The following is a 72,089-nucleotide window of genomic DNA, read 5'->3' as shown; positions in this document are numbered from 1 at the left end:
TTGAGAGACGCAAGACCCAACACTCTGGATGAGCTTAAGGCCACTATGGAAGCATCCTGGGCCTCCATAACATCTCAGCAGTGCCACAGGCTGATTGCCTCCATGCCACGCTGCATTGAAGCCTCCTGGGCCTCCATAACAGCTCAGCAGTGCCACAGGCTGATTGCCTCCATGCCACGCCGCATTGAAGCAGTCATTTCTGCAAAAGGATTCCCGACCAAGTATTGAGTGCATAACTGAACATAATTATTTGAAGGTTGACTTTTTTTGTATTAAAAACACTTTTCTTTTATTGGTCGGATGAAATATGCTATTTTTTTTAGATAGGAAATTTGGGTTTTCATGAGCTGTATGCCAAAATCATCAATATTAAAACAATAAAAGGCTTGAACTACTTCAGTTGTGTGTAATGAATCTAAAATATATGAAAGTCTAATGTTTATCAGTACATTACAGAAAATAATGAACTTTATCACAATATGCTAATTTTTTTAGAAGGACCTGTAAATGGTGATATGTGACCCCCACCAAAGAATATAGAGATCCGTGACCCGCTGTACACTGTATACAGTGATCCGTGCGAACGGTAGCCCACGAGTGCTGCCGGAAGTCCGCTCCGGCCCCATTCTCCGGATAGGTTGGAGATGTGGCTGCAGCACGGCAAACATGCCAAAAAATGCTGCGTGCTGGGCATTAGTGAATGTGAATGGGGCCGGAGTGGACTTCCGATGGCACTTGTGGGCTAGCGTTAGCATGGATCTGGCAGGGGAACAGCCTGCCAGACCCTGCTAATGCTAGTGTGAAAGTAGCCTTAGTCCTGTGATGATAGACAGGAGGCTCCTCTCTATGTGAGCAGATCGATTTGTACAAATGTATTCATCAGAGTTCTTGTGCAACAAAGGTCTGTCCCCCTCTTATGGCAGTCCATGCACCTAAACGGAAATCTATGACCGCACAGAGCTGCCGTGGATTTCTAGCTTCTCTTGAGTCAGAAAACTGGCGAAAAATTAGCATCAATTTGTTGGGGTGACTGGCCACGCCCCCTCCTTGCCATTGTCACGCCCCCGTTTCTTTTTTATGGCACAGTTAAAAAGTTGCAAACACATAGTTTGCAACTTTTTTAAGGGAACCTGTCATCTCCTAAATGCATGTAAACCTGCCAGCAGTACCTCAGGGTAGCCCGCAGTGCGATACTAATCATACTTTTCATCCTGCAGTCCGATGCTGCATAAGGTCAGAAAACGATCTTTTATCCTCAGTCAGCGCCAATTTGCATGTCAGCTTGAAGTCAAGGGGGCAGTGGCCTCCGTGCTTCAAATCAAGGTAACCACGTCCCCTCTTGCCTTTGAGTGACAGCCAGCAATTCGGCTTCGCTTTCCGAAGTCTCGAGCATGCCCGGTGCCCTCTATTTTACTGCGAGATCCCATGACCTTATGCAGCATCGGACTGCAGGATAAAAAGTATGATTAGTATCACACTGCGGGCTACCCTGAGGTACTGCTGGCGGGTTTGCATGCATTTAGGAGGTGACAGGTTCCCTTTAACGCCACTTTTCAGAAACAAGGGAAATGATAAATCTCCCCCTCTATTCATTGTGTTCATGGCTTAGATCCAATGGTGCAACTTGAAATGACTAGGCCCTACAGCAAGTTTATGAACAGGGCACCTTCCCCCCCCCCCCAGTGACATATGTATGATACATTAGCATCACATTCCTTGTGCTGCTGGGACTGGGGCGCACTTCCTATTGCTATGTCTGTACAGCAGTTATTCACTGATGACTGAGTTACATTATCTGAGGGGCTCCTGTCTCTATGGAAACACAGGTGGGCGGGGATGTCATGTGACTGCTCCTCTGAAGATGCTTGCTGCAGTGCATGCTGGGACTTTTACTTTCACTTTACAGCTGCTCCTCCCACACAGCCGGTCTGATGAGCTCCTCCAGGGAGGCATGTCATGGTGAACAGGTTAGAAAAATGATATACAGCCAGTACATGTCACATGATAGAAATACTTCATGGTTTTGGCTATTGTCTAGGCTAGGGCACTTTGGATTTTTGATACTTAGGGTGGCCAACCCCTCTAACTCTTCCTCCCTTACCCTGGGTTCACACCTGAGCGTTCCTCAAACGCGCGTTTTACGCGCGTTTTTATGCACGTTTTTTGTAATAGTAAACGCGCGTTTGACGCGCGTTTGTGTCATTGACTGCAGTGTCCTATGGCCACAAACGCGCGTCAAAACGCCCCAAAGAAGCTCAAGTACTTGTTTGAGCGTCGGGCGTTTTACAGTGCGTTCGTACGCGCTGTAAAACGCCCAGGTGTGAACCCTTCCCATAGGGAAGCATTGGTTTTCATGTCTTAAGCGTTTTACAGCGCGTTTGAACGCGCTGTAAAACGCTCAGGTGTGAACCCAGGGTTATGAGGAGAGGGTAAACCGCCCGATCTAGTGGGCTGGAGGTCACGGCCTGTTAAGTCCACACTGGTCTTTTATATGTAAATGCATTAATACACAGCAATATACATAAAATTATGGTTTTGACCTTACAGCAGCATAGAGACATAATAAAAGTTTAGATCGATAGGGGTCTGAGCGCTAAGACCCCCACCGATCTCTACATTGAGTGGGAGTGAAGTGAGTGCATATTGCACTCTTTCCTCGCTGCATAGGATGATATCTGGATGGGCCCATAGACTTCTATGGAGACCGTCATGCAGCAAAGTGAGATAGTGTGAGCACTTCTATCCCCTTGTGATAGAGATCGCTGGGGGGTTTCAGCACTCAGACCCCCACCAATTTTATTTTTTTAATGTGTATCTATGACATAACAAACGTTTTTTGAAAAGTTAGTGACTCATTAAAGGGGTTATCCCATCATAATGATCACTGTTAAATCTGTTAATGATTTGACAGTGATCATTTTTGTAAATATACTTTATTAAGAAATCCCCACCGATTAGGATAAAATTCATACCCACTTACCTGATTGTTGTGACTCGGTCTCCCCTGGTTACGACCACTGCTCTTCTCCAAAAGCCGGAAGGTCGCGCTTGCCCAGAAGACGACTCCTTTTCTCCCGGCCGGTCCGCTCACTGTTCTGAACGCGTACGCTGCCGCGCATGCGCGACAGTGACTTCTTCCCGGCCAGAATAGTACAGAGCTGCGAACGCGCACGCCGGCTCTGTAGGAATAAGTCACCATTGCGCATGCGCGGCGGCGTGCGCATTCAGTCCAGCGCGCGGCACGGCCGGGAGAAGACTTCAATCAAGATGAAGCCCGCCCCCAGCCAGAATCCAGGAAGTGAACGCGCGGTGGCAGCAGGTAAGTATAAAAACGCTAAGTGGGATAACCCCTTTAAGGCTCCATACTTTCTGGAACATAGAGTTCCCTACAGCTCCATTACAGAGTTTCTGCCACAATAATTGTTTTCTTTGCTACAATGGAGCAAGCCACATTTCTTCTGGTCAGTTTGTTTAATAAACTCTGTAAAGACATATCAAGGTATAGCAGAGCCCCAGAGAACTCAGATTGTACAGATCAATACAATGTCCATGTGCAAAAGACCATATTGTGATCAGCTGTACACAAGAGTCCATACCTCAATGCCAACACAAAGTGCATGTAAACTCATTGTGCTCATGGTGTACAGAATGTAATATTTCCCATGTGAGTTATCATGTGAATGTAGCCTAATTGTAATACACCCTAAGGCTGTAATTACAAAGGTTTTTTAACTGAATTAATTCAAGAAACACTACATTCACACGACTGGTGTAAAGGAAAACTGACATAGTTGCCCATAGCAACCAATCAAATTGATCCTTTTATTTTCCAAAGGGGGTCAGAAAAATGAAAGGTAGAATCTGGTTGCTATGGATAACTTAGTCAGTTATCCTTTGCACCAGTTCTGATAAATCTCCCCACTGTCAGTTTTCCATGGCCGTTTTTCAACCATTTATGCATCCATTTTTTGTCTGCCCTTTTTTAACGTCCGTTTTTGCATCCATTTTAATGGAAAACTGAGATGATTTTCATTGTTTTTTTAATGTTAAAAACCCCAACCCTGCAGTGCCCTCAATAAATACTTATGCCCCCCATGGTGGCAGCACTGTGAAGTCACATGTGCAAACTGCTGCATTCAATGGATGAGGTATTTTTCTATTTGAACTCCTGAAAGACCCTTACAGCCATTTTTAATGGCCATTAGACATGTGCACTCCAGTCTATATGCCGTTAAAAATGGGCCCATTGATTTCAATGGTGTCTGGCCATGACGATGGTCAAAAATAGGACACGTCCTATTTTTAGACAGTCGTTATAAAAACGCCCATGTGAATAGCCCTGTAGACTTTCATTGGCTCTAAAAAAAAAGCTGTGCAATGTTTAAATGTAGCTTTACACAGAAGTCCACGCTATCTGTTCAGATTAATGTAAGGCTATTTTCACACTTGCGTTCAGAGTGGATCCGTCTGGGGTCTGCCCAGACGGATCCGCTCATATAATGCAGACGATGGGATCCGTTCAAAATGGATCAGTCTGCATTATATTGTAGAAAAAATTCTAAGTGTGAAAGTAGCTTCAGACGGATCCGTCCAGACTTTACATTGAAAGTCAATAGGGGACGGATCCGTTTGAAAATTGAGCCATATTGTGTCAAATTCAAACGAATCCGTCCCCATTGACTTACATTGTAAGTCTGGACGGATCCGTTTGCCTCCGCAGCGTTCTGGTGTCCGCCTGCTAAGCGGAGCTGAGGCCAAACGCTGCCAGACTGTTGCATTCTGAGCGGATCCGCATCCACTCAGAATGCATTAGGGCTGGACAGATGCGTTCAGGGCCGTTTGTGAGAGCCTTCAAACAGAGCTCACAAGTGGAGCCCCGAACACTAGTGTGAAAGTAGCCTAAGCTAACAATGCACTGAACATATAGAAATATTTCATGAAAACCAGTGTTGTGGTCCAGAAGCAGACAGCAGAAGGCACTGGTTGCCTTGCTTCACAATAGACCATCAATTTCTCTCTAATAATCCACCAGTCGTGTTGAGCTATAACATTCAGTTGTCTGGCTGTCTTTTGGTCACCTTAGTCATTTGTTGCTCCCTAGACAAGTTTCTAGTAATAGACTAGTAGTGTTCCCATATTCTGCCCTGCACATCTGTCTGCAGAACACAGATTGTACCCCAGCATATAGTGAACCATATTCTGCAGTTCATGATCATAAAGCAGCCAGAGTGATTTTGCAGGGATAAGATGTTCCGATCCGCTGCAGTGTTCCTGCCCGTCTTGGGAGTCCTCTGACTTCCTTCAAGTCTTCATATTTGTTTCCTGCTGCATGTTTGAATTGCCAATTAGTTTTTTTATACAACTACCTTATATATTAGTATGCATTTGAATGCCCATGGTTACACAAAGCTGCAATACAAATAAAGTCCAAGAGATGGCAATAACGTTCTGTCTTTCGGCAACTACCAGTGATTTGTTAAACCTGAAAAGTTAACCTCCCTTCATAGTCTCATGGAATTCACTGGTGAACAAAAGATGACACCTGCGGCATGAAAATATTTAGCATACAGCTGGTATTTACTTATGTCATGAACATGTAGCCAGCTATAGGTGGCCCTAGAGACTCAGTTTTCTTTCCTTCTGGTAGACAGCTAGTTTGCATATTTTTCAGATGGTACACTGTGGACACATCCTGAGCTTTCTAAACCATTCCAATAAAATGTATACCCAATAACAAACTCAAGAGCATTATTCATATTTGGCACCTACAGTTGTGTTCAAAATAATAGCAGTGTGTTAAAAAAAAGTGAATAAAGCTCGAAATCCTTCTAATAGCTTTTATTTTCATACACACAAATGCATTGGGAACACTACACATTCTATTCCAAATCAAAACATGAAGAAAAATATATCAAATTTGTGTTGTTCCTCTAAAAAAAAATTAAATATTAGACTTAAAAAAAAAATAGCAGTGTTTGTATTCTTCTTTACAAACTCAAACATTCACTATACAAACTGAAAAATGTTTGAAGATTTTGGTTTCCTTTGAATCACTTAACTAATATTTAGTTGTATAACCACTGTTTCTGAGAACTGCTGTACATCTGTGTTGCATGGAGACAACCAACTTCTGGCACCTGTGTACAGGTATTCCAGCCCAGGATGATTGGACTACATTCCACAGTTCTTCTCTATTTCTTGGTTTTGCCTCAGAAACTGCATTTTTGATGTAACCCCCAAGTTTTCTATTGATTAAGATCCGGGGATTGGGCTGGCCACTCCATAACGTCAATCTTGTAGGTCTGGAACCAAGATGTTGCACGTTTGCTGGTGTGTTTGGGGTCGTTGTCTTGTTGGAACACCCATTTTAAGGGCATTTCCTCTTCAGCATAAGGCAGCGTGACCTCTTCAAGTATTCTGATGTATTTAAACTGAAAGGAACAATGAGATCGAATATACAAATTTACTGACGGAGGAGAAAAAAGAGGTACAACAAAAAAAAGATACGGGATATTAATGGAAGGAAAGAAAGAACACATTACAATACTAGCTAAAAAAAAAAAAAAAATGGGAAAAAGAACTCCAGCCTCTCTTTTCCGATGAGAAATGGAAAGATACAATTGTAATATGGAAAGGGTGGGCACTCTTATAGCTGGACCACAAAGTTGGCAAACGACACTAGTTTATTGATGGCAGTATATATACACACAATAGTCACCATATAAATATATAATATATCTTAAATAGATTTTAATCCTAAAATTATATGTTATATATAAAAATAGTGTGTTAAAAAATGGTATATAATAGATAATGGCAATCACTGGTCTAGCTAGTATAAGACTGTGGAGGCTAGATAGTGATATCAAAGGCTGACCAGGTTACATACAGACTAGCAGACTGGCTGTACTCAATTAGTTACAGCAGTGGCCAGTGCCAAGTAGGTCTCCGCAAATAGAGTACAATTGCATAAATAAATACATACAGTGAAACAGTGTATAGGTATATGTGACAAGTGATGTCAAAACGGTGAACCAATAATCACAATAAATTAATAGCAAAAAGTGAATAAGATAGCTTAGGTAACTATCAAAAATAGCGGTGCTCAAACCGTGATATTAGTTAGAACCATGCAAGATCATACGGTGTCTCCGGAGACTTGGCAATGGTAGTAAACGATCTTTCTCCCTAAATGTTCTGTTTCTAGGGCTTAGTCTTTCTTTAAAGTAAGAGAGTGACTCCTGGAGATTGCCTTGATATTTCAGTATTAAATCCAGAGAGTAAAAAGTTACGTGGTGTAAATTCAGGGTAAAGTTTATCTTTGGGCAGCGTTACATCGATGATATTATTTTCATTTGGCAGGGGGGTGTACCTAGCCTCCACACTTTCCTGGAAGAAATTAATATGAATGAATATAATCTCAATTTCTCCTCTAACATAAATCAAGAATATACAGAATTTTTAGATTTACGGATTACCACTCCGAATGACCATTATGTTTGTACTACCTTTCAGAAAAAGGTGGCTAAGAATAGCCTCATCCTCTTTTCTAGCTGTCATCTGCCCTCCTGGCTATTGAATATACCTACCGGTCAGTTCCGCAGAATTAAAAAGGAACTGCACAAGCCAGGTGGAATTTGAGGATGAGGCTATTATTATGAAGTGCAACAATGTAGCAGAAGTGAAAGAAATATGCGGCACTCACCGAAGCACATGAATATGTATCTCTTTATTCAGTCCTCAGCATTCGGACGAACAAGTGGGGTTGCGAGGCGGACACGCTCCTGCAGATGAGTGGCGGCTACGGCCGTTTCGCGCAGTGTGTAGCGCTTCTTCTGGCCGCTGATCGTCAGGGCGCAGTACTGCGCCATATATAAGCAACGCCCGTCAGTCGGCATCATGTGCAGCAGCTGTGCGCCGTCAAGAAAGTGACGTAAAAACAAATCAATGTGATCGAGGGGGAGGAGGAATATGTCCAAATACAAACATAGATACAACAGCACAATTAACATGTTCGGCAGCAATTACTGATTGTACAAGCAGAAATCATTCCTAAGGACATAAATGTTAGATTAAAAACAGCATGAGTGTAGAAGGGACAGAATCCAAAGGAATGGTTGTCTTAAAGGGCCATGGGATCCATAGGGAATAACCCAAACAACCCACTGTGGCTATGTTTTAACATGCCCCCATTATTGAAGGAATACGGACATGTCGTTCCTATCGTTAAGTCCGGCAGCGCCAGTAGCTTTGGTGCGGAGAATCCATCTTGCTTCCCTCTGCAGGAGTAGTCGGTGTCGATCCCCTCCCCAGGGAATAACCCAAACAACCCACTGTGGCTATGTTTTAACATGCCCCCATTATTGAAGGAATACGGACATGTCGTTCCTATCGTTAAGTCCGGCAGCGCCAGTAGCTTTGGTGCGGAGAATCCATCTTGCTTCCCTCTGCAGGAGTAGTCGGTGTCGATCCCCTCCGACTACTCCTGCAGAGGGAAGCAAGATGGATTCTCCGCACCAAAGCTACTGGCGCTGCCGGACTTAACGATAGGAACGACATGTCCGTATTCCTTCAATAATGGGGGCATGTTAAAACATAGCCACAGTGGGTTGTTTGGGTTATTCCCTATGGATCCCATGGCCCTTTAAGACAACCATTCCTTTGGATTCTGTCCCTTCTACACTCATGCTGTTTTTAATCTAACATTTATGTCCTTAGGAATGATTTCTGCTTGTACAATCAGTAATTGCTGCCGAACATGTTAATTGTGCTGTTGTATCTATGTTTGTATTTGGACATATTCCTCCTCCCCCTCGATCACATTGATTTGTTTTTACGTCACTTTCTTGACGGCGCACAGCTGCTGCACATGATGCCGACTGACGGGCGTCGCTTATATATGGCGCAGTACTGCGCCCTGACGATCAGCGGCCAGAAGAAGCGCTACACACTGCGCGAAACGGCCGTAGCCGCCACTCATCTGCAGGAGCGTGTCCGCCTCGCAACCCCACTTGTTCGTCCGAATGCTGAGGACTGAATAAAGAGATACATATTCATGTGCTTCGGTGAGTGCCGCATATTTCTTTCACTTCTGCTACATTGTTGCACTTGATACCGCCTCCTATCTTTTTGCTGAGCACCACGTATGAAGCACCTAGCTACACTGCTGTCATTCTAGCCTGCATCAAGGACCGAAGTTTATACCTGTTGTCAGCAGTGCCGCCTTGTTCTACTTCTATCTATGTCTATTATTATGAAGAACAAATTTTTGGCGAAAGACTGTCCAGAGAAGGTAGTCGATAATGCTCTGCAAAAAGTCAGAATGATGGATAGGAAAAAAAAAATTGAAACAAATTAAAAGAAGGCTGACAAGTCTATCAATGATAATAAATTCCGCATAATACTGCCTTATAATGCACAACACAAGAAAATTGAGCAAAGCATTAAAAACCATTGGCATCTAATCCAGAAGGATAAAATTATAGGCCCCTTGATTCCTCCAATACCGGAGATAATCTATACGAAGGCCCCTAATCTGGGTCTAGCATCAACTACAGTATTCAAATAGCGAGTTAGTGATTGCCAGGTAGAGATGCCAGGGTATGGATGCAATATCTGTGGGATCCAAATGGTATATAATTAGATGGAGGGTAGTATGTATAGTCATTCCATAGGTATAGTAGAACAACAGTAGCCATGCTCTAAGGGAGGGGGGGGGGGCACATGGTTAGGGACAGCAGTGGCACCAGTAAAGTAAACATATGAGACGTTTAAGCAGTTCAGTAGGCATTAATGTTAGTGGGTAAAATACCCAGATTACTTTGTATGGGCACTGTCTTAGCATAGCTGACCTAACAATCATACCAAGAATAACATAGCTCATATTATCGCGACTCGCTAGATCGCAGTGGCTATACATACCTTAGTTCTGTGGAGTAAGGAGAAAAGTGGATGGCGTGGGGATGAGGAGTGCCTGTTTGATTTAAAAGGACGGCGGGGATGACGAGGTACGGTGCGACTCGCGTCGGAATGATGATGTCGTATGTCATATGGCTACTGTTGTTAAACTATACCTATGGAATGACTATACATACTACCCTCCTTCTAATTATATACCATTTGGATCCCACAGATATTGCATCCATACCCTGGCATCTCTACCTGGCAATCACTAACTCGCTATTTGAATACTGTAGTTGATGCTACAGTCATCTTGCTACTGTCATTTTGCTATTTGTGTTTTGCTACTGTCATTCTACTATTGCAATTTTACTACTGTCATGTTTTAGACTAGGCTGCCTATTATATACTAGGCTGCCTATCCGTCTACGTACTACAAGCCCAAGATCCGTAATTGGATAACATGGATGTGTCTGGTTCGTTTGATATTCCCATTTGGTACTCTCGTTCATGTCTGATGTCTCTCTCTCTCTCTCCCCATAACAATGACATAACTCATAATACATAGTCTTTTTGAGAACATGCTATGTATGTAACTCTTTGCTTTATCACTATATATATTAATGTAAATAAATATGTACTTGTTTATGTAATAGGCCGTGAACAAGGTCTAAGACTAGACCGAAACGTTGGCCAGTGGCTATTACCTTTGGATGGATATACAAAAGAAAATATTATATATATATATATATATATATATATATATATATATATATATATATATATATATATATATAATGAAATAAAATAAGCAACTAAAACATTTACAGAGTGCCGTGGTCTTCTTTTCCCCCCAACTCCTGAAACATTTGATCTGGAATGGATAAGGGCTCCTTGATATCTTCTAATTTCAAAGTTGCACGAATGGTTTTTAACAAATTTCTGTGTCTTTAGAACAGAACGGGCGACCTGAACAGTCCTCCGAGGACTCAGAGTCAACTGAAAAAAAGTTCGCCCTCATCCAGATCAAACACATCATGGGAAGGATCAACAGACTTTGAGGTAGAAGGATGGGGAGAGGACGGAGTCATGCGTTGATCTATTGCGGAATTTACTTCATCCCTGATTAAGGTCCTAAGGTTCTCCATGAAGGATGGGGATTCCTCCGCTACCACTTTCTCTGTACAACGTGGGCATAGCGTTTTTTGGGGAAGAGTGAGGTAGACTCTTTTTGCATAAAGCACACTTCCTCTTAGTGGATTCACGACCCGTGGGTTTTGGGCCAGCCACTTTTAGCTAGAGGGTATACAGACTATATTAGTTTATGTTCAGGGGGGCTCCCTTCCCAGACTCCAAAAGTACTAGAGACAGGAACAATCAAACCCCACAGCAATCGGAGGAGGTCACTTACCAGGCTGAGGGCCTTGCAGGGATCTGAAGACTTGCAAGAGGGATCGTTCTTGGACATCCTGGCAGTTTCCTAGCTCCCAAGGAACAAGAACCATCTTCCCCTGGGGGAGCCGCATTTTGAACTCTACTGCCATGGTTCCTCCCCCACGCCAAGTGCATGCTGCCCAAGCCACGCCCCCCACCGGCTGAGGGTGTCTTACATCATCTCGTAGGCCACGCCCCTGCCGGCCGAGGGCATCCGACGTCTTCACTTAGGCAACGCCCCCTACCAGAAGTGTGCCATGACGGCCGGAAAGCGCAGGGCTGCGGCTCTTAGGCTGGTTTCACACGGCCGTGACGGATTTGATCCGGATGCGTTCAGTGAAAATGCTGCGATTTTGGCACTAAAACAAGTCAGTTTTGTCTGCGATTGCGTTTAGTTGTTCAGTTTTTTCCGCGCGGGTGCAATGCGTTTTGATGCGTTTTTCACGCGCGTGATAAAAAACTGAAGGTTTACAAACAACGTCTCTTAGCAACCATCAGTGAAAAACGCATCGCACCAGCACTTGCTTGCAGATGCAATGCGTTTTTCACGCAGCCCCATTCACTTCTATGGGGCCTGTCCTGCGTTACAAACGCAGAATATAGAACATGCTGAGATTTCAAAGCATTGCAGAAGTGATGCGTGAAAAAAAACGCTCATGTACACAGCCCCATTGAAATGAATGGTGCCGGATTCAGTGCGGGTGCTATGCGTTCACGTCACGCATGGCGCTTGTGTGAAAGGGACCTTAGGAATCCTCCTGCTCACAGAGGATTCCTGCCTGCCAGACGCCAAAAGCGTTGATCCCCTCCACTTCCCAAGGTGGGTATCGCTCGGGGATGCCCTGAGCGGGACTTACTCCAAGGGTCAGAGAAGGGGAGCCCTGCTCCACCTGGAGCCTCTGTCCCCTACTCAGCCCTCTCTAATACCGGCGGTAAAGAGGAAAGTCCAAGGCTGAGCGCAATTTCAAGGGGCCAGCGTACTGGTCGGAGCTTCCATGCGTCCAGTGGGACAGGAAACAACTGAAGTAGGTTGGAGGAGGTGTCTTTATTTGGGGCTTTCGCTGTTTCCGATCCTTGAGAGGTGGGATCAAGCTCCTACCAGTGCCGGTGTGGAGGCGTTAGTGAAAGTATATTCCACTTTTTTATGTATGGTGTAGTAAATGAAAGGACACACGGATGGATTAACCTCATTCGTTTTCAACTCAATATAACTATATTGAATTAACACAACATAAAATAAAAGTGACACGCTGATAAAACAAATCTATACGTTTATATTTAGATGCATATACATGTGTATCAATTTGTTAAATACATTTTTCTAGGCATTGGTGTCAACATATTGTAAAGTTCATATTTTTTCATATGTACAACATGGAGAGCACAACACCAATAGAATTTGGTAATATTTATCCTCATTATCACTTGCAGTCTAGTATGGGTTAATTGGTGAGATGTAGAACATTTATAACCTCACCTATTCGGTAAGTCGTATACTATATAACAAAGCACTTCATACCAGCCAGTTCATTATTTTGTTTTTACATAGCAAGGTACATTTCTAAGATTTTCTAAAACATTTAGCCGTTTTGGTTAAAGATCTGCACATATAATGTATTCCAAAAATCTGCATAATGCCTTCCATTCAATTTCTTCCACCATAAAAGTTTTGTCCACTTTGCACTGATTGCTATTTTTTATTGTTGATTCTTAAATGCAAACTTTCTAGTCTTCCTTAAAAACTCCTGCCATTTTGTTGTTGTAGAGTCCATGTAATTCCTTTACATAGCTGGCTTTGGTGCTGCTTCTTACATGGATTCAACAGCACATGAGTTGATGAGGATAGGTCATCAACATAGAAATTTTGGACAACCCCTTTAAAGTGCCCACACATCCTTAACAGCTGGCAGGCGAACACTTGTTTGGCTGACAGCTATTCCTCCTAACTCCCCATATACATGCATAAACTATTCTGCCGAGCATGCAGGTGTTTTCACATGCTTATCTCCTGCCAGATCAAAAGGACTAGATTCTGATATTGTACTTGCCTGATCCTTCTTTCCCTCTAACATCCCGCTACAAAGCAAAATGAGATGGACAATCTGAACATAGTTTTGTGGGAAAAGATTCAATATAACTTGTTTTCATTTAAAATTCCTGCTCCTTCTGGGCTAAGGACTCAAAAAGGCGGTCCTATCAATGACCGACAGCTATCTCTGTATGCAGACATAAAGGTAAGGCAGGCAGTTTTGACCCCAAAGCCCATCATAAGCAAGAATTTAAATGAATGAAATACAGGTTATACTAAATCTTTCCTACTAAATTCTAAATCAAATTCTGCTCAGCTCCTCCTGCACTGTAACATGCCACAGTTTGCAGCTCAGATTCCATGTTCAACATGATAGGTTCCCTTTGAGGCAGTCTGCAGAGCAAGGAGATCAAAAAGGGTGTATCAGTCTAAAGAGGGAGGAGAGTACTCATGGCAGAATCGGCAGAGGAAGTAACATCAGCGTAGACACAGGACAGCATCCACTGCAGACTCTAAGAGATGGTAACCACACAAGAGCAACAGCCTGGATATACAGAACTCACATCCAGTGTGTATTACTGGGACAGACCATGCCCAGCTGGAAGCAGGTTGCACACTGCATATATCAAGGGTTCGAAAAGTGCATGAAAGAATTACATTTTTTACATGTCAAAGCTGTAGCAGGTCAGAGAATATTTTTTGCGGGAGTTCTTCTTTAAGTAAAGAGTGGCACCAACAGATAACTAACTTTTAATAGATTACAATGGCTTTTGTCACAAGATAACACTGTGCCGTGTATTATCAGAGTCAAGTTTACATCTGTAGGTGAAATATACATTACAAAGTGCAGCCCACTGAGATATCAAATTTGACAAGTGAAGCATGCGTACTGTTCCTTTTTTACTGGCGGTATGCCTTAAAGCAAATGTGTCATCAAATAATGACTTATTGTTTGAAGCACATTTTTATGTTAAAGTTTTTAAAGAATTTTTGGTGATGTTATTTTGAATTTTCGTTGTCAATATCTATACTTCAGTTTTTGCACTGGCCACTAAGCCTAATAATAGGCGCCACTTCTTGGTCTATACAGATCACTTTACTGCTATCTCCTTATCATTGCAGCCTCATTATGTCACCTCTCTGTACAGACAACACAGGATCCACCATTCACAATGGTCGATGCACAGGTCACAGAGCATGCCTAGAAAACTCTCCCATAGAAGTCAATAACGTCTCCTCCTGACCATTGAGTCTATGGACTATGGGGCTGCCATAAAGAAAATGTTCTCAATGCTGTGTAAATGCTGTTAAGAACAGCTCAAGCAAAATGGCCACCTCCATAATCATGTTCATGCAATAGGATAAAGAAATCTGTAATCAGAAAATTAAATCGGATTAGTAAACAAGGATGTGTGTCGCTATCTGGTTTTAACTAGCAGAAAAAAAATTCCAGTAACACATTTCCTTTAAGTATATTAAAAGGAACAGATAGCGAAAAAACAAGAAATAATGGCTTCCAACTCCATTTGAAGATTACGCTTGCACACTGTAGTTTTGGTGCAGAACTTGTAAAACAGCATCTCTTAAAGGGGTTGTCCGGGTTCAGAGCTAAACCTGGACATACCCATACTTTCACCCAGGCAGCTCCTCCGACATGAGCATCACAGCATTTCATGCTCCGATGCTCTCCTTTGCCCTGCGCTGAATCGCGCAGGACAAAGGCAGTGATGTACCAGGCTCTCCATAGGGCTGCCAGACGGAGGCTTCTGTACAGCAGTGAACCCAGTAAAATGGCTAGGGCAGCGCTAAAGTCGGCCCATCAGAGCCAGTGACATCACCGAACACACTGCTGGGCTGAAACCTCTGCCCAGCAGTGTTTTGTTGTAAATAAAAAAAGCAGGAAATGCTCTGATTCTAACATCAGGGGGGCTGCCTGGGTGAAATTGGGTATGTCCGTGTTCAGCTCTGAACCCGGACAACCCCTTTAATAAAGCCATTATTCAGCCTTCAGATGAGTCCAGGAACTTATAAATGTGGCATGTACATACAGTATGTTGTGTGCATGTACAAATGTTTAGGGATATTAAATTCAAATAACCAAAAAGCATGCAAAACATGAAAAACTATAAAATACCCATCTATAAAAACCTTTCATTCTTCTATTAACTGTGGCTAAGGAAATGTGTGAAAAAAGCAGATGTTAAAAGCAACATACATGAAGAATGAAAATACTGGCTTTACATGTGCCTGATATCCCATCAGATACAGCAGCTTGGTATAATTTCAAACTATTGTTAAAAATAAGTTCATTTATGACAAACGCTGTGCCAACAGCAGGTCTTTAGCATCAAAAATCCTCTTGTCAAGTGAATTCCAGTTACTCCTATCCGTTCTTCTTTGGAAAAGTATTGTAAAATTCAATAATAAGAATTATTAATAATAATCACAGTAGTGGTCCGACACGTAGATTTATGAAGGGCACAAAGAGTCTGTGCACCATTGACCAGGCTGGTTTTTAGCATCTTCAAAGCAAGACCCCTGTGGGCTTAACTGTGGCAACTGATGCATTACAATATGACCTATCCAGAAAGTGAACTGTCAGACAAAATGTACTTCGGTATCAGCGGCACTGGTAGATCAAGATATATACAATAATGCAACTATAAATAGTTAACTTCTCATAGTTGCCAATCCCATTAAACTGAGAATGAACTGCCAAGCACTGCTGAAATTGAAATCGCTAGAGATACACCATCATAGTATTTGGTATTCATTGCCATCATAGCTAATACTTAGTCACTTTCTTCACTCTCTCTGACGCCCTGATTATCATCCTCTTTCCTTTCTTGATATAGGTTACCAGCAACTGCTCGCTGTGTCTGAGGACTCTTTCCAAGACTGCCATAGTGATGTTCATGCTGAGACTTCCATTTCTGAAATGCAGCAGAGGTAAGGTCTGGATTCTCCAGGACTTGGTTCAATGACTGCAGCTCTAAAAGCTTTGCCTATGGGAAACAGAATACTAATTCAATTGTTAAATTATTTATTTTTAATTAATTTAAACAGTTTAAAGTGTACCTGTCATTTAGACATCTCTTCAGAGTTGGTCGCGCAACACCAGTAGCGGCCAGGATCGCTGAGTAGCAGTGATCCCATAGAAATGCATTGGATTGCCACGGCAGTCGCAAAAAAATCCAACACTGCTGGCACGGCAATTCCATTCATTTCTATGGGATCACGGCTACCCAGCAATCCTGGCCACCACCAGTGTCACCGTGTAGCCCTAGCCTTATCAACAGTTGTCAGTTTTCCCTAAGGCTACATGCACACGACCGTATGTGTTTTGCAGTCCGCAAACTGCGGAACCACAAAAAAAAGGATGACGTTCCGTATGGCATCCGTTTTTTTCTGCGGATTAGTTTTTTTGGCAGATCCATTGTAATAATACCTATCCTTGTCCGCAAACTAGAAAAAAATAGGACATGCACTATTTTTTTTTGCGGGGCAACGGAACGGACATACTGATGCGGACAGCACACGGTGTGCTGTCCGCATTTTTTGCGGACCCATTGAAATGAATGGGTCCGCATCCTATCCGCAAAAAAAACGGAACAGACACTGAAACAAAACACGGTCGTGTGCATGAGGCCTAAGAGAGTGGATGGATACTGGCTGCTATGGTATCTCTCATACAGAGTACAGAGTGAGAAAGACTCTGCTCCCCTACTGATGTGCCCACTTGGCTCTGTAGTTGGTAAGAGATTCAATTTTTGGGGGAAACCAATTCAATATTTGAACATGCTAGTAAAACTCTTGACTGGTGGCAATCCACAACACAACCACTGAGTACCCACACATAGATAAGTACAGGAAAGACACCTCATGGCACAATATCAAGAAATCATGTTTTCAAAAGCTGCCCGTCTCACGCCACACATCAGGACAACCAAGAGAAATCGTAAGAAAGTATATATCTGTATCACTGCAGAATGGGGGAAATTATACTGCATTACTGAGCAGTGTAGTTGCAAGACCAGCACTGAGGTGAGAAAGAAAATTACTAGTGCCAATGTCTCTGTCCCCTCCAGGAGATCACTACTCCATCTACCCTCTTTTCTCTCTATAGATTTCTATGGGCAGCATATAACCTGAATGCTGTGAATAGCCAGTTCAAGATGCAGGGGGAAGAGAAGTGGCGACTTAATTGGAGATAGAAAAAAAATGTAGATTTGCTTAGACTATTGAATTATGCATAGTTTCCGGAATGTCTGTTTAAAGAGGACCTGTCACTTTATTTCACATAAAATGGAAATTCTGGAGCATATTTTTCACTTAAATCTATGTTGTTCTGTTCCACAGTTACAGCCACTAGAAGTTTAGGAAGAAATATACAACTTGGTGTTACCAGTTGAGGTCTGTCCCTGACACTGTCCAATCAGTGCTGCCATTGTCCAACTGCTAACAAAATAGTTGGACATTTATTTAGCAGGAATAATAGAGGAACAGAACAATATAGAGTCATATGAACAGATGCTCCAGAATGGCTGAAAGTAGTTTCCAAAGCAGACATGTTCTCGTTAAAGGGCTTGTCTCTCCAAACTCCCTTCTAATATGTGTCTGCTGGGTCCTGCTCCTAGGCAATGCCTGGCAAAGAACTGATTTTGCTGAAAAAACTTCAAGTGGCCAAGGCATTTCCAGTGCAGCAATTCTAGATTTTGACCTAAGTCACCAACCAAGCATTGAAGGCTACTTTCACACTCTCGTTTGGTGCAGATCCGTCATGGATCTGCACTGACGGATCCGCACTGATAACACAACCGCATGCATCCGTTCAGAACGGATCTGTTTGTATTATCGTTAACATTGTCAAAACTGATCCATTTTCTATTGTGTCAGTGAAAACGGATCCATCCCCATTGACTTACATTGTGCCTCCGCATCCGCTGCAAGCAGCGTTTTGATGTCCGCCTCCAGAGCGGAATAGAGACTGATCGGAGGCAAACTGATGCATTCTGAACGGATCCTTAACCATTCAGAATGCATTAGGGCAAAACTGATCCATTTTGTACCGCTTGTGAGAGCCCTGAAACGGAAACCAAAACGCCAGTGTGAAAGTAGCCAAAGGACCACTATACCCTAAAAAAAACATGCAAGATTTGTCTATACCTTTCTCCATGGGCATCTGCAAGCTGTTACAGAAAGCAGTTTTAGCAGATTTCCTGCTAAAACTTCCAGATAAATCCCCCCAGCCGCACCAACTTCGGCTTTAGATCGGATGTTATCTCGCCCTGTGAGCGAGCATGACCTCACAGTCTAAACCAGAAGTCCAGGGAAAGGGGGATTCGTTTCAATGGACACCTAGAGCACAGTGAAAGAGGTGGAAACTGCAAAACTAGGAAGATTCTCACAAAACCTCCCCCTATATATGTGTGCAGATCTACTATACAGTACAAGGACACTGGCACTACAGAATGTGCTACCCAGCTTTTCTAGGTACCTGAATACCAAATTTGCAAATACAGGCAGGAGGAACGTCTGGATACATCTGACATTCATCGGGGTTGGAAAGCTGGATTAAAAGTTTTGTGGAGCTGTTCACTGTCCATATAATGCTACCTTTGCTATGTGCAGGTTTCCCAGCTTTCCCAGGACCCTGAAAGCCACATCTGCCTAGCTATGGCACTATTTTGGAGTAAGGACAAGTATTTTCTCTAGGTAGATTTTGTATTTAGCGGTCCCCAGTTCCACATAACTTGTTAACCAGCTTGCCTGGTAACCTGAATGCAAAATCTGTCCGTCACAGGGATTCCCACTGGCAGGTGCGTGGTTTTTGCCTCCTATTCATCTCAATCGAAGGGTGCGATGAGGATCGCGAAACAGTTGCTTAAAGCTGTGGCCGTGCCAAGAAGGGACAAGTCCGTTCTCTGCATGGTTTTAAAAGGCAGAAACCACACAGCTGCCGTGTGAATGGCCTCTTACTTAGCTTTTCCAGGCTCCTGGCTAGCACATACTTCTAGGTATTCTACAATACTGGGGATTTACCAATTCAGAAATGGGCTGATCTGGTATTCTGTGGTCTGGGAAAGCTGAGTAACAATCTCTGCAGGGCGGCGATAGGGGACACATTGGTTTTATAAAATTCACACAATATATCAGGGCAGCATTGTGTGTATCTATTATATAGTACCAGGGAAACATTATCTGTTGTCCCTGGTTTTCCAGGAGCCTGAACAGCAAGGTGGTATAGCTAAGCATGAGGGAATGTATCACTACATAAACTAGGCAAATTGGGAAAGCTGGTTAACAATCTCTGTAGAGATGTAATTGTGACTACACATGGTACATACATTCTGCATACACTATATACATATATATATTGTGGTATATACTACACATAGTTTGGTCTCCAGAACACCTTTGCATGCTACCCAGTTTACCAAAGCTGCTGAAAGGCAAATCTGACAAATTTTGCAGTGAAGGAAGGAATTATCAGTGAGATACTATGAGTGTACTACTGTTGGTATTACTATTGGAACTATGGCTGGCACCACGTATGTACTACAGCTAGAAGTACTGGCACTACGGCTGCCATTGTTACCACATTTACTTTGTACTACTAGTAACAAGGAAATTTCTTCCAAAAAATGGCCACGCTCACTCACCTTCAATGTGCTTTGGAGAACACGTAAAGCATGTGCTTTATGATTTATGTCCGGATTCTTGTTGCGACGTATAAAAGATTTCCTATATTCATCCCGTGTCATTGTAGTCTTCTTACCAATGAGCGAAACACCTCCTTGTTTCAGGCAAGTCATCATTATTTCTAGATCATCACCGATTCCTATAAGAACAGTGCAAAGTGTCCGAAACCATGTAAAAATGTTTACCGAACTATTACAGATCTAGCAAGATCATAGAAATATTCTTATGTTCATAAATGTTCTAGAACCAGTACAAATCTGTATGAAAGCCATGATATGGAATACAAAGTTAAGGTGAATAGAATACAGCCAATATACAAAACACATATCTTTAGTGCTTTCTAACTTATGTGTTCCACTTGTAAACACCATTTTGTTTTCTTTTTAATCTTAATGGGTCCAATATTCTTTGCTGAATAAATTTAAAATTATATTGTTATACCTGTATAGTCAGAGTGAAATAATACGATTCTGCCTGCCTGCAGACACAAGATGAGGCTAAGATTAAAGGGCATCCGTTAGCAGATTTGGACCTATGAAAGTGGCTGACCTGTTGCATGCGCACTTGGCAGCAGAAGGCATCTGTGTTGGCTCCATGTTCATATGTGCCCGCATTGCTGAGAAAAATTATGTTTTAATATATGCAAATAAGCCTCTAGGAGAAACATGGGCATTGCGGTTACACCTGAGGCTCCGCTTTCTCTGCACTTTGATTAAGAGGACTAGTGCAGCAATTGCAGAGCCGCTAAGGTGTAATGGCAACGCCCCTGTTGCTCCTAGAGGCTCATTTGCATATATTAAAACACAGCCGTTCAGCTGTTTGAGAAGGCACTGGCGCTCCTGTGACCGCCGTGGCCTTCTCTCAGCTGAGCTATGCTTAGGCGATGTGACCGATGAACGTGTCCTCACTGGCCTAGGAACATCAGACAGAAGGCAGCGGCGCTACTGCGAGCCACAGTGCCTTCTCAAACGGCTGTTTGGCAGACCCCCACTGATCAGGTACTGATGACTAAAAATCTCAGAAAACCCCTTTAAAAGGCTTTTTCTGTTATCACGTGAACTGGAGCAATGCTGCAGTATCCAGACATTGCCACAAAACAGAATATGGAGCCGAGATGTTCCAATGCCAAAGCCTGTGAGAATAACCAATCAAGGGGTGTGCCAGGACTCATACCCCACTGATCTGAAAATGATGACTTATCCTAAGGAGAGGTTATAAAAGAAATCATGGAAACCCATTTCAATCTATTTTTCATTACGTGATCAATCTTTTGTTCTATTCCCCAGTGGAGACAAGGATATCTGCAAGCAGGTAAATCTTCCATCAATAGCTATATTAGTAAAATGTTCACCCATGTATGATCAACATAGGGCTTCTTCATATTAGAGCCATCAAACCCATGAACATGTAACATTTAGAGCAGAATTTAATCTTAGGACTGGCTTTAATATGTATGTACCCATCAACCTAAATAATTCTGTAATAACCAAAACATAAAAATGAGACAAATCACAAAAACAACAACAATTAAAGTAAACAATGACCTTTACTCGATTTTGGCAACTGTCCGCCTTCTGCCCCTTCTTCACAAGTAGCTGCTGATATTTCTTCAGATGTATTTTTCACAGGTGACTCTATCAACTGTTGGACAGTATTGGATTTTGGAAAGTGTCCTCCTTCAGCTCCTTCTTCACGACCAGGTGCAGACGTTGAACCAGGCAAATAATTCAAAGGTGAAAGCATCAAGGGCTTCTTAACCTAAAAGTGATTGGCAAAAGGAGAATTCACAGTCAACATGAAAAAAAAAAAAAAAATATATATATATATATATATATATATATATAAAAAATACAAAAACATAAGGTAAATGTTACAAAAAATACTGTTGGTATACGACGAGGGGTGAAGCCTTACCATATCATGAGATTTGAATTGATCATCATCTTCAGCTTCTGTCTCACTGTAACAGTCTGAGAGATTAATATTGGTCAGGTCACTACTATTACAGAAATCCTTAATGTTAAAAAAATATATAATTACATATGAATGCACCATGTGAATACAACCTGATACCAGTTTTTGCCATTTTTACAACTATATATAAGATGCGCTGCATTTGGACCATTGCATAGTAATCTGAATCAGGCCTCTTGTTTTCTTGAGTCAACAGGGAAAAATGTCACTTATACAGACACCAGAACTTCCTGTACGATGTAGTTTTGGTGTTCCCTCAAATTATTACAATGGACTCAGATTACACATTTTTAATCATATACGTACTGGTCTTTCCTGGGGCATTCTACAGAAGCTTGAAACCACATTCAACATACAATTCCACACACAGTCCAGATCTGTGACATATGTGATTGGCTGCGAAGATCCAGCCAATCAGCATTAGCATTTACGGGTATACTAACTGTACTGCTGCAATGCATTCACTGATTGGCTGTCTAGTAAAGCCTTACTACAGTATGGTGCAGTACTATGTTCTGTTTCCCCAAAGGTCGGACTCCCCACCAATCAGTTAGTTAGTTATCCCCTACCCTGTGGAACAGGGATAACTTGAAAGCTTGGCAAACAGGCTCATACAGGAAATTTATCATGCCCTGCATCCCAAAATTCAGACTTCAAAAAGTAGCAAAATAGGGCCTTTGCAAATTGTGGGGTTACTTGTACAAACATTTTGCGACTTTTTACATTTTCACTCAAGCTTTAAAAAGTGGGTGTGTTACCCATGTTTCACTTCAAATTTATAACCAAGACTTTTTTTTAAATGTTACAAAAAAACAAACAAAAAAAAAAGTTGCTCCAGTAGGAGGGTGGCGTAAAAAACTGGAGTACCATTTCTAAACAAAAGTGTAAGGTCATGGCAAAACAGCATGTAACGTTTGTTAAATTTTGTGCAAAGTATGAGGATTCAAGGGAAACCGACTTGAAATAGTACCCCCATGATAAATGGTTTGTCCCTATAGTCTCAAGTTTAAATAGGTATTGGTTCCAGGGTGACAATGTTAGGTTGAGGAACCACTTGTACTATATTCAGCACTTTTCTCTCACATGGCCTGTACCGATATATACAGATTAATGTCACAAAATAATGAAGAATTTGAACATCCAGCCTTTCTGGCTCCATATTTAATCCTTTCTAAATTTATTCAAGAGAATATGGTAGAAAGGGTAATCACACTGTCACAGAGCCTGCAAACCTGGTGCTAGCTAGTTCCACCTGCTCATGTGATGTGGAGAAGAAAAATCAAGACTGCATCTGATATGAATCAAAACGGGCTGCACATCTGGTCAAGTGTAGCTGAAAATTAGTTGGGGGAGAAATTAATAAATCTGGTTTTCCACCTGAGACTGTTAAATTACCTTCCTCTCGTGAATGACTGGAATTCTGTGGAGTTGTATATCTCTGCAGCGATTTTAAGAGAAAGGTTACCCACCTGCGGGATAAGAAAAAGTCAGAGATAAATCAATGCAAAAGCTTTAGTGTGATGACAGGATTCATCTATCAACTGTAAAGCAGTTTACAAACTGAATTCATCCGCATATTAAATTGGGTGCCTAAAGGGGTTGTGCAGCCTGTTTATATTGATGATCTATCCTCAGGAAAATGTGACGCTAGAGAGGCTCGTCCCCGTCTGCCATTGGCTGCTCCATACTTTACTTCTAGGACAGCTGCCTTACATCTGGTGGCGGCAGAGCTTGTTAAGAGGACATTTGCATCCCTTTCTTCCCAGAATTCCACATGAGCATGTATGGCCTACAAGTCTCCTCATGGCGATTAAGTGATCTCTTCCCAAGGAAAGATAGTAATCCCAAATCCTTACATTAGAGGGAGGAGTGGAGGAGACTATATGTTAAAAAAAAAAAAAAAATAGATGCCATCATTTTTTTAAAGTGAACATTGTGGGTTAAATGAAAGCAAATTAGGGCGCAGCCCTAGAAAGTACTGATAAAAGTTGAAATTTAGGAGATGAAGGTTGATGCACTCACATTTGCATGTCAGTCAGGTTGTCTGCAGCAAACACAAATGGCTTGTATGTTGGGTGGGAGAGTTGAAATTCACTAAAGGAAAGAAGAATATAACATTTTCTAAAACATCCACTTGTGATTATTCAATCATACATTTCTAACATTTTTGACTACTTACTACTTCTTTTTGGATTTTGCCTCCCGAGTGCTTTCCAGACTATATGAAGAAATATTTAGCAGTCCTATAGCCTTCTCATCCTGCAACACAATGAAATCTTAGAACAGAAGAGTCACTGTGGAGATTGATCACAATTAGTGCATAGAGAAACGGTCTACTTTTAACTGGGCTGTCCCATTACAAAAACTTAAGTGTATGGTTTTTTGTGGGGATCTGACCACTGGGATCCCTAATGATCATGAGAACAAGAGTCCTGTGTTGCATGCTCAGTCAGCTTCAGTGGTCCACAGAGTTGAATGGAGCCATCACAGAATGCAAGGCTGTCACTCCATTCAAATGGGTAAAGGGGGAGAGAAAGAGACAGATACAAATTATATAATATATATATATACACATACACACACACACACACACACACACACACTACAGACCAAAAGGCATCAAAACTATGAATTAGCACATGTGGAATTATATACATAACAAAAAAGTGTGAAACAACTGAAAATGTCAGATTCTAGGTTCTTCAAAGTAGCCACCTTTTGCTTCTAACAGTCTATTCAGTAGGACTATCAGCTGTGTATCCATCTGACTTCTCCAGAACGCAACTGATGGTCCCAACCCCATTTATAAGGCAAGAAATCCCACTTATTAAACCTGACAGGGTGACTACCTCTTGAAGCTCATCAAGAGAATGCCAAGAGTGTGCAAAGCAGTAATCAAAGCAAAAGGTGGCTACTTTGAAGAACCAAGAATATGTCATAATGTGTTAATTCATAGTTTTGATGCCTTCAGTGTGAATCTACAATTTTCATAGTCATGAAAATAAAGAAAACTCTTTGAATGAGAAGGTGTGTCCAAACTTTTGGTCTGTACTGTATATACACACATTATGTAAGATAGATAGAGACAAGCAGGGAGTCATGTTTCTCCGTCCTTTGCACTTTACATAAATCCGTGCACTAGTAATTTGATGCCAGTTAGCCAGCTGCTATTGTAGCTGATCAGTGGACCAAACAAGGGGATAGAGACATTTATAGCTTGTAAACAGGAAGCCCAGTAGATCGTCATACCATCACAGGATTTCTAAAGCTTCTACAGCCAGAAATACAGTTCTCAGAACGAGCCATGTGTTTTACTGAACGGTGACAGTACTCCACATTTACAATGTATACCTGTGGTGAGTTGTACCAGTACAATCGATCTTTCTTAAGAACACACCAGCAACGTTTCCACTTTTGTGACATGAAGCTAACATTTTCCTTTCTCTGCCACAGCCATCCATCACAATCAGGGCTACCCAAGTCCTTGCAGGACACCCGTCTACGACTTAACTTGGTTGCAGCACCTAGGTTTCAACAGAAACAAATGTAAAATACAATTCTAATGAAATTGTAAAATAAAATCATTTAGGCACTTTGCAAGACAAGCTTACTATTACTAAACAGCATCAGCAGGTTTTTTCGCATCCACAAATATTAATTAGCAAGAAATAGCCGGAATCGAATATTCCCAATCCCACATTTTTGGATCATTTATCAAACTGATGTAAAGCTGAACTAGCTTAGTTGCCCATAGCAACCAATCAGATTCCACCTTTCATTTTCTAAAGGAGCTGTCAAATGAAAGGTGGAATCTGATTGGTTGCTATGGGCAACTAAACCAGTTCTTCTAAACACCAGTTTGTTAAATGACCCCCATTTATTTCTAATGATATTATTGGTCATGATACATTTTATTTATGAATTTCAGGTATGCAGCGAGTACCAGTATTATGAACTAATAGAATTACCTTTCTGAGTTTGTGTAACTCCTCCTAAAGCCTAAAATGAATAAGAGTATAAGTATAGATTATATAGAGTATAGACATATTATTCAACAGTCAACTACAAGGAAAAATGTAAGAATTGGCAGCCCGAGCGCAGATCCCCGTCCTGTACCACAGACAACAGGTGCATATGTAAAGCCTTTCTGTGATAGTCCTACATAGAAAATGTGAAAGTGAAGCAGTCTGTCAGAAGTAGGTCAAATCTTCCAATACACAACGCAAGTCAATATTCAGACTTGCTCTGTTATCACTATATAACAGAAAGAAATACTTGCAGCTTAGGTGCTGCTGCCCATATGGCCACTAGATGAATCGGAGTAGTATTTGAAATGATTGAGGGCTCATTCACGTGGCCGTATGAATGGGTCTGCATCCGTTCTGCAATTTTTCGGAACGGTGCGGACCTATTCATGTCAATTAGGCCACAAAAGATGCAGAAAGCACACCGTGTGCTGTCCGCATTCGTAGCTCCTTTCCATGGCCCTGCAAAAAAGATAGAGCATGTCCTATGCTTGTCCGTGGACAAGCATAGGCATTTCTATAATGGGCCGCCTGTTCCGTTCTGCAAACTGAGGAAAGCACACGGGCGGCGTCTGTGTTTTGTGGATCTGCAATTTGCGGATCGCAAAACACGGCGCAGTCGTGTGAATGCACCCTTAAAATAATTTTGGGAGATAGGAAGCATTTAAGCCCCAGAAGAACTCTGGGCATATCCAGCCACAAAGATATTGTACCAGTGTGCGGCCATATTTTATGTGCTTCTAATTTGTGCTCTTTTGTGGGTATAATAAAAACCACTGCTTGGAGAAACATACTCTGCTGAAGTGGCGTTTCACTAGAGCAGCGCAACTCAGAATTTTGACTTCTTTTCTGTATTGGGATACCAATGAGCAATAAAAACACAAAACCGGAATACAGTTGTACAGCATGAATAAAACGCAAGGGTCAAAAATGAATAGCTCCTAGAAGGGAAAAACCCAGGCACTCAGCATATACAAATCTATAATACAAAAATATATCTATTGAAATCAATAAAACAAATAAATAGATGCATACATTGGCAAAGACAAACACAACCACGTGGTGGGGGGGCCACATGCTTTGATTTATACTTGTTTTTCCATCCCACCTTTTCCACTACTTGCAATGCTATAACTTTATGTCCCGATGTGTTTGTGCAAGATATATTTTTGTATATATATTTTTGTATTATAGTTTTGTATACGCTGAGTGCCTGGGTTTGTCCCATATAGGAGCTACTGTTTTCTGTATTGAAAGACTTTACGTGACTTAGGCTACTTTCACACTGGTGTTTTGGCTTTTTGTTTGTGAGATCCGTTCAGGGCTCTCACAAGCGGTACAAAACAGAGCAGTTTTGCCCTAATGCATTCTGAATGGAAAAGGATCCGCTCAGAATGCATCAGTTTGCCTCCGATCAGTGTCCATTCCGCTCTGGAGGCGGACACCAAAATGCTGCTTGCAGAGTTTTGCTGTCCGCCTGACGAAGCGAAGCCAAACGGATACGTCCTGGCACACAATGTAAGTCAATGAGGACGGATCCATTTTCTCTGACACAATAAAAAACGGATCCGTCCCCCATTGACATTTAATGGTGTTCATGACGGATCCGTCATGGCTATAGAAAACATAATAAAAACGGATCCATTCATGACGGATGCATGCGGTTGTATTATTGTAACGGAAGCGTTTTTGCTGATCCTTGACGCTTCTGCAAAAAAATTAAAATAAACGTTAGTGTGAAAGTAGCCTTAGCAGTGCTATGGTCAATCTAGGTCTGGCATGAAATAGATGTACTAACATACTATCTGAAAATCAGATTTGTGTGTGCGCATAGTCTATCTGCAGCCCTCTTCTGTGTAATTTAAAAAGACACTTCTTAGCAAATGGTTTTAGTTCGTGCAGAGATTTTACACTGTTACAGATAGTGAAGAAAAAGTCTGGCTTAGGAGGTAGGATGTATTTTAATTTGACTAGAGTGCATTTTATTTTAAGAAGATTTATTACAACCTTTTTTTTATCTTTGCATACACTATTGATTTATGGATAAATGAAAGGCATGAGGTATGTGAAATCACACAAGGTAATCACATACATTAACCCTAAGCTAGATTAATGTCTTTGTAACAGAAAATGTTCACAATAAAACAATATTGTTATAGGACAGTAGAAAGTTAGTGCTAGTTAAGACATTATACAACAGGGTTGAATGGCTTGGTACCCTTTTATCACGGTTTGCCTGACCACTGACTGGTGAAAGGTGCAGTTTCTTATCCTTTTTGCGACTTTGAGAGCTTATTGAGGTTGTCTCTGAATTCTTGAGCGAACCTTGGAGAAAGAAGAAGAAAAAAAAAAAAAAAAAAAAAAGAAAATTAATTGTATTATTGCAAAGATCTACATTTTAATTTAAAAGGTGTCCCTCATGCGGAAATACGCTACATCTTCACATTAACCTATTCATTTACTCCAAGCAGAGCTAGGGCTTTAAGAACTGGACAAAACAGTAGGGCTGCAACGATTAATCGACGTTATCGATAATATTTGATAACGGGATTCGTTGTCAATGAATCCCGTTATCGAATAATCGGCCAATTCGTTGCTATGCGGGCGGGAGCGGGTGGTCAGGCTCTATGCCTGCGGGTCCTTGAACTTTAGATCACCGCATCTTTATTACCTTACAATGAAGCTCCAGTAACAGACAGAGCGAGCGGGGGCGTAACGTCACTTACTCAAGTGACGCGCCTGCTCCGCCTGCTTTATTCATAAAGTAAGTGGAGCAGGCGCGTCACGTGAGTAAGTGACGTTTCGCCGCTGCCCGCTCTGCCTGTTACTGGAGCTTCATTGTAAGGTAAAAGAAGATGCGCTGATTTAAAGTAAAAGTTACTGCCGGTTAAGGAATACTGCTGTGAGCGGAGGGGCCAGGGCTGTTATGGGGAGGGGGATCTGTGGATGGCACCGTTATGGGGAGGGGGATCTGTGGATGGCACCGTTATGGGAGGTGGATCTGTGGATTACACTGCTAAGGGGGAGATCTGTGGATGACACATATATAGTGTCATCCACAGGTCCCCCCATAACAGTGCCATCCACAGATCCCCTCCATAAGTGCCATCCACAGATCCCCCATAACAGTGCCATTCACTATTTTTTAAAATATGGCCTTTGAACATAATTTTTCAAGTAAAATCATATAAACCCCTTTTTTTTGCCATTTTGGTGTTTTTTCCCGATTAATCGATGAAATTATTGACAACTAATCGATGATTCAAATAATCGTTAGCTGCAGCCCTACAATACAGTTTACCCTGAGCTGTGTTACTGCTGAGGTAGCTGCTGCTCTAAAAACTATACCTCTGCCTAGATCGCAGCTTGAGCTACAACTAATATTGGTCTTGTTTTAAAGCCAACAATCTTCCTCTTGTCAATCTAGGTCTGGTAAGGTATGTTCACATGCAGGGCCAGTGGGGCGCCGCCCTGGTGGGCTCCCCCTGTCTGGGGCTGCAGCCCTGGGCGGGCAGCTCTAGAGCCGCTCCCAGCGCTGTTACAGGGGGGCCAGGAGGTGGAGGTCCTTCTTAAATATGGCAGAGCAGGCATCTGCTTACCCTGATGGCAGGTGCCTGCTCTGCCAGTAAATTACCGGAGGAGAGGAGGCGGGCGGCAAGGGAGGCTGTTCTAGCAGCTCCCCACTCCTCCCTCGCGCGCCCTCTGTGATGCCGGAATATGACGTCATTCCGGCCCCGGCATACTAAACGGCGCACTGGAGGACAGAGGAGCTGCACCACACTGGACCCCAGGGAGGTGAGTGTTTAAGTGAGTGTCTGCCTGTGTGTGTCTGTCAGTGAGTGAGTGAGTAAATAAGTGTGTGTGTCTGTCAGTAAATGTATGTGTGTCTGTCATTGAGTGTCTGTGTATGTGTGGATGTCTGTCAGTAAGGGATGTCTGGTCAGTAAGTGTCTGGGTGTTTGTCAGAGAGTGTGTGTATGTTTATCAGTGAGTGTATACGTGTGTGTTTGTCTGCCAGTGAGTGTGTGTGTGTGTGTGTGTGTGTGTGTGTGTGTGTGTTTCAGTGGGTAGGTGTGTGTCTGCAGTGAATGTCTGAATGAGTGTATGTGTGTCTGTCAGCGAGTATGTCTGTCAGTGAGTTTCTGTGTACATCATTCAGTGAGTGTCTGAGTGCGTGTCTGTCTGTCTGTGAGCGAGTGACATGAGGGGGGAGGCAAAATGGATCTTTGCCTAAGGCGGCAAAAATCCTTGCACCGGCCCTGTTCACATGGCTTAAAACAAAAATTGGAAAGTCCAAAAGTGCATCTGCTGTATCCATGGCAGAAATCTGAGGCTGATCCATGGCTTTTTGCATTAACCCCTTCAACCCCGGGCCTGTTTTCACCTTCCTGCCCAGGCCATTTTTTGCAACTCTGACACGTGTCACTTTATGTGGTGATAACTTTAAAACGCTTTTACTTATACAGGCCATTCTGAGACTGTTTACTTGTCACATATTGTCCTTCATAATAGTGGTAAAAATAAAGTTAAAAAAATACCCCCAAAAATACCAAAACTTTCAAAAAATTTCCAAATTTCAATTTCTCTACTTTTATAATAGATAGTAATACTTTCAAGAATAGTAATTAACTTTACATTCCCCATATGTCTACTTCATGTTTGGATCATTTTGAAAATGACATTTTCTTAGACTTAGAAGTATAGGCTTAGAAGTATGGAAGCAAATCTTGAAATTTTTCGGAAAATTTCCAAAACCCACTTTTTAAAAAGGACCAGTTCAGGTCTGAAGTCACTTTGTGAGGCTTATATAATAGAAACCACCCAAAAATGAACCCATTTTAGAAACTACACCCCTCAAGGTATATACAAAACTGATTTTACAAACTTTCTTAACCCTTTGGGTGTTCCACAAGAATTGATGGAAAATGGAGATGAAATTTCAGAATTTCACTTTTTTGGCAGATTTTACATTTTAATCCATTTTTCCAGTAGAAAAGCAAGGGTTAACAGCCAAATAAAACTCAATATTTATTACCCTGATTCTGCAGTTTACAGAAACACCCCACATGTGATTGTAAACTGCTGTACAGGCACACGGCAGGGCGCAGAAGGAAAAGAACGCCATATGGTTTTTGGAAGGAAAATTTAGCTGAACTGGTTTTTAGATGCCATGTCACATTTGAAGCCCCCCTGATGCACCCCTACCGCAGAAACTCATAAAAGTGACCACATTTTTGAAACTACGGGATAAGGTGCCAGTTTTGTTGGTACTATTTTGGGGTACATATGATTTTTTATTGCTCTATATTACGTTTTTTGTCAGGCAAGGTAACAAAAGAAAAATTTATGTTTTGGCACCGTTTTTTTTACAGCGTTTAACCGAGGGATTAGGTCATGTAACTTTTTTATAGAGCACATCGTTACGCACGTGGCAATACCTAATATGTATACTTTTTTATATTTTTTTCACTTTAGCACAATAGCAGCAGTTTGGAAGCAAAAAATAATCATATTTTAGTGTCTCATAGTCTGAGAGCCATAGCTTTTTTATTTTTGGACCGATTCGCTCAGTTTTTATTGCGCGAGTGCAATGCGTTTTGTACGCACGTGATAAAAAACTTAATGTGGTACCAAGACTCGAACTTCTTCACTGAAGTTCAGGTTTGGGTTCGGTGTTGTGTAGATGTAATTATTTTCCCTTATAACATGGTTATAAGGGAAAATAATAGCATTCTTTAATACAGAATGCTTAGTACAAGGTCAATTGAGGGTTACAAAATAATAAAAATAATTAACTCACCTCCTCCAATTGATCACGTAGCTGCCGGTCTCCTGTTCTTTTTTCAGGACCTGTAGTGACATCACTGAGCTCATCATATGGTCCATCACCATGTGATGTGACGTCACCACAGGTCCTTTAGCCGGCAGCTCATGATTAATGAAGTAAGAAGAGATAGGCAACTACGCGATCAAGAGGAGGAGGCGAGTTAATTTTTTTTATATTTTAACCCTCAATTGACCTACTACGCATTCTGTATTCAGAATGCTATTATTTTCCCTTATAACCATGTTATAAGGGAAAATAATACAGTGAATAGACTGTCATCTTAGCAACCATGCGTGAAAATCGCACCGCATCCGCACTTGCTTGCGATTTTCACGCAGCCCCATTAACTTCTATGGGGCCTGCGTTGCGTGGAAAATGCACAATATAGAGCATGCTGCGATTTTCACGCAACGCACAAGTGATGTGTGAAAATCACAGCTCATGTGCACAGCTTCATAGAAATGAACAGGTCCAGATTCAGTGCGGGTGCAATGCGTTCACCTCACGCATTGCACCTGCGTGGAAAACTCGCCCGTGTGAAAAGGGCCTTACAGCGATGCCGGCGGATACAGCAGGGGCCCGGCTACCATGGACTGCTGGGCCCCTGCAGTGATTGCGCGCGCACCGCTCCGGTGCCCGCGCGATCACTATGACGTACTAGTACGTCAAATTGCGGGAACTCAGTGGTTCCCATGACGTAACAGTATGTCAAAGCTGCTTACATACTCTTCTCAAGCTATTGAAATACGCATGCCAATGGCTAAACAAGCCTGTGAAGGACATCAAGGAAATTTCCAGCTAGCACAACTTCTAATTTGTTTGAATGAGCATTTTTATGTTTTTGGTGGTTCATGTAAAATAAAAATGTGTTGCAGTAGGAGGCAACAAACAATTACACACAATTTAAATGTTGCTTCTCACCTTCTTGGCCTTGGAATTTCTGAGGAACTGCTGCATTTGCAGGATTTAAAAGATTACTTTCAGACACTGTAGTCCTCAGTACTCCAGGAGATAAGGGGACAGAGAGAAGGCTGAAATAAACAAAAGCAAAAAGAAAATCATATAAAGAGCTCCTTTCTACATGTATACATGGAACATATGAGCGAGCAAATCTGACCTGTATGAAGCAAAGAAACACGTTCCCCCCCTGTGCGATCAGCTCTCCCCCACCCCAGTGCCATCAGCTCCACTCCCCCAAGCTCACCCCCACCCCAGTGCCATCAGCTCTCCCCCACCCCAGAGCCATCAGCTCTCCCCTCTTGTGCCATCGTCTCTCTCCCCCTTGTGTCAGTCTCTGCTCCCCTTGTAACATCTCTCCCCTAAGGCCGGCCACACTTCAGTTAAACCATGGATGCACAGTCCGTGAAAGCCCAGCCTGCCCTGCTCCTGACACCCAGAGTGCACAGTGTCATTGGTTGCTGTGCTCAGGGCGCCCAGCCTTAGCGCCCCCACCCCCTCACATTTCCAGCAGGGGCGCTGCCGACACTCCATCGTTCCACGCTGCTCTGGGCCTGACGTCACACAGCGCGTCAGGTCACGTCGTGCGTACATCAGGAGGTCAGTGCAACGCGGGATCATGGACTTGCTATCCAGTGTCCGGAGGCACCCTGCTAGAAAGGTGAGTATTCTGAGTGCATTGCGGGACAACGGGAGACCACGGAGTGAGAGTAATAGCAAGCACTTCACTCCCGCTTCGAGGATTCGTTTGTGTCACGTGACCACGATGCAAAAAATTTGCATCAAGGATTTTTTTTGTCTTGAATTACTCGATGGTTTTTCACTGATGGTTGCTAAGAGATGTTGTTTGTAAATGTTTATCACGCGTGAAAAGCACATCAAAACGCATTGCACCCGCGCAGAAAAAAAACTGAACAACTCAATGCATTCGCAGACAAAACTGACAACTTGTTTGCAAAATGGTGCGAATTTCACTGAATGCACCCTGAAGGCATCTGGACCTAATCAGTCACGCTCGGGGAAAAGGGGCCTAAGGGTTCATAAGGTGAAAGCTCTATATGGAAAAGCAGTCTACTACACTACTCCATACAGTTTAAAAAAAATAATAAAATGAACATATACACTTTATTAGCTTACATTGGGTCAATAAGATGCTGTGAATATGTTTGGTGAATAGGATGGGAGCCTTCTCTATGAATCGTAACAGCGACCTCTGTGCAGCGCTGTTCCCCCACTCATTACTGTGGTCCCGGGCGCTGTGCTCATCTGTGATCTCTGCTTCCAGCTCTGGACTCTGCCTGTGCGGTTGGTATTACCTATGTGAATTCCGCTCCACAACTTCCATTTAACCTGGACACTGCTTGTACTCGGCTGCTGATGTGGCAGTATGCATCACTCCCTGGGCGGGGCCGAGTCATGTCATGTGATCTCATTAACCTACCCTGGCTCTTCTGCAGGTATTTAAGTGGCCCAGCCCTTTACCCAGATGCCTCAGAGTCAAGGTCCTAATCTTGTGCTAAAGAACTTGTTTACCACTTGTGTTCTTGACTTCATACTTAGTTCCTGGACTTTGTTTATCACCTGATCCCTGCCTGCTTGCATCGCCTCTCCTGTTGCCGACTCGGATTGTCTGACCTTATTCCTGTGAACCCATTGCTTGTTCTAAGTCTCTGCCTCTTCCGCCGATTCCTGTTTTGTTGCTCCTGGTAACGACCGTGCCTGTCTGACCACGTCTGTACTGTCGGTACCTTCGCAGGTACCTCCTGGTCTGCCTGGAACAGCTGCCACTGACTGGTTTACGCTCTGGAGTAGCCCCTGGCAATTACCACACCATCTGAGGCTCTAGTGAAATCAGGGTAGTTGCTTAGTTACTCCCCTCCAGATCCGCTGATCCGTGACATGAATAATGTGAATGCAGTGTTCAAATGTTATATGCACACACCCTTGGTGTGAAAAGTATCCAGGTCCCCAACTACACAGTTTACTGGCAACAAGGGCTTAGTAGGAACATTTGAGTCATATGTGATCACAGGGTTCATACCATCCAATATACTGCAAACTGCAGCTACAGTATAGCCTCTTTCACACAGGCGATACGGATTGTGCCAGGATCTGTACAGGAAAAAAACTGATGGTTTTGCATGAAAGTTCAGTTAGTTTTGTCTGCGATTGGGTTCAGTGTTTCATGCAGGTGTAATCAGTTTTTGATGCGCTTTTCACACGTGTGAGATAAAGAAGAACAATCTACATCTCCTAGCAACCATCCGTGAAAAACACATTGAATCGGGATTGCATCCAAATGCAATCCGTTTTTCATGCAAACCCCATTCACTTCTATGGAGCCAGGATTGTGTGAAAAATGCACAATGCAGAACATGCTGTGATTTTTCCTGAACACAGAAATGTGTGAAAAATTACTCATGTGCACAGACCCATTAAAATGAATAGGTCAGGATTTAGTCCGGATGATATGCATCTGCTTCATACATCGCACTCAGACAGAAATCTCACTCGTGTGAAAGGGGCATAAGAAAATCTTTTTTTTTTACTTTGTGTGATCAGATTTTCCACACTGAAATGCTCCATTACGTGTTCCAATAATAGAAGGGATCTGTGAAAAAATTAATATCTGGGCTCTGCAACATTTCTACAGAAAATTCTGCAGTTTTGAACATTTTTTGTGAGTTTTCTTCTGTATGTCAATTTCTAGATTTACTGTGCCTTTATTTCCCTTACCTGATTGTGGATTTTGGGCTAGAGTCTGACCCACTCCTTGGCCGGGGGATGTCCTAAAAACAAAAACACACAACATGAAGAGAAAACTAAAATCACAGACTGTAGTAATATGTAATAGCTGCAAAATGAAAGTCATTTAGAAATTTTTGTTCCTATGATGAAAGATGATGTTTGTTGATTGCTATGCTTCCCATTCTAGAGATTTATATTGTTTTGAAAGAATTTAGAGAAAATACTTGTTTAAATAAATAAATAGACATATATTATTTCTAAAACTTTGACAGAGTAAAACCCCAGAGGTGAACACTACCAATTTAGGCAGCTTACAATGATATTATTGGAAGTAAAGCATCTGTGCAGTACATGAATTTGAGATGGCCTTGCATGAGAAATGGCAGGCGTACAAGTAGAAATATAACCCAGGGTCTACAGTCTGAACTTCTAGGTACGTAACTGCAGCCTGCTCAATGGAGTGTGGAAACCCTCTTGTTTACATTCAGAGCCTGAAATCCTGTCCTCATCATGTGCTGCTCTCACAGGTCACAGTTTATTTGGATGGAGAAAGATCCGATATATGAGCCAGTGTCCCTGTGACAACACATCCATGTTCCCAATTATGAATCAGACACACAGCCAGACTTGTGCCCTAGAAGACTCCATCTATTCTGCCCCACAAACTAGATGGGCAACGTTCCAATGAGACCCCATGCCACCGGTGTGTGTCAGAGTGCTCACAACCAGACATTTTCTTTCCACTCTTGAATCTGAAGAACAAACAACATAGAAAACTGCCTTCACGTGAATGGCATTTATAGAGATTAGAGAAAGTTCTCCGATTAATTTGCAAAATACGTATACTTTTAAGTTTTTATATCCACTTTTTTTTAAGCCAACAGCAGGAGTGGAATAAAAACAGAGGCAAAGTCAAATCTGTTGTTTAGAGTACACTAAAACATGCAATTTTGATGCAGTTTTTGAAGCCAAAACTAGGAGTGGATAAAAAAAAAAAAATTCCTATATAATACTCTTCCCTACACTATACATTCCTTGCTTTAGCTTCAGAAAACGCATAAGAATACTGCATCAAACCTCTTTCCCTTTAGGATCCACACCTCATCTTAGCCTCCAAAACTCTCTGCAGCCTTCACATCAAAAACTCAGATTAAAGAGGACCTTTCACCGATTATGACACTGTGAACTAAGTATACAGACATGGAGAGCGGCGCCCGGGGATCTCACTGCACTTACTATTATCCCGGGCGCCGCTCCTTTCTCCTGCTATGCCCTCCGGTATCTCCAGTCACTAAGTTATAGTAGGCGGAGATTTCAGTCACTAAGTTATGGTAGGCGGAGTCTGCCCTTGTTCTTCTGTAGCGCTGGCCAATCGCATTGCAGAGCTCACAGCCTGGGAGAAAATAACCCAGGTTATGGTAGACTCCGCCTACCATAACTTAGTGACTGAAATCTCCGCCTACTATAACTTAGTGAGCGGAGATACCGGAGGGCATAGCGGGAGAAAGGAGCGGCGCCCGGGGATAATAGTAAGTGCAGTGAGATCCCCGGGCGCCGCTCTCCATGTCTGTATACTTAGTTCACAGTGTCATAATCGGTGAAAGGTCCTCTTTAAGGCCTCATGTGGACCTATTCACTTGGGTTAATTGACGCGGTTCAGCGGGATTCCGGTCATTGAGGCCAGGTGCCGCCTGTGAAGATAAAGCTGCCACTCGCCGTGTACATTTGTATATATGGGTTAATTATATTCATTGGTGGCACAGTACCCCCTCCTCAGTATAATCATTTGTGGCAGTCGCAGCTTCTGATCAAAGCCCCAGCAGTGAAATCGTGGGGCTCCGATCGGTTACCATGGCAGCCTGGATGCTGCTGAAGCCTTCCACAGCTGCCAGAGTAAGCTCCCTGCTGCTGTGTGCACAAAGTAAAATCCTATTCACCCTAATAGATCTCTTTTAGGGTGAATAGGACAAGGGATCAAAAGATCCCAGGTTCTAACCCCTTAAGGGGGCTAATAGTTATTAAATATAAAGTAAAACATAAATAAAATATTAAAAGTTTAACTCCTTAAGGACCCTTGCCGTACATGTACATCACAGCTGGATGTGACTTAAGGACCAGGGACGTACATGTACGGCAGCCTGATCGGGCGGGTGTAGGAGCTGCGCCCGCCCGACCAGCGTCACGGAACCGGCAGTCACTGACACCCGGGTCCCTGCTGCATACGCCGGCGTATTAAAACATATTGGGTATTGCCGAGTCCATAACAACTGGCTCTATAAAAATATCACATGATCCACCCCCTCACCTGAACGCTGTAGAAAAAAAAAAAAAAAGAAAGAAAAAAATGCTAAAACAACCATTTGTCACCTTACATCACAAAAAGTGCAACATCAAGCGAGCAAAAAGTACTATGCCCCCCAAAATAGTACCAATGAAACCTCATACCGCAAAAAATTTGTCCCTACCCCTAAGACAATCACCCAAAAAAATTCGAAATAAAGCTATGGCACTCAGAATATGGAGACACTATAACATGATTTTTTTTGTTTGTTTCAAAAATGCATTAATTGTGTAAAACTCAAATTTTTTTTTTTTTTTTTTTTTTTTTTTTTTTTTTAACCACTTCAGCCCCGCTAGGTGAAACCCCCTTCATGACCAGAGCACTTTTTACACTTCGGCACTACACTACTTTTACCGTTTATCGCTCGGTCATGCAACTTACCATACAAATGAATTTTACCTCCTTTTCTTCTCACTAATAGAGCTTTCATTTGGTGGTATTTCATTGCTGCTGGCATTTTTACTTTTTTGTTATTAATCAAAATGTAACGATTTTTTTGCAAAAAAATGAAATTTTTCACTTTCAGCTGTAAAATTTTGCAAAAAAAAACGACATCCATATATAAATTTTTCGCCAAATTTATTGTTCTACATGTCTTTGATAAAAAAAAAAAATGTTTGGGCAAAAAAAAAATGGTTTGGGTAAAAGTTATAGCATTTACAAACTATGGTACAAAAATGTGAATTTCCGCTTTTTGAAACAGCTCTGACTTTCTGAGCACCTGTCATGATTCCTGAGGTTCTACAATGCCCAGACAGTAGAAACACCCCACAAATGACCCCATTTCGGAAAGTAGACACCCTAAGGTATTCGCTGATGGGCATAGTGAGTTCATAGAACTTTTTATTTTTTGTCACAAGTTAGCGGAAAATGATGATGATTTTATTATTTTTTTTTTTTCTTACAAAGTCTCATATTCCACTAACTTGCGACAAAAAATAAAAAATTCTAGGAACTCACCATGCCCCTCACAGAATACCTTGGGGTGTCTTCTTTCCAAAATGGGGTCACTTGTGGGGTAGTTATACTGCCCTGGCAATTTAGGGGCCCAAATGTGTGAGAAGAACTTTGCAATCAAAATGTGTAAAAAATGACCGGTGAAATCCAAAAGGTGCACTTTGGAATATGTGCCCTTTTGCCCACCTTGGCAGCAAAAAAGTGTGACACATCTGGTATCGCCGTACTCAGGAGAAGTTGGGGAATGTGTTTTGGGGTGTCATTTTACATATACCCATGCTGGGTGAGAAAAATATCTTGGTCAAATGCCAACTTTGTATAAAAAAAATGGGAAAAGTTGTCTTTTGCAAAGATATTTCTCTCATCCAGCATGGGTATATGTAAAATGACACCCCAAAACACATTCCCCAACTTCTCCTGAGTACGGCGATACCAGATGTGTCACACTTTTTTGCTGCCAAGGTGGGCAAAGGGGCACATATTCCAAAGTGCACCTTTCAGATTTTGCAGGCCATTTTTTACACATTTTGATTGCAAGGTACTTCTCACACATTTGGGCCCCTAAATTGCCAGGGCAGTATAACTACGCCACAAGTGACCCCATTTTGGAAAGAAGACACCCCAAGGTATTCCGTGAGGGGCATAGCGAGTTCCTAGAATTTTTTATTTTTTGTCACAAGTTAGCGGAAAATTATGATTTTTTTTTTTTCTCTTTTTTCCTTACAAAGTCTCATATTCCACTAACTTGCGACAAAAAATAAAAAATTCTAGGAACTCGCCATGCCCCTCACGGAATACCTTGGGGTGTCTTCTTTCCAAAATGGGGTCACTTGTGGGGTAGTTATACTGCCCTGGCAATTTAGGGGCCCAAATGTGTGAGAAGAACTTTGCAATCAAAATGTGTAAAAAATGACCGGTGAAATCCGAAAGGTGCACTTTGGAATATGTGCCCCTTTGCCCACCTAGGCTGCAAAAAAGTGTGACACATCTGGTATCGCCGTACTCAGGAGAAGTTGGGGAATGTGTTTTGGTGTGTCATTTTACATATACCCATGCTGGGTGAGAGAAATATCCTGGCAAAAGACAACTTTTCCAATTTTTTTATACAAAGTTGGCATTTGATCAAGATGTTTATCTCACCCAGCATGGGTATATGTAAAATGACACCCCAAAACACATTGCCCAACTTCTCCCGAGTACGGCGATACCAGATGTGTGACACTTTTTTGCAGCCTAGATGCGCAAAGGGGCCCAAATTCCTTTTAGGAGGGCATTTTTAGACATTTGGATCCCAGACTTCTTCTCACGCTTTAGGGCCCCTAAAAAGCCAGGGCAGTATAAATACCCCACATGTGACCCCACTTTGGAAAGAAGACACCCCAAGGTATTCAATGAGGGGCCTGGCGAGTTCATAGAATTTTTTTTTTTTTGCATAAGTTAGCGGAAATTGATTTTTTATTTTTTATTTTTCTCACAAAGTCTCACTTTCTGCTAACTTAGGACAAAAATTGTAATCTTTCATGGACTCAATATGCCCCTCACGGAATACCTTGGGGTGTCTTCTTTCCAAAATGGGGTCAGTTGTGGGGTGTTTGTACTGCCCTGGCATTTGAGGGTCTCCGCAATCATTACATGTATGGCCAGCATTAGGAGTTTCTGCTATTCTCCTTATATTGAGCATACAGGTAATGAGATTTTTTTTTCCGTTCAGCCTCTGGGCTGAAAGAAAAAAAATGAACGGCACAGATTTCTTCATTCGCATCGATCAATGTGGATGAAAAAACCTCTGCCAAAAAAAAAAAAATGGAGGGGAAAGGCGTCTGCCAGGACATAGGAGCTCCGCCCTACATCCATACCCACTTAGCTCGTATGCCCTGGCAAACCAGATTTCTCCATTCACATCAATCGATGTGGATGAATAAATCATTGCCGGGATTTTTTTTTTATATATATATATATATATATATATATATATATATATATATATATATATATATATATATATACACACACAAAGTGTTTGCCAAAGCATATGAACACCGCCACCTCCTCAGCTCATATGCCTCGGCAAACGTATCTGTCACTGCAGAGGAGAAAATCCCGTCTTGCAGCGCCGCATACACCGACTTGCGTGTAATCTGACAGCAGCGCAATGCTTCTGTCAGAATGCACATCGGTGCTGCAGCTAATCGATCGGTTGGTCCCCCTGGAAGGTAAAAAAAGAAAAAAAAAAAGAAAAAACCAGGCCGCAACGCAATAATTTTATTAACTTTGCAACAGAACATATAAACTTTAACTTTTTTAACTGAACATTAACGTGTTTGCTTACTGGTGTGTTTTTTTTTTTGTTTTTTTTTTACCTTTATAGAACAAACCTCTCCTTCCCCATGGGTCAATGTGCAAAGCGCAAATCGCCCAAAGATGTGGCGAAGTGCGTTATGCACTTTGTCCCATGTGAAAGGAGACGTTTGCAGCAGCAGTGAGTGAATGGGCCCTAATAGCCCTGTGTGCCTGTCCTGGTGAGATGATCCCTATGCTAATAGTGTACCTGTGAGTGGTACTTCCGGAAACACTCTCCAAAGCATAGGGCAGGGTGGTCCGGACAGTCAGGACAGAAATAGCGGGTGTCACGCCTTATTCCACTCCTGCTACAGACACGACATCTTTTTCGGGGTGACTGTTGGGTTGAGGTACCAGGAACGACATTGGGGAAATGTCGCTCGTGTAGACGGCTAACTACACTGGTGGTTGGGGCCACGGAACCTCCTGGATACAGGAGGTTCTCGATGATCTCTTCCTGAAATTTGAGGAAGGATCCAGTTCTCCCAGCCTTACTGTAGAGAACAATACTATTGTACAGAGCCAATTGAATTAAATATACAGACACCTTCTTATACCAGCGTCTGGTGCGTCGGGAAACTAAATACGGAGACAACATCTGGTCATTGAAGTCCACCCCTCCCATGTGGAGGTTATAGTCGTGGACTGAGAGGGGCTTTTCAATGACACGGGTTGCTCGCTCAATTTGTATTGTCGTGTCTGCGTGAATGGAGGAGAGCATGTAAACGTCACGCTTGTCTCTCCATTTCACCGCGAGCAGTTCTTCGTTACACAGTGCGGCCCTCTGCCCCCTTGCAAGACGGGTGGTAACGAGCCGTTGGGGGAAGCCCGCGCGACTAGTTCGCGCGGTACCACAGGCGCCAATCCGTTCTAGAAACAAATGCCTAAAGAGGGCCACACTTGTGTAAAAATTGTCCACATAAAGATGGTACCCCTTGCCGAATAAGGGTGACACCAAGTCCCAAACTGTCTTCCCACTGCTCCCCAGGTAGTCAGGGCAACCGACCGGCTCCAGGGTCTGATCTTTTCCCTCATAGACACGAAATTTGTGGGTATAGCCTGTGGCCCTTTCACAGAGCTTATACAATTTGACCCCATACCGGGCGCGCTTGCTTGGGATGTATTGTTTGAAGCCAAGGCGCCCGGTAAAATGTATCAGGGACTCGTCTACTGTATGCCGATGTTTTGCTCTGGGGTATAAATATCTGCAAATTTCTGGTTGAAATGGTCTATGAGGGGCCGAATTTTGTGGAGCCGGTCAAAAGCAGGGTGGCCCCTGGGACGGGAGGCGGTGTTGTCACTAAAGTGCAGGAACCGCAGGATGGCCTCAAAACGTGCCCTGGACATGGCAGCAGAGAACATGGGCATGTGATGAATCGGGTTCGTGGACCAATATGACCGCAATTCATGCTTTTTTGTCAGGCCCATGTTGAGGAGGAGGCCCAGAAAAGTTTTAAGTTCGGAAACTTGGACTGGTTTCCACCGGAAAGGCTGGGCATAAAAGCTTCCCGGGTTAGCGGTGATAAATTGTGTGGCATACCTGTTTGTTTCGGCCACAACTATGTCTAAAAGCTCCGCAGTCAAGAACAGTTCAAAAAATCCCAGGGCCGAACCGATCTGAGCTGTCTCAACCCGAACTCCAGACTGGGCGGTGAAAGGGAAAACTACAGGTGCGGCGGAAGTTGGGGACTGCCAATCTGGGTTTGCCAGCACCTCTGGGATTCTAGGGGCTCTACGGGCACGTCTTTGCGGTGGCTGCGACGGGGTCACTACTGCACGTGCCACCTTCAACTGCCCTTCTGGTGCTCGCTACTTCACCAGGTTGTACGGCAGTGCTGGTACTAGGTCCAGGGAGGGCTGGGCTGCTGGTGTATGCCTCACCACGTAATCCGACAGCACCAGCCCCACTCTGCTGCTCTTGAAGCGGATCCTGCGCAACCTGCGGTCTAGCGACACGGGGCCGGGTACGCCTGGTGGTATCAGGGACCTCAGCCTCCTCGTCCGAACTTTGGGTCAGAGAGCCACTGCTTTCTACAGGTTCGTATTCTGACCCGCTGGATTCATCAGATGAGGGTTCCCACTCCTCATCCGACTGGGTCAGAAGCCTGTAGGCCTCTTCAGAGGAATACCCCCTGTTAGACATGTGGGCAACTAAATTTAGGGGTATTCCCTGAGACTACCCAAGAAAAAAAAAGCAAGCCTGTCTTACAAAGGGGAGGCTAGCGAAGTACCGGAGGCCGCTGCGGTTGATAAAAAATATCAAAACTGATTTTTTTATCGCCGCAGTGCGTGTAAAGTGAATGTGCAGTGATCAAAAAAAAATTTTTTTTGTCACTGCGGTGGGGCGGGTGTGGGCGAACGCACGTGTGGGCGACCGATCAGGCCTGATCGGGCAAACACTGCGTTTTGGGTGGAGGGCGAACTAAAGTGACACTAGTACTATTATAGATCTGACCGTGATCAGTTTTGATCACTTCCAGATACTATAAAAGTACAAATGCTGATTAGCGATACGCTAATCAGCGAATAACGGACTGCGGTGCGGTGGGCTGGGCGCTAACTGATCGCTAACTACCTAACCAAGGGACCTAAACTATACCTAAAACCTAACGGTCAATAACAGTGAAAAAAAAAAAGTGACAGTTTGCACTGATCACTTTTTTCTTTTCACTTGTGATTGACAGGGGTGATCAAAGGGGTGATCAAAGGGTTAATTGGGGTTCAGGGGGGTGATCAGGGGCTAAAGTGTAGTGTTTGGTGTACTCACTGTGAAGCCTGCTCCTCTGCTGGATCCAACCGACGAAAAGAACCAGCAGAGGAGCAGGCAGCCATATATCAGATCATATTTACTAATATGATCTGATATCTGGCACTTTGATTGGCTTTTTTAAAAATCAGCAACCTGCCAGCCGCGATCATTGGCTGGCAGGTTGCTGACGAAATACTTCTCGACGAAATGCCGGCGCGAACTGCGCGGGCGCATACTCGCGTCATCTCGCGTCTCGCGAGATGACGCGTATATGCGTGACTGTGCGCAGCGCTGCCACCTCCGGACCGCACATCTGCATTAGGCGGTCCGGAGGTGGTTAAAGTAGACATTAGGTATTGCCGCGTCCATAACAATCTGCTGTATAAAAATATCACATGACCTAACTCCTCAGGTGAACACCGTAAAAAAATATATATATAAAAACTGTCAAAAAAGCAATTTTTTTGTAGCCTTACATCACAAAAAGTGTAATACCAAGTGATCAAAAAGTCATATGCACCCTAAAATAGTAACAATCAAACTCATCTCATACAAAAAAGGCAGTCATCCAAAAAAATTATGGGTATCCGATTTTTTTCAAAAATGCTTGATATAGTCGTGTCCATAACAACCTGCTCTATAAAAATATCACATTATCTAACCTGTCAGATGAACACTGTAAAAAAAAAAAACGGTGCCAAAACAGCTATTTTTTTTGTTACCTTACCTCACAAGTGTAATATAGAGCAACCAAAAAATTATATGTACCCTAAAATAGTACCAATTGCCACCGTATCCCATAGTTTCCAAAATGGGGTAACTTTTTGGGAGTTTCTACTCTAGGGGTGCATCAGGGGTCTTCAAATGTGACATGGCAAATTAAAATTATCCCAATGAAATCTGCTTTCCAAAAACCATATGGCGTTCCTTTCCTGTGTGGACGGAGCCTACAGCCCGTAATCTGCAGAAGCTTTGCCCACACAGTTCTGCAAAGCGATCGGTGCCTACAATGAAGAGAGGTATGCAAGCTTCAGGAATGGGACAAGGTGAGTAGTTACTGTGTTTTTACTATGGAGGGGGCACAGAGGACTTTATTACTATGGAGTGGGCATTACTAAGGTGAAGGGGGCACAATGGGCATTTCTACTATTGAGGGGGCACAGAGCCAGAGGGCATTACTACAATGAAGGGGCACAGTGGGCATCATTACTGTGAAGGGGCAGAGTGGGTATTTCTACTATAAAAGAGACACAATGGGGATTATTACTGTGAAAGGGGCACAGAGATGGTATAACTACTGTGAGGGTGCACACATCTGTACAAAACTACTGTTAAGGTTGTACAATGAGGGCAATACTACTGTAAAAGGGGTACCATTTTTTAAGTATTGGGGTGGGGGGGGATGCCAGAAAAAGGACCTGCCCCGGGTGCCAAACACCGTAGGCACACCACTGAAGCATGGAATTATTCGCTTCCCGCTCCACAGCAGCAGCAGCATAATGTCCTCACACATCGCCCTGCTGATCTATGTAGGAGGAGGAGTGGGGCAGGCTGGGAATCAGCATCAGCAGCGCGATGTGTCACAGTATCCTGCAGCTGCTGGTGGGCAGATCATGGGAGGACATCTGAAGGGGGGCAAATCTGGGCATAACCACTGTGAAGGGGGCACTGGGCACATATTTTGGCATATCCACCGTAAGAGGGCACATATCTCGGCATATAAACTGTGAGGGAAAACATTTTGAGATATCTACTGTGAAGGAGGCACATATCTTGGCATATCTACTGTGAGGCGGCACATATCTTGGCACATCAACTGTGAGGTGGCACAGATCTTGGCATATCTACTGTGAGGTGGCACAGATCTTGGCATATCTACTGTGAGGTGGCACAGATCTTGGCATATCTACTGTGAGGTGGCACAGATCTTGGCATATCTACTGTGAGGTGGCACAGATCTTGGCATATCTACTGTGAGGTGGCACAGATCTTGGCATATCTACTGTGAGGTGGCACAGATCTTGGCATATCTACTGTGAGGTGGCACAGATCTGGGAGTAGACCTGAGGGACTGAAACACTGTAAAAGTAGGCACATAAGGACTGATTCACACAGATCCGCTCTGTGTAAGGTATTTAATCTATAATACATGCAGTTTCATTGCTGTAAGCACCGTGCAAAATGCCACAAGGGGGCCCTCTCAGACTTTTTCGCCCAAGTGCCCACATGAACCTGGAGCCGGCCCTGGTGTTTGGAGAAAATAGTCCTAGGACAAAATATATCAAATATATAAAGTCTTAAATTGACCAACCTTTAAATCTTGTGGATCCAGCTCTAGAGAAATGTGTGACAATGGAGTAAGAGTTTTGGCATATATGGTTGAAGACATTGTATTTTCCAGGCTTAAAGATTCAGAACTTGGATGAACAGATGCTGAATGGAAAATAATTGAGGCAGGAGGTTTGTAATGTGGAGTCCCAGAACTTGGCCAGGTATTATGGATGTGTGAGAGATACTCCTTAGGCTGATGTTGATTAGCTTCAAGGATGTTTTTACTGGAGGGAGAATTTGTTTCTAAATGTTCCAGTGATAAAACCTCTGGTCCTAAGGATAATGGATTGCTTGCAAGTATGGTGGAAGTACTGATTGCTGTCAGAGGGCTTGTGTGTGTTATTATGGAGGCACTGTGCCATTCAGTTGGAGAGGAAGGTATATCAGTCATAAGTGGTGACTCTAGAGCACTGCGCGATGATGACGATGATCTGAACATTCCATGAACTTTCTTTTGGTTTGGGGATACAGGAGATTTAGACTTGTATATGGTAACTTTCTTTAAAACAATATCCACACAGTTTGATCTTTCCTGTAGTTTCCACACCAGGTTCTTCTGTGTCCATCCAACCTAGACACATAGTACTTTAATTTTAGCTTAGTCCGTAGATTAGACCACATTGGTATCACATCAAACATTTGGAAAAATGCAAAGGTTACGACTTACCACCACCTGGTCATTCACTTTAATGATCTCGTCTCCTGGAAAGATTTGGCCACAGCGTTGTGCTGGAGACTATGTCAAAGAGACGTCATTATTTATTAGGTTTCAGAAAAGCAAATGAAGGTAAATAGAAAAAGAGAAGAAAAGAAAAGTACAAAGAACGGAGCAGGAACCAAGAATACTCCGCAAGACTAGACACCACATGTACTGCTACATAACAATAAAAAAAAGTGGGTGTTCACCAATGTACTATAAATACATTTCATTAACTTTTTTTTTTAACTTATTTTCAATTATTTTAAGATCTGTCCACTCTATGGAAGTTAGTTTTTACTAAATCAAATTACTGCGGTGCCTACACTACACTCTTCAGAATGCAATGTGTCATGTCGCCCTCTCTGGTGACTGGAATCGTGGGAGCTCACGTAGGCTGGTGCTTTTTCCTATAATGTGCAAGCACGACCACCGCTGCTGAATTGCAGGGTGGCCGTAACCATGGAAACGAGCAGTATATGATGTGATGGAAAAATGAGTCCAGCCAGCAAAGGAAGCAATATGGATAATAACAATACATTAGTAAGTGCCTTGTTTTTCTCTACGTGATAAATGCTATTTGCTGAAGTGACACAACCCCTTTAAGAATTTGCAACATGCATTAGACACAAAAAAACATGCTGTCAAAAGTTGCTTCCAAAAATCTAGCAGGCTGTTGTGCCTGCATCACATCACATGTATTAATAAGACTACATTCAGTCACTCCTCGTGATGTCCCAAATGCAACCTTGCAATCTTTGTGCTGCAAGACCAAAGTCTCCATATAGCCTTAGCCTACATAAAAGAGGTATAAGAAGTACACTGCAGCAGAGGATACAGGAGATCTGAACATACTGACCTCAGGTGTTAACCGGCAGACAAAATGCTGTCCAGAAGCCGTGGACTTAAATTCAATACCCTAAGAAATATTAATAGTGTAAAGGGATTATTGCACCATAACAGCTTATCAACGATCCACAGAATAAGTCTGATCGGTACTGGTCGCAAGAAAAGGGTAAACGAGTCCCTGCTGTGAATGGAGTGACGATTACACATGCACACTGTCACCACATTCAGCAATATGAGACTGCAAAGAAAAGTATAGTGCTCTCATATCTCCCCAAGTCCCATAGAATGGATTGGAGTAGCAGTGGTCAAGCATGCGCATTGCTCCATTCACTCCCATTCTTGGGACCCCCACCGATCATATACTTATCACCTATCCTGTGGAATTAAAAAGGTAAAGAAAAAGGTAAGATAGTGGTATTCACTGACAAAAAAAAAACAGAAAAAGCTAAACCAATCTTTAGCTAAACGTCATCAATGAGCATAAACTGTAAAGGGGTGCAAGGACATATATTGATGACCTATCCTCAGGACATGTCAACAAAATATCTGATTGTTCAGCATCTGGCTTCCAGCACCCCCATCAATCAGCTCCAAAATAATTAGGGCCTTGGTAAGAGAGGTAACCAAGAACCCAATGGTCACACTGGCTGAGCCCCAAGTATCCAGATGGGAGAAACTTACTGAAGGTCAACCATCACTGGAGCACTGCATTACAGGGCTTTATAGTAGAGCTGCCAGAAAGAAGCCTATCCTCAGTCAGGGTTGAGGAAAAGCTGAATGGAGCAAAATACAGAGATACAGTTGCAAGAAAAAGTATGTGAACCCTTTGGAATGATATGGATTTGTGCACAAATTGGTCATAAAATGTGATCTGATCTTCATCTAAGTCACAACAATAGACAATCACAGTCTGCTTAAACTAATAACACACAAAGAATTAAATGTTACCATGTTTTTATTGAACACACCATGTAAACATTCACAGTGCAGGTGGAAAAAGTATGTGAACCCTTGGATTTAATAACTGGTTGAACCTCCTTTGGCAGCAATAACTTCAACCAAACGTTTCCTGTAGTTGCAGATCAGACGTGCACAACAGTCAGGAGTGATTCTTGACCATTCCACTTTAGGCTACTTTCACACTTGCGTTCGGAGCGGATCCATCTGGGGTCTGCACAGACGGATCCGCACATATAATGCAGACGATGGGATCCGTTCAGAACGGATCCGTCTGCATTATATTTTAGAAAGAATTCTAAGTGTGAAAGTGGCTTCAGACGGATCCGTCCAGACTTTACATTGAAAGTCAACGGAGGATGGATCCGTTTGAAAATTTAGCCATATTGTGTCAACTTCAAACGGATCCGTCCCCATTGACTTACATTGTAATTTTGGACTGATCCGTTTGCCTCCGCACAGCAGAGGCCAAACGCTGCCAGACTGATGCATTCTGAGCGGATCCGCATCCACTCAGAATGCATTAGGGCAGTACGGATGCGTTCGGGGCCGCTTGTGAGAGCCTTCAAACGGAACTCACAAGCGGAGCCCCGAACGCTAATGTGAAAGTAGCCTTACAGAACTGTTTCAGTTCAGCAATATTCTTGGGATATCTGGTGTGAATCGCTTTCTTGAGGTAATGCCACAGCATCTCAATCAGGCTAAGGTCAGGACTCTGACTGGGCCACTCCAGGAGGTGCATTTTCTTCTGTTTAAGCCATTCTGTTAATGATTTACTTCTATGCTTTGGGTCGTTGTCCTGTTGCAACACCCATCTTCTGTTGAGCTTCAGCTGGTGGATAGATGGCCTTAAGTTCTCCTGCAAAATGTCTTGATAAACTTGGGAATTCATTTTTCCTTAGATTATAGCAATCCGTCCAGGCCCTGATGCAACAAAGCAGCCCCAAACCATGATGCCCCCACCACCATACGTCACAGTTGGGATAAGATTTTGATGTTGGTGTGCTGTGCCTCTTTCTCCACACATAGTGTTGTGTGTTTCTTCCAAACAACTCAACTTTGGTTTCATCTGTCCACAGAATATTTTGCCAGTACTGCTGTGGAACATCCAGGTGCTCACTGTAAACGTGCAGCAATATTTTTTTGGGACAGCAGTGGCTTCCTCTGTGGTATCCTCCCATGTAATCCATTCTTGTTTAGTGTTTTAGGCATCGTAGATGTTAGCATATGCCAGCGACTTTTGTAAGTCTTTAGCTGACACTCTAGGATTCTTCTTCACCTCATTGAGCAGTCTGCGCTCTGCTCTTGCAGTCATCTTTACAGGACAGCCACTCCTAGGGAGAGTAGCAGCAGTGCTGAACTTTCTCCATTTATAGACCATTTGTCTTACCGTGGACTGATGTACAGCAAGGCTTTTGGAGATACTTTTATAACCCTTTCCAGCTTTATGCAAGTCAACAATTCTTAATCGTAGGTCTTCTGAGAGCTCTTTTGTGCGAGGCATCATTCACATCAGGCAATGCTTCTTGTGAAAAGCAAACCCAGAACTAGTGTGTGTTTTTTATAGGGCAGGGCAGCTGTAACACCTCCAATTTCTTCTCATTGACTGGACTCCAGTTGCCTGACACCTCACTCCAATTAGCTCTTGGAGATGTCATTAGTCTAGGGGTTCACATACTTTTTCCCCCTGTACTGTGAATATTTACATAGTATGTTCAATAAAAACATGGTAACATTTAATTCTTTGTGTGTTATTAGTTTAAGCAGACTGTGATTGTCTATTGTTGTGACTTAGATGAAGATCAGATCACATTTTATGACCAATTTGTGCAGAAATCCATATCATTCCAAAGGGTTCACATACTTTTTCTTGCAACTGTATTCTTAATGAGAACTTGCTCTAGAGTGCTCTGGACCTCAGACGGGGCCAAAGGCTTACCTTCCAAAAAGACAATGACCTTAATCACACAGCCAAGACAACACAGGAGTGGCTTAGGAACAACTCCGTGAATGTCCTTGAGTGGCCCAGCCAGAACCCTGACTTGAACCCAATCAAACATCTCTGGAGAGGCTTGAAAATGGTAGTCCGACAGTCCCCATCCAACCCTTCGCAGACAACTGTGCCCAGCTAACTTAGTGATGGCAAACGTACAAACAGCATTCCATTTAGGATTCCCTACAAAGCTCATGGCCAGAAGCAAAGGACATGGGCTGCAGTCCGTCATTGGACAGAAAAAAAAAAAAAAAAAAAAAAAAAAAGAAGGTCAAAATAAAATCCCCCCAAAAACTCAAAAGTAATAATGCTCACTTTTTGGATGACCCACTATGCCATGATCCATTTAGCCAGTGATTGGCTGAGCAAGCACATTGCTGAGTCAAGAGGGAGCAGGAAGTACAGAGACCTGGGAAGCATGGAAACTGTATTGGCAGTGGATTGATACTGTGAATATTACTACTTTTATGACTTTTACACCATTCTGAGCAGCTTTTACAAAATGTAAAGTGACCGGAAAACATTCTACGTTACTGTAACAATAATACTATTACTTGGTGTGAAAACAACATGCACTACTTTGCAAATATTTTGAAAATTGCGTGACCAAGGCCTATAATATTAGCAGAGAGCAGGATAAGAAAGGGGTAGATACATATAATAACTACTTACAGAGTGTTAAAGACAAAAGAAAGCAACGTGTAATACTATGCTGGATTGAACTTGTGGTATAAATCCCTTCTCTCACCAAACTTGAAGCCTCTGGATAAATCTGCACCAGCTCGAGTGTTGCGGTCTGACTGAGGAGGCTCTCTGGGCTGCAGTTCAGAATACTGCTACATACTCCACAGATATTTTCACACTGGAAAAAAATAAAATAAAAACAAAACAAAAAGGTGGTGGTGAATGGGTCAACGTCACAGAAAATGACAAAATAAGTGTTACAGAAGCAGTGAGAAAGTTAGGGTGCTGCCAAACGTCATGACCGTGACAAAAAAAAACGACAAAAAAACAAAAAGAAAATGCGGTATGGTGCGGCAAAAGAAAACACACAACAGACAAAGTACATTAAAGGGGTTCTCCAAGAGTATAAAATGTCCCTTAATGGGCCGGGAACCCCACATGGTACTTACCTCGTTCCTGGCGCCGCTCCTGGTCCCCGCACCGCTGCTTCTCCCTGCACACGGATGAAAACATCCGGTGACGCTACAGAGGCTTGTGTAAAGTTCAAAGGTCTCTAGGACCTTAGCGTGGCTTCTTTCATCTGACTATTCTTTCATAAAACATGAATTTTTATTAGTTCCTCTTCAAAATTTACTGAAACTCATAACATAAAGCGAGGATCTCTACCTCTCCAGTCTGAACTAAAAATGAGCCTGCATCCCTAATGTTTCGCCGGCTTGTCCCCGTCCCCGCCTGCCATTGGCTGCCCCTCCCGACACCGGATGTTTTCATCCGTGTGCAGGGTGAAGCAGCAGCAGTGGTGCGGGGACCAAAAGCGGCGCTGGAAGCAGGGACTGGGGTAAGTATATTCCATGCGGTGTGCCCAGCACATGAGGGGACATTTTGTACTCTTGGAGAACCCCTTTAATGTAATTCTATTTTGTAGTTAATCTAATTCAGTTTTGCTGTGCGCTTTCCCTTTGCTGGAACAAAAACGCACCATAAATGCAGGTAATTGTTGCAAAAACTGCATAAATTTTTTGCCACCCCAAAAACGCAACACAGCCACAGAATATGGCAGCACCCTTAGCAAGAAGTTCTAAAAAAAACTCAAGTAGCGGGTTAAGGCTACTTTCACACTTGCGTTCGGAGCGTATCCGTCTGGTGTCTGCACAGACGGATCCGCTCCTATAATGCAAATGATGGGATCCGTTCAGAACGCATCCGTCTGCATTATATTTCAGAAAAAAATCTAAGTCCAATTTGTACTTTGGACACTGGGAGGAGCGACTTCTTCTCGTCTTGGGGGGGAAGTGTCGTCCATAGGCACCAACAGTAAGTAACCCTGGTTTACCATATTGTTACATGAGGGGCATGCAATTGTGTTGTTAAATGTGACACACGCCTTATCACATGCCTTTATCATGTAGGGGACTCAAGATGAATAGGCTTTTTACCCTAAGCGGCTGTCTAATCTGATTCAGGACGTATCTTAAGCTTATCGTTGCCGTTTATATCTATGAATACTGGTCTCTGTGAACACTATTAACACCATTGGTCTCTGTGAATACTATTCTGAAGGCTAACCATGGCCTTGATTGAGAGACCGACCGTGGCTGTATATATGTATTGAATTTCCCCTGGACACAATACCCACTCTGGTTGTCCCACGTGAAATATACGTGCCTTATACATCAAGACTGTTGGTGTGTGTCCCTCCCTCCCAGGAAGGTCATCTGGTCCAATCTTTTAATTCTACTATTGACCGTCATTTGACCCCATTGTTTGTTGAACGGGTGTATCACGGATGCCCCAATACTATTTGGGCATCCCTCCGCTCGACAATTTCCAATCTAGTTATCTATCTAAATATCTAAATCCATTTACCCCCTGATGATCCCACACCGTGGGGGAAACGCGTTGGGGTTGATCACAGAATTTCCTGTGTCATCAATAGTTATCCTTTTAGGTGTCTTTTATTTTTGTAGTCGGTTGCACCGTGTACCTCTTGGTATTTCATACCATCAGGGCTGTATACATTGTGCATTTTGTTGTATTTGATCCTTTCTGTCCGTGCTTATACCAGTCCACCATTAGATCAATGATCATCAGCCCATACACAATAGGGCTAACTAGGAGCTGCCAGTTAGGTTCGAGGACGGGGGGTCTCCACCATTAGGAGTCACCCCTGGGCAGAGGGCCTAGTCTTAGGAAATGTAATTAGGGTCATTTTTTCCCCAATTCTAATTAGTATCTCGGTGGACGGTTATGCGCATGGACACCATTGGACAAATTGTTTGTTGCATGAGTAATATTAAAGTTTATCTTTTTGTAAGGATTACGTTGTAGCTGGACCAGAATATTCCTTACCTTTAACCCACTATATAGATTAATATCCATAAAGGCTGGATTACAATTTGTACTCAGACGGATCCGTCCAGACTTTACATTGAAAGTCAATGGGGGACGGATCCATTTGAAATTGCACCATATTGTGTCAACTTCAAACGGATCCATCCCCATTGACTTACATTGTAAGTCTGGACGGATCCGTTTGGCTCCGCACGGCCAGGCGGACACGAAAACGCTGCAAGCAGCGTTCGGGTGTCCGCCTGCTGAGCGGAGGCCAAACGGAGCCAAAGTGATGCATTCTAAGCGGATCCGCATCCACTCAGAATGCATTGGGGCCGTACGGATGCGTTCGGGGACGCTTGGGAGAGCCTTCAAACGGAACTCACAAGCGGAGCCCCGAACGCAAGTGTGAAAGTACCCTTAAGTCTGTATGGGGTGAGGCATTACAGCGGTGGAAAGTTTACACACTTGCCAGTCTAGAAAGCAGAATATAATAGGAGACTGAGATCACTGGTAAACACTACTCTGAAATGGACAGGCACGGTTTGTGATTACAGTACATTACGCAATGGGATAGCACAGGCAAAAATAAAAGCATCACCTCACGCAGCAAACCTCTTTCTTATATAAATACATGAGGCTACAGGGTTCAAAGGAAAGAAAAGCTACACCTTATGTCGGATATCAAGAGACATCAGGAAGCATGAAGGTCGGCCTTATAACTTACAATTGCTAGAATCCTGTTTTCAATAAGTGGATCTGACCAGTCCTGAAATAAAAGTGGTAGACCTGGTTAGAAACCTGAAATCACTCTGTTATTTCAGCACATTTCCTGACATCTTGAGTCAAATGGACATAAACTAATGATAAACCGTCTGTGGCCACCCAGTGCCACACCACTGGAATAGCTGAGTTATCAGATTCTACATTATTAGGCGCTTTATAGCAAACATGAAGTCTCAATTTTATAAAAAATAAAAATAAAAATGCAATTAGAGAATTTGTATATTACGTAAAATACAATGATGAGCAACAGGTCCATCCTACTCTGACAGGCCTGGTTAAAGGGGGTTTTCCCAGAATCAAAGTGCACAGGACTGGCGACAAGTGTCTGATCCCTGGGACATCTGACTGTTGGGACCCTCGCTGATTACAACTACAGAGGTCCTGTGTCTCTCGTATGAATGGGGTCATAGATGAACATGCACACTGCCCCTTTACTCAGTCTAAATCTGGCAGTCCCACGAAGTGTACACGCTCATCTGAGCTCTATCCACATGAGTCCCCTTCACAATAACAAGATGAAAGCTTAGACCCTTTTCCTGGAGGAAATATGTCTCACCTGAATGAACGGCACAGGCAATACTGGCTCTACTTATTATTCGAACAGGCTGCTTGAGCTACAAGATTATTTTTGCCGATGTGGTTTTGTGAAATTGGACACAGCTATAAAAATAAACTGCCCCCCTCCTGACACTCAGTGGAGAGCACGCAAGCACTGGAGAACACAACACCCTTGGGAATGGGAAGTAAATCTGATAGAAGTCACTAATGATGATCCTTGCTACACAAGTTAGAATGTACAATAATGCATTCAGAACCATCATTTATATTGTTATGACTGAGCACTACCCATGTGAATAGTTACCGCACCCAAGACACTACCTTTGTCACAAAGGGCCTACTGTCATTATTTGTACTGTGGGGAAGGATATTTTTGTTGGACTTGAGACGGAGCAATGGGTTTCTCATTTCACTGGGTAAACAGGGCTACTTTCGAAAGTGAAAATGAAAGTGTATCAGTCACGTTACATGACCTTATGCTTTCTCCTACAGGACCTTTCATCAAAACTACAACAGGAATTAAGAAGAGGATGCCCATAACAACCAATCAGGTTGTGAAAAACTAGAACCGGGATTTGATTGGCAACTGTGGCCAACACCTCTGCTTTGTCTTGAAAACACTCGCCCAACGCAAACGAACTTAAATCAACCCTGATACACCCCATTCAAATACATGTCTGATTTCTTATGAAAATGATGATGCTGCAAGAGATTTTACCTTAAACAAAAAAAAGCTCAATACATTTTAAGTTTAAAAGAAAAAAGTTTCTACAGACATAATAAAAGTTTCTAATATACGTAACTATACAAATTCTGCTTTGCTGAACTGCCTCTTATCTCTGGCATCTGGTGCTGCTCTTTATTTAGAATGCTACCTAACCATATGACATCCCTAATGATGGCGATTACCGCTGACCGACGTGACTTAACGATTAGCTGAAGCGTCACTAGAACGGTAACATATCATGAAAACTGTACGGCTACAGAAATGTTTATTTATTTTACACAGTCCTATAACAACGTGTAACCAATGATTGCTTGAATGCATAAACTGGTTTAAAAAGATTCTCCAACGCTTTTTAAATGATAACCTGACACCTGGGATCCCTGCCAATTAGCTGTTTGAGAAGGGACTGAAACTCCTGTGAGGGCCGCGGCCTTCTCTCTACTCACCAGGCACAGCGCAGTACATTGGATAGCGGCTGCGCTTGGTATTGCACTCTGCCCCATTCCCTTGGATGGGACTGAGATGCTCCTAATCCATGTGACCGATGAATGTGATGTCACTGGCCAAAGGTAAGCTGCGAGAGGGCAGCAGCGCTCACAGGAGTGCCGATGCCTTCTCAAACAGCTGATCAGCAGGTGTCAGACCCCCACCGATCAGATACTGATGACCTATCCTGGAGGATAGATAATCAGTTACAAAGTGACAGAAAACCCCTCTAAATACTTCCAACAAAGAAAACACTGTATTCGAAAGAATATATTTGCAATTTTATAAAACACAGGGGCACATTTATTAATACGAGCATTTTAGACGCCAGTCTTAAGGGGTGAATCCGCCGAAGTTATGAAGAGGAGCAGGCCTAGCAGTCTTACATTTAGACCATTTTTTACGTCTAAAAACAGACGTAGAAAATGGTAAATGAGACGGGCCCCTTCCTCGCCCCACTTTTTTAGACTTGGCGTGAGTGGGCACAAAGGACCTTTGCACTGCAATCTGCATAAATTACCCCCATAGTACTCTACAATACAGGAACCATAAAAAAAAAAAAAAAAAATCTCCCTCCCTTCCAACCACTTATTCCATGCAGAAAGAATAAAAATAAAAAAAGAGCACAAAAGTGTAAAGATACCACCTAGTCCCTAGATTCCGTCTGCTTCTTCTCGAGCCAACTAGAGAAATTGTCCACATGAAAACATTTGGGTAAAGCCAGAGCTGTACGTGCCTCTTATATGTTCACTAGCTCATCCAGGATACTTGATGCAAGCCTGCCATTGAAGACCAAATTGTTTGATGGACCCTTCCTTAGGATATATCCCCCTCTTCAGACAAATCAGGTGATTAACTCTGCTTTTCAGTTCCACAATGGATGGTACTACAGGATCCAACCAGTAAGCAATTAATTTCCTGGTTTGGTATAAGATCTTGGCAACGGCCAGTTTAGTGTAATCCGAGGAGGGCAGGGTCTATACACAGCCCAAACCACAATGAAGTGGCATAGTAGGGACCATAAGGGACCAGTAGGGATACACAACATGTAATAGAGCCACAACTACCTAAGATCAGCCAATAATGGACATTACCAAAATACGTGCATGAAACCATCAGTATCCTGTGGGTCTAGGCAACACAAAGGCAGGCGTTCGATATACCCTATGAAGAAGTTAGAGTTGCGATACTCTACGAGCGGGACTTAGGGATAGCCGAGCAATATGTCAGGCATATGATTGTGCATCAGCTGTCTATACAGAAAACAGGTGAATCCACTAGTAGAGCTTACCTTGCCGAATATCTCATATACACTATTAGTATCAGGTACTATACAACGCATTCTCGTTTGAACCTCCAAACCGTGTCTCAATTGCAGGTATAAACAGAAAGATGCATGGGAAAGCGCAAATTCACAACAGAGATACATTCCCACCCCTCAAATGAAACACAACCGCTTCCACCATGGTAAAGAGGTCCAGACCCCATGACATGTTCAAGAATACACGTACAAGAGTCCATGCCAGTTTCTGTCCCCAGCCCCATTCCGGGCCTGGGACAAAAAAATAAATAAAAAATCAGAGGCTCATGCCCCCAAATGTTTTAGCATCACCCCTTGGTCCCCAGCCTTTAAAGTGATGTGGATGTACCTTTTAGCATTCCAGGTATATATTCTGGACAACTAAACCACCCTCAATACTTGTAATTTCTCTAACGAGAATATCTAATGTTACATCTCTTTTTATTTATAAGAGATGCTGTTAAAGAAAAGAACAGACTCCTGCAAGGGTCATGTACACTCACTGACAAAGAAAAAATTATGCACTCAGAATTTTTTGGGGGATCGCTTGGCATGCAGTTATGTCTCAGGCAGATATGTAGATGCTTACAAGTGTGGTCTGATTAGATGCTGGGTCTTGCCATAAAAATGCTTCCCCACTGCCCTATAAAAGTCTCTCAAAGGCTACTTTTGGGCAGTGTACCCCTCGATGAGAGATTACTGACTACTAAACACCCCTCTATGACGCACTGAAAGATATTTTGCCCATTTGACAGACTATAAAAGAGGTGCATCACTGGACGGAGAAGCAGAATGGTATTTTCGATGAATACATCTAGGCTATTCTGATCTAGCTGTTAGGTGTTGGAAGCAATGGTCATGTGAGGGCACATACACATGACGAACAGGCTCCAGACGGCCCAGACAGACTACAAGTAGAGAGGATTGTTTGATACGCCGACCAGCATGAGCAGCTCCCACAGTTTTGTTGTCCACCATCCAGACACAGCCGGCACCTTCATTACACCCCCCGTCTCTGTCTACATCATTTCCAGGCGATTAACAGAAGGAAGTTTTCTGTCATGGCCCCCGGTGTCTTGCCATTGACAGCCAGTCACCATTGCCTTAATTTGCAGTGGTATCATGAACAAGAAACCTGGACTGCTACACACTGGAACCATATGGTCTTTAGCAATAAATTCAAGTTCTGTTTGGGATCCGACAAAGGTCGCGTTTGACTCGAGTTTGGAGGTCTTGTGATAAATGCTTGAATCCTGTCCCAACTGCCTGTGCCAAAATCTGGGGAGCCATCGCATACCACAGTCGGTCACCCGTAATAGGGATGAGAGGGACTAACAGCTCAGAAACATGTACAGGACATCCTCTGGCCACGTGTTAGCATTTCCCAGAAGGACAAGGCTCATCTACTGTACACACCAAGAATTTCCCAGGAATGTCTCCACCAGATTGCAACACTTCCTTGGCCTGCACAAGTGCCAGAGTTATTGCCAATCAAGCATTTATGGAACCAGTTAAAATGCCAGCTTCAGCAACCTACAAGTGTGCAAGATCTACAGACTCAACTGCAGCATCTGTGAACAAATATGCCGCAGGACAGCGTATGGAACCTGTATGCCTCCATGACCAACGATATCTGCTCTTGTATCCAGGTTAGAGGTAGCTCAACAGGTATTAGAACCTCATTTGAATTTTACAGTTTCCTCCAATCCTTTCGCTCCAATACTGTAATCACTTACACATTACATTCACACATATAAAGTTAATTCGATTCCAACAACTCAGTCTTGGTGCCTTATTTGTTTTGTTGTCAATGAGTGTGTATATGTATGAAGGACACCGCCACTGGTAGGGCTGCCACTATAAAAGCAGGTTTCATTTTTGTCTCTTTACTAGGAGCTCAAAACACTGACTGAAAGGCCAGAGATACAGAATAGATTCACTGTACCTACCTTATGCAGCACTTCTGCTAGCTCTACACACAGTGCAATAACATCTCGGGTAGCCGAGTAATCGTTCAACCGTGTGAACAGATACCTGTTGATGGAAATTACATGCTAAAATTATACACAAAGTATAAAATATACAGTCTCAGTACAACACTGAAAATGTGAATTTTAACCCCTTCCTGACATGGCGATTTCCCCTTTTTGCATTTCTGTTTTCTGCGTTCCTAGAGACATAACTTTTGTATTTTTCCATTCACATAGTGATATGAGGGGTTGGTTTTTTGGGGAAAAGTTGTACTTTCTATGGGCATTTAATATTGCACTTAATGTAGTGGGAAGCTGGAAAAAACATCCAAATGGGGTGGAATTGGAGAAAAATAAAAACACAATTCTACCAGTTTTATACTTTTTTAAATATATTTAAGACTATGTGTGAGGGTTCATTTTATTTTATTTTTTATTTAACAGAAAAGTGTGTATAATTTAATAAGTTTTTGAAAACATTTTTTATTCAAATTTCAAAACAAAAAAAAAAGGAAAAAATTGCCATTTTGATGTCTTTTTCCCGTTACGGCGTTCACCATGCAGGAAAAAATTAAATAATATTTTAAAAGTTAAGACATTTTTGGACACGGCGATGGTACCGATCGAAGCACCACGATTTCACTGCGGTGGCTCAGATCAGATCTCTGCCTAACTCTATAACTGCCGCAATCACTATTGACCCTGGCATGTGACGGGTTAAATGACAGAGTTCGGTGTCATCACCAATCCTGGTCATTATGGTATTGTGCAGCCACAATGACTTACAGGTACATCATTGTGGCTAAAGGGGTTTATAGTTATTGTTTAATTTTAGTTTTATTCTGAGGAAAGAGGGCAATTTGAATTTAGTATAAAAGTATGTAATGCTGCTAACTGCATGCCTACATTGCAATATACCTGTGATAGGCATCAGAGCCTCCAGCCTTTAAAGGGTTTTTGTCATCATTATGTAGCTGGCTGACATTAGCCATGTGCTAATGTCAGCAAAACATAACTATGACATATCGCCCTCCCTGCGGCCGTTCGCGCTAAATAATGACTGTTATAATATGCAAATGAGCTTCTAGGTGCTAGTGGGGTGTTGCTGCAGCACCTAGAGGCTCAGTTGCATATTATAAAAGTAATTTTTAGTGCGAACGGCGGCAGGCAGGGCGATATAAGTCATACAGTTATGTTTTGCTGACATTAGCACATCGCTAATGTCAGCCAGCTACATAACGATTTTTCTGATGACAGAAACCCTTTAACAACCAGCAAAAGCTCCCAGGGCTGGAATAGCTCCCCAATGTGGCGATCGAGGGAGCCGTTCCAGCCACGAGAGCTTTTGAACACAGCAGGAGTTAAATGTCTGTGATCCACGTTATTGCCAATCGTAGACATTAGCCACAGGTGTGAAAAAGCACACACCTGGCTATTATGACACCAGCTCCGATTCAGAGCAGGTGCCATCTTTAAAGACCCAGCATCCACTGTACATGTACAGTGGATGTCATGATGGGATTAAACCCATCAAGTAGTAAACAACCTTTTTGCTTTAGATATTTTTTACTCCCCCACTTTTTTCTTAATTTTTCATTTAAATAGGCGTAAAGGGCTACATTTTGAAGCATAAATTGTATTTTCTCATGGCACCGTTTAAACTGTTAGTTTCACATCTGCAGCACAGAGATCCGGCCACCTAATCCGGCAGGCAATGTCGAAAATTAGCCGGATACAAACCACAGTATGCGGCAGTTTGTGTTCAGCCGATTGTACGCATTTTTTGCCGAAATGCGGCCGGATCTCCGCCGGATCCAGTTTGCATCCGGAAATGCCAGATCTGGAGAATTCCGGCAGGCTGTTCTCTGCTGGAACAGCCTGATGGAATTCACATCGCAGATGTAAAAGCAGGCTTATAAGTGACCATCTGTTCATGTTTTCATGGTGGTCATAATGGATTTTAAACCAGGTTTACCCTGGCACGGATGTCTTGAGCAGGTGGGACAGAAGTCTGCCTACTCTACTGGAGATCCCAGCTGTTTAACCACTTAGATGCTGCAGTCAATAGCAACTGTGACATCTAAGTTGTTTCTAAGGGAGGGGGCTCCCTCTGTCACACATCTGCCCCCTGGGAATTTGATTGCTGGGTGAAAATGGCTTTACATGGCAGCTATTAGGGCATTAGTTTGCACTGGCAATATAATACTCTGTACAGTATAAGTAGTACAGCATATTATGGAGGCAAACGATTGAATGTCAAAGGACTTTTGTGTGACTAAAAATGAAAGTTTTATTTAAAAATTTTCAAGTTAAGAAAAGTCAACCATTTTCTGAAAAACTTTTTGAATAAAAAAAGAAAAACCAAAACCCCCTCCACATAATTGGTATCGCCACAAACATAACTACCTGAGGTGTACAATTATTCACAACTAAAAATAAATCAAGTAAATTTGATAGTGTTATATTTTTTCTACTAACCCCTTTGTATCATAACATGCGCCATCACTTTCCAATCACGTTCAGTTTCCCTGAAAAGCAGGGGCCCAGGAGTACCACTGTGCATGGAAATAATGGGGAGCTAAACCAGCCCCCTTTTTATTCTCAGGAGCGGTGGGGGATCTCCGACTACAAGCAGTATACTCTGTAATTACCTGTTAAGCCAGGAGAAGAGGCCTCGTGCTGCGGAGATAATGTCTATGATGCAAGCCAGCTGTTTCTGAGTGGGAGATAAGGCCAAGGACGGTGAAAGCGAGGAGGCCTTCCTGAGGGTAAGGATGTGCGAACATAGTATTCGGGACACTCGATACAGTTTATCAGTGAGAGACCTCAGAGTTTCACTGTGTAATTCATAGTGCTAAAATAGAAATAAAAATGTCACATGATTGCATCAAAAGGCACACATTGAAGGGGTTGCAAGAGTGAAAGTAAAAATTGCTAAATGGCCAGGAAAGGGTTAAAATACAAGGTAGACCTGTTTCACAGTGGCGGCACAGCCCAAGGGCTCGTTCACACAAATGTATTTTGCGTTCCGCATACGGTCCATATACGGAACTATTCATTTCAATGGGTCCGTAAAAGATGCGGACAGAACTCTGTGTGCTGTCTGCATCCATTGCTCCATTCCGTTGCCCCGCAAACATCATGAGGCATGTCCTATTCTTGTCCGTTTTGCGGACAAGAATAGGCATTTCTATAAGGGGCCTCCTGTTCCATTCTGCAAATTGCAGAAGGCACACGGGCGGTATCCATTTTGGAAAAAACGGCACGATCGTGTGAATGAGCCCTAAGGCCTAGTTCACACTTCAGTGTTTGGTCAGTGATTTCCATCAGTGATTTGTGAGCCAAAACCAGAAGTGGAGCCTCCATAGACATTAGGTAGAAGGGAAAGATCTGCTCCTGTTCTATGTTTAGAGCTGCACCTGGTTTTGGCTCACAAATCACTGATGGAAATCACTGACCAAACACTGAAGTGTGAACGAGGCCTAAGGCAGTCAGACATGGGGTGCTGGGAATCAGCCAGACAAAAACCTTTTGTCCAGCCGTTTCTGAGTATATTTGCCGGCTTCTAGCCGGATCACATTATAGTTAATGGGATCCATGCCTCAATGTGTTTTCCGCACTTTTTTGGGCAAAGATCTGCGGCAAAAATCTGAAGCTGAAAATGCACCTTTGTCACGAAGTGAACACCCATTGGTTAAATTTTTTTTTTAAAAACGAACATCCCTTTACAGATTCAAACCCCTATGGTTCCACACGATGATCATCTTGGTTTTAGCAATGAAGTGCCTGTATACCACAGCAGCCAATCACTGTCCTCAGGAGTATATACTGTAGTATGAGACCAATGATTGGTGACGTGACACGGTTACTTCTCCTGTGCAGCCATGTAAAGCAAAACAAGTCAGAAGGCCTAGAGCGGTGACACTGGAGCGGAAAGGGGGCTGAACTTGTAAGTATAACTTGTATTATTATTTTAATCCCTTCCCTTAAAAGGGTTGTCTCACTTCAGCAAATATTGTTTATTATGTAGAGGAGGTTAATACAAGCCACTTACTAATGTATTGTGATTGTCCATATTGTCTCCTTTGCTGGCTGAATCCCTTTTGCCATCACATGATACACTGTTCATTACAACCAACCTGCAATCTATCAGCGATGGCCGTGCTAGCACATTATAGGAAAAAGCATCGACCTATGCGTGCCATAGTGTGTAAGCACAACCACCTCGGATGGATTGCAGGGTGGTCGTAACCATGGAAACGAGCAGTGTATAATGTGATGGGAAAATGGATCCAGCCAGCAAAAGAAGCAATATGGACAACAACAATACATTAATAAGAGGCTTGTATTAACCCCTTCAGGACCCTCCCATTTTTCACCTTAAGGACCAGGCCATTTTTTGAAAATCTGACATGTCACTTTATGTGGTGATAACTCTGGTGATAACGCTTTTACTTATCCATTCTGAGACTGTTTTCTCGTCACATTGTATTCATGACAGTGGTAAATTTGAATCAAAATATTTCATTTTTATTTATAAAAAAAATAAAATACAAAATTTACCAAAAATTTAGAAAAATTTACAATTTTCAAAATTTCTATTTCTCTGCTTTTTAAAACAGATAGGGATACCTCCTAAAACATTTCCCACATGTCTACTTCATGTTTGGATCATTTTGTAAATTACATTTTCTTTTTTGGGGACGTTAGAAAGCTTAGAAGTTTAGAAGCAAATCTTGAAATTTTTAAGAAAATTTACAAACCAACTTTTTAAGGACCAGTTCAGGTCTGAAGTCACTTTGTGAGGCTTACATAATAGAAACCACCCATAAATGGCCCCACTTTAGAAACTACACCCCTCAAGGTATTCAAAACGGATTTTACAAACTTTGTTAACCCTTTAGGAGATGAAATTTCAGAATTTAACTTTTTTGGCAGATTTTCCATTTTAATAAAAAAATTTCCAGTAATAAAGCAAGGGTTAACAGCCAAACAAAACGCAATATTTATTACCTTGATTCTGTAGTTTACAGAAAAACCTCATATGTGGTCATAAACTGCTGTATGGGCACACAACAGGGCCCAGAAGGAAAGGAGCGCCATATGGTTTTTGGAAGGCAGATTTCACTGGGGTAATAATTTTAAAGTTGCCATGTCACATTTGAAGACCCCATGATGCACCCCTAGAGTAGAAACTCCAAAAAAGTTACCCCATTTTGGAAACTATAGAATAAGATGGCAGTTTTGTTAGTACTATTTTAGGGTACATGATTTTTGGTTGCTCTATATTACACTTTTTGTGAGGCGAGGTAACAACAAATAGCTGTTTTGGCACAGTTTTTTTTTTAATGTTTTTTACAATGTTTATCTGACAGGTTAGATCATGTGGTATTGTTATAGAGCAGGTTGTTACAGACGCAAAAATACCAAAAATTACTATTTTGTTTGGTTTTGTTTCAGTTTTACATAATAAAGCATTTTGAAAGCCATATTTTTTTTTTTTTTTGGGCAACTGTCTTATGTAGGGGCAAATTTTTTTGGGGGTATGAGATGACGGTTTGATTGGTACTATTTTAGGGTAGGGCTACGCGACGACAGGTGTCGCGCAACATCAATTTTTATAATGAACGTCTATGGTGTCGCACTGCGACATGCTGCGACTGTGATGCGGCAGTTGCAGAAAAATACATTTTGGATGTGTTTTTTGCGACTGTTGTGTCACAGTCGCAGCATGTTGCAGTGCGACACCATAGACTATCCTTTTAAAACTTGTCGTGCGACAAATGTCGTCGTAAAGCCCTAGCCTTAGGGTGCATATGACTTTTTGTTCGCTTGGTATTACACATTTTGTGATGTAAGGTGACACAGTAAAACTTTTTGACACGTTTATTTTTTATTTTTTTAATGGTGTTCATCATGCGATTTTTATACAGCAGGTTGTTACGGATGCGGCAATACCTAATATGTATACTTTTTTATTTATTTATTTAAGCTTTATACAATAAAAGCATTTTTGAAACCCCCAAAAAAACTTGTATTAGTGTCTCCATATTCTGAAAGCCATATTTTTTTTTTTGCCCGATTGTTTTAGGGCTGTTTCACACGAGCGGATGCCGTGTGTGACATCCGCTGCGTGAATGATAGCCAAGACCCGATGCGGACAGCAGAAGCACGGAGCATTAACATGATTCATAATGCTCTGTGCCTCTCTGTGATCTCTTTACTACGAAATCAGTGAGATAAAGTTGTCACTGTGATTTCGTAGTAAAGAGATCACAGAGAGGCAAGGAGCATTATCAGTCATGTTACTGCTCCGTGCTTCTGCTGTCCGCATCGGGTCTTGGCTGTCATTCACGCAGCGGATGTCACGCACGGCATCCACTCGTGTAAAAACAGCCCTTATGTAGGGGCTCATTTTTTGTGGGATCAGGTGACCGTTTCATTGGTACTATTTTGGTGGGGCATACACCTTTTTGGTTGCTTGGTGTTGCACTTTTTGTGATGTAAGGTGGCAAAAAAAAAAAAAGATTGTTTTTATTTTATTTTTTTCTACAGCGCTTTTCTACAGTGTTCAGGTGAGGGGGCGAATCACGTGATATTTTTGTAGAGCCAGTCGTTACGGACCTGGCAATACCTTTTATGCTGACAGCCTGCCTGTGAGACCCAGCCTAAGGCCTCATGACCGTTGTGTGTTTTGCGGTCTGCAAATTGCGGATCCGCAAAACACGGATGGCGTCTGTGTGCGTTCTGCAATTTCTGAAAGGGTACGGACAGCCATTAATATAACTGCCTATTCTTGTCCGCAAAACGCTGACAAGAATAGGACAGGTTATATTTTTTTCTACGGACCACGGAATGGAGCAACGGATGCGGACAGCACACGGACTGCTGTCCGCATCTTTTGCGTCCCCATTAAAGTGAATGGGTCCGCATCCGAGCTGCTAAAACTGCGGCTCGGATGCGGACCAAAACAACAGCCGTGTGCATAAGGCCTAAGGGACTGGATCTCACAAGCTTCCCTAGATGGCAAGTTCCGATGCCTATGGAAGAGCGGGGACCCGATGGGGAAGCAGAGGGAAACCGTACCCTCCACATGCCACGGTCAGCTTTGACGGCGGCATACAAGGTTTTTTCACCGATGCCGGAGTATGCAACAGGGTCCTGACTGTCAGTGACTGCCGGGTAAGTGCCTCTGATCGGGCGGACACCGCTCCTGCAACCGCCCAATCAGTCCACTGTACATGAGTACGGCAATGGTCCTTAAAAGGGAGTCTTTCACCTAAAATCACTATTATAGAACACTAACATCAGGACCTCCATTACATTCCCCATATTAGAATGCTACCTTCCATATTGCTGTCCATCGCCGATTTTCTCAGAAAAACACTTTTATTCAATATGTTAATTAGCTTCTGAAGATGCCCAGGGGCGGCGTTCACTCGGCCGTTGCCCAGGCCCCTCGGCACTTTTCATACGAAACCCCTCCACTTTCATCCCTCTGGCCCGCCCTAGGTTTTTCTTATTACGTCCTCCTCTTAGTGAGAAATCCAGCGCCAGCGCCAGCGCCGTTCAACAGATTCGCCGCGCCTGCGCACTTCATTCCCCATTATGGGCAGAGGCACAAGAGCGTTTAATGCGCATGTGCCGGCCCCTACATCTTGATCTAGCCGGCTTTGTGCCTCTGCCCATAATGGGGAATGAAGTGCGTAGGCGCGGTGAATCTGTTGAACGGCGCAGGCACTGGATTTCTCACTAAGAGGATGACATAATCAGAAGAACCTAGGGTGGGCCACATGGGTGAAAGGGGAGTGATTTCGTATGAAAAGCGACGAGGGGCCTGGGCAACGTCAGAATGTGCCTGGGCACATTCAGAAGCTAAGTATCATTGAATTTAAAAAAAAAAAGTTTTTCTGAGAAAATCGGCGATGGACAGCAAAATGGAAGGTAGCATTCTAATGTGGGGAATGTAATGGAGGTCCTGATGTTAGTGTTCTATAATGGTGATTTTAGATGAAAGACTCTCTTTAAGTCACGTTCACCATTGCCGTACATGTACGGCGAGGGTACTTAAGGGGTTAAAGAGGACCTGTCACCACTCCTGACAGACCTGTTTTAATAGCTTCATGCATTCCCCATGTAATAACAATTCTGGAACATCTATTCTTATGGCTCTATGATGTGCGATTCCTGTATTACTCCTACTAGAAGTTATGAATGAGTTACTAGCAGTCTGTAGTAAGGGTACAGAGGGGAGGTAACAAGTTGGGGGGGTGTTCCTGCACAGACTGACAATGGCAGCACTGATTGGATAGAGTGAGTCTGTGCAGGTACACCCCCCCAACTTGTTACCTCCCCTCTGTACCCTCACTGAAGGCTAATAGGAACTCATTCATAACTTCTAGTAGAAATAATAAAGATATGGCACATCATAGAGACATAAGAATAGAGGCTCCAGAATTGTTATTACATGGGGAACGCATGTCAGGAGTGATGACAGGTCCTCTTTAACTTTCTGTACATGATAAATGCCATTTACTGAAGTGAGGCAACCCCTTTAAGCTACTTAAATATGAAAAAAAGAGCTTAGGGGTCTTCTCTAAACATTTATCATCTGTCCACAAGATGGGTGATAAGCCTATGATCACTGGGGGTCTGATCCAGAAATGTCTCCATTCATGTCTATGAGATAGTCAAGCACATGCCGCTCCATTCTCATAGGGTACCCTTGTTCTCATTATCAGGATAAGAGTCCACCACCCCCCCCCCCCCCCCCCCTCAGTCATCTAGCTTTTATCACCTATCCTATGTACAGGTGGTACATGTTTATGAGAACCCCCTTGAAATATGACTACAGTGCTTTTACCAGCATTCCTCCAAAGAACTTTACACAGTTAATATAAAAATGTAATAAAAAATATATATATAAAAAAAAAACTAAACACAGGAATCGATTGGAAAGGCCAATCTAAGATAAGGTTGTTCTGGGCATTCTGGAAATGAGGGTCCTTTGTAACAGACTTGGGGGAAGGGGGGCTTCAAAGAGAATAATGATGTCATTTGTAATGGCACACAACAAGGACTCCCCCTACCATTTATAAAACCGGTACCCGAGGGCCTGGGTACAACTACTACATCTGTATACCCTATAGCTAAACCCCTGCTTATGACTGTAAAGAACTTCTGTAGGCCTGCTCCATCTTGTGACCAGATGTTATCTCCAGATTTCATGGACTTCTTCAAGTTTACTACATCCTTACCAAGGCGCACAGCTGTTCCACAGCCTCCAAAAATATCTCCTGGTGTCCAATGCTCCTGACTCCTAGGGCATCAAGATGCTGAGGGGACAGGTCCAGCAGATCCTGCCCTGTGATCCTCCACCCCTGGCAGGGGTACTGCTGGACTGCAGGGTCCAGACCTGTGGACATACATACAGCTGGTCACTCAGCAGAGGAGATCATGAACATAAATTCCAGTGCCTCCCAGTCCACCGTCACTTCACTAACACCCCATTATCATCCCCACCCACTGCCCTATCCATGACGCTGCAACTCCACTGAAGTCCACACCACAGCTTACACAGTAAAGTGGGCCGCCACTGTATGTACTCACCCTGTAAGTAGCCCCTCACTGTGTCCGGAGACCATGAAGAGATAAGCTCCATACTCCCGCACTTCCTGGCGGACCACCCTGGTGACGTCACGCAGGTAAATGTCCTGCAGGGAGAGGAAACGCCTGTGGCCACGCCCCTCCGCTCTGACTGGAGAAGGTCGGGAATGACTTTCGCCACCAGTAGCTCCAGCGCCGACTGACTGCATTCCTCCGCTCCAGGCAGCACGTTACTGGGCTGGCTTTTTGTTGTTTGTTTTTACATATTTTTGTGGTGTTTTTACACCTCTCCTGCTCCCTCGCCACCAAATCAAAATGTTACAAGAAAATTACATGACAAATAGATAATCGGTTAGGCACTGTCATGGGGGCACATAAAAAATAGTTCATGGCTTGCACTGTGACTGCCCCTGATATATTCAGGGCCACAGGTCCCTCTCAGGCTGCACCTAGTCACCATAGGTGACAATGTGGATTAACATAGCCTAATAATAAGGGTGCATTTAGTATCGGACTGGGGTGCCTAGGGCCCACCAGTAAAATTTGTTTTGGGGGCCCACTGTACGGATGGATACATTCAAATATTACCAACTCACAGGGGTGGACTGACAACTCATGGGGCCCCCGGGCAATAGGAGATTATGGGGCCCCTGAGTCCCCGCCCACCCTCAAGCCACACCCACACACAGCCCCACCCACATCGCACCATGCCGGCTTCAGGCTCATGTGGGCCCTTGGGCGATAAAGTCTCAGTGGGTCCCCCTATACAGTGATAATTCTCTGAGTACAGAAAATATAGTAGATGTCCCCTGCAGTCCTATGTAACACCACAGATAACACAGTAATGGCTATCTGAGTACAGAAATTGTAGTAGTGTTACCTGCAGTCCTATGTAAAACTACAGATAACACTAGTGCTGATAATGTGGTAGTGTTACCTACGTCCTTAGTGTGCCTCCCTATTAGTGTTGAGCGAACTTGTGTTTTAAGTTCGGCGTCTAAAGTTCGGGTTCAGGTTATCGCAGAATCCCGTTATGGATTCTAAATTCCGTTATGGTCCGTGGTAGCAGAATCCATAACGGGATACTTTGATAACCCGAACCCAAACTTTAGACGCTGAACATAAAACACAAGATCGCTCAACACACTTCCCTATGTCTCTCCCACGGACTCCATGTTGGCGGCGCTGCCTCCTCCTTTTCTTCTTGCCCCGCACATAATGTCTTGATGCAGCTGCGTCAAGACATAGGAACACTGTGGGCATGGTGATGGTGACACACAGGGACAGAGAGCCACAGACACACACACACGGTGAGACACAAAGACACACACACGGAGAGACACAGACACACACACAGACACGGAGAGACACAGACACACACACACGGAGAGACACAGACATACACACACGGAGAGACACAGACACACACAGACGGAGAGACACAGACACACACACACGGAGAGACACAGACACACACGGAGAGACACAGACACACACACGGAGAGACACAGACACACACGGAGAGACACAGTCACACACACTCACGGAGAGACACAGACACACACACACACGGAGAGACACAGACACACACATGGAGAGACGCAGACACACACACGGAGAGACACAGACACACACACACGGAGAGACACAGACACACACACGGAGAGACACAGACACACACACACACGGAGAGACACAGACACACACACACGGAGAGACACAAAGATACACACACGGAGAGACACAGACACACACACAGACATGGAGAGACACAGACACACACACACGGAGAGACACAGACACACACACACGGATAGACACAGACACACACACGGAGAGACACAGACACACACACACGGAGAGACACAGACACACACACACGGAGAGACACAGACACACACACGGAGAGACACAGACACACACGGAGAGACACAGTCACACACACTCATGGAGAGACACAGACACACACACACGGAGAGACACAGACACACACACGGAGAGACACAGACACACACACACACACACGGAGAGACACAGACACACACACACGGAGAGACACACACACACGGAGAGACACAGACACACACAGACGGAGAGACACACACACGGAGAGACACAGACACACACACGGAGAGACACAGACACACACACACGGAGAGACACAGACACACACACACACAGAGAGACACAGACACACACACACGGAGAGACACAGTCACACACACACACGGAGGGACACAGACACACGGAGAGACACAGACACACACACGGAGAGACACACACACGGAGAGACACAGACACACACACGCAGAGACACAGACACACACACACACGGAGAGACACAGACACACACACGAAGAGACACACACACGGAGAGACACAGACACACACACAGAGAGACACAGACACACACACACGGAGAGACACAGACACACACACACACGGAGAGACACAGACACACACACACGGAGAGACACAGACACACACACACGGAGAGACACAGACACACACACACACACGGAGAGACACAGACACACACACGGAGAGACACAGACACACACACGGAGAGACACAGACACACACACATACATGGAGAGACACAGTCACACACACACACAGAGAGACACAGACACACACACACGGAGAGACACAGTCACACACACACGGAGGGACACAGACACACACACACGGAGAGACACAGACACATACACGGAGAGACACAGACACACACACGGAGAGACACAGACACACACACACGGAGAGACACAGACACACACACGAAGAGACACACACATGGAGAGACACAGACACACACACAGAGAGACACAGAC

At 43.2% G+C, this 72,089-nt stretch overlaps 1 protein-coding gene across 3 annotated transcripts; it reads right to left on the bottom strand.

The window, feature by feature from the left end:
* Positions 1–12,588: 12,588 nt before the first annotated feature.
* Positions 12,589–69,341, bottom strand: CNKSR1 (connector enhancer of kinase suppressor of Ras 1). Of its 3 annotated transcripts, XM_044287507.1 has the most exons (21): positions 69,262–69,341; positions 68,910–69,067; positions 62,304–62,506; positions 59,632–59,716; positions 54,553–54,594; positions 51,559–51,672; positions 47,871–47,930; positions 46,982–47,050; positions 46,295–46,885; positions 35,585–35,637; positions 32,813–32,922; positions 28,283–28,389; positions 26,008–26,038; positions 25,391–25,563; positions 24,219–24,298; positions 24,062–24,133; positions 23,435–23,508; positions 21,980–22,035; positions 21,610–21,823; positions 20,026–20,204; positions 12,589–16,368 (listed from the first exon to the last, which is right to left on the bottom strand). In XM_044287507.1, exons 1-21 carry the CDS (start codon positions 69,311–69,313, stop codon positions 16,156–16,158), a joined length of 2,736 nt encoding a protein of 911 aa, XP_044143442.1. In that variant the 5' UTR covers positions 69,314–69,341; the 3' UTR covers positions 12,589–16,155. The 3 variants fall into 3 exon arrangements, with proteins under 3 accessions (XP_044143442.1, XP_044143444.1, XP_044143443.1); XM_044287509.1 differs by lacking the exon at positions 46,295–46,885; XM_044287508.1 differs by lacking the exon at positions 47,871–47,930.
* Between the last annotated feature and the right edge of the window lie 2,748 nt (positions 69,342–72,089).

This window comes from Bufo gargarizans, chromosome 3, assembly GCF_014858855.1.
Source record: "Bufo gargarizans isolate SCDJY-AF-19 chromosome 3, ASM1485885v1, whole genome shotgun sequence".
Taxonomy (NCBI): Eukaryota; Metazoa; Chordata; class Amphibia; order Anura; family Bufonidae; genus Bufo; species Bufo gargarizans.
Note: the sequence above shows the minus strand (reverse complement) of the source record. Positions and strands in the feature narration are given on the sequence as shown.

Coding starts and splice junctions, on each gene's coding strand:
- CNKSR1 (XM_044287507.1), bottom strand. CDS start 69,313: ATGGAGCTTATCTCTTCATGGTCTCCGGACACAGTGAGGGGCTACTTA. Junction 24,299..25,390: donor ACTGGTACAACTCACCACAG/GTATACATTGTA, acceptor ATTGTGTTGCAG/GATGAGAAGGCTATAGGACT. Junction 20,205..21,609: donor GTTGCCAAAATCGAGTAAAG/GTCATTGTTTAC, acceptor CTGTTCTTATAG/GAATCGGTGATGATCTAGAA.